The 53219-nt window shown below is 47.5% G+C and overlaps 1 protein-coding gene across 5 annotated transcripts; it reads right to left on the reverse strand.

Moving 5' to 3' along the window:
* Window positions 1-563: 563 nt before the first annotated feature.
* Window positions 564-50091, reverse strand: IL1RAP (interleukin 1 receptor accessory protein). Of its 5 annotated transcripts, none has more exons than XM_055817247.1 (11): window positions 49583-50091; window positions 33567-33634; window positions 21173-21458; window positions 20223-20412; window positions 18324-18480; window positions 17295-17366; window positions 16017-16146; window positions 14900-15048; window positions 11883-12032; window positions 10797-10940; window positions 564-1616 (listed from the first exon to the last, which is right to left on the reverse strand). In XM_055817247.1, exons 2-11 carry the CDS (start codon window positions 33631-33633, stop codon window positions 892-894), a joined length of 2070 nt encoding a protein of 689 aa, XP_055673222.1. In that variant the 5' UTR covers window position 33634; window positions 49583-50091; the 3' UTR covers window positions 564-891. The 5 variants fall into 5 exon arrangements, with proteins under 5 accessions (XP_055673222.1, XP_055673219.1, XP_055673220.1 ...); XM_055817244.1 differs by lacking the exon at window positions 564-1616 and adding an exon at window positions 4491-8138; XM_055817245.1 differs by lacking the exons at window positions 564-1616; window positions 49583-50091 and adding exons at window positions 4491-8138; window positions 49314-49549.
* Between the last annotated feature and the right edge of the window lie 3128 nt (window positions 50092-53219).

Raw genomic sequence — 53219 nt, forward strand, 5'->3', positions numbered from 1 at the left:
TGCCTGAGGTTTTCTGTGAGTGTTTGAGGTCTTACTCCTATTCCTGAGCTCATTGACTACTCAGGGCATTTTAAAAATCATACTTCCATAGGTTTGTAATGATTTTTTTTCTTGCTGCGTGAAAGGCCACACAACTGCCAGAACAAATTCATCATATGGTGGAGCCAGGAGAGGGACCGAGCCCAGGAGCCCACTGCAAGCACTGGGAGCAGGTGGGGACGTCAGCCAGCCTGGGCAAACCACCACCCCAGGCACCACCTGGTGAACAAGGCTCTAGCATTTACCAGTTCCCATGGCACTTGTAACAACAGCAGGTTAAAGAAATCTGTTTATTTAGAGAGAAGAGACTTGTCTGAAGACTTTTGACCAAGTTCATTTAAACCACAGTGGATAACGCACCATGCTGCACGGTGCACTCCTGCGCTGGTGTGAGCTCCCATTGCCATTAGCAGAGTTTTATCCTTTGCAAAATGCAGGCTTGCTCCCCCTTCTCAAAGGTTACTGCCAGGAACACGGCTTCTCCCCCCTCCCTCCCTCTTGTCCCCCGGCTGGTGACCTGCCCTCCCGCACTGGACCCCACCAGCAGCCCTGCAGCAAGCACGACCACAGCTGGGGATAAGCAATGCCAGAGAAACACATTTTTAGCTCCACTTGGCAATTTCAATTCAGGAGAAAGACCCGGGCAGGCAGCCCCCAGCTGCTGCTCTGTGTGTGGCTGCAGGTCCCCGGCTCAGACCACCAGCACCAGTGATACTGCTGCAGTCCTTCATGCTGGCACGGGACTGATGGTGACTGACACCATGTCAGCCCGTGACATCATAAAAATATCTTAGTTGAGGCTGCAGTGATTTCTTTTCTGGCCTAGCACCCGCAACACCGTCAGCCTCTTGGCTAGAGTACGTAGAAGTCGTTGTTGTTTGACAGGTCGCTGTAATGGCAGAGGGCAAGAGCAGGAGCCTGTGCTGGCGGGGGCTCGGGTCGACTCCTGCTCTGACCCCCCTGCGCCATGGGCCCACCCGAGCCTGGCTTGCAGAGATGAGCGTCCCACCGGGGCTCAGCCACAGCCCGATGCTTGCGCTTGAGTCTGCTGCCGCTGTTGCAATAGGTCCCACAACACTGGCATGTCAAGAAGTGCTTGGCTCGGTGTTTGGCCTTTGACTCAGGGGCCGAGGCCATCCCTCCGGGAACAAGAGTCCCTGCCGTGGCGCCCTGTGGGCTGGGCTGCCCTTTCAACCGGCTCCTTCTCCTCTGGACGGGGTCCAGGCTGATGTCTGACTGGGAGGAGCAGCTCTCGTTCCAGCCGGCACCGGCGCTCAGGCTGCGCAGCGGCAGGGCAAGCCGCAACGCCTTCCAGAACTGGGAGCCAGAGCGCTTGGACTTCTCCCCCTTCCAGGTGACAAAGGAGACAGACTCCTTCAGCTGGAGGATGCTGGGGTGGGTGCACTGCAGCGGCCTGTACTCCACCACGATGAGCTTGGTGGCGATGGCGTTCTGGCACATGATGCCCAACTTGAACTCCAGGAGGCTGATGCTCTTCTCCGTCAAGTAATCGGGACTCAGGACCACAATCATCCTGCGGCTCCTCTGGATGAAGTCAAACACGGCTTCGGTGGTATCTAAGAGTGCAGGGACAGAGGAATTGGGATGCACAAGGGGGAGGGAGTGGGGAGAGAAAAGCTGAAGGAAGCTGTTTGGTGGCATACCTGCACAGCTCCTCCCTTCCCACGGAGGGAAACCTGGCACAAGCCCAGTGACTTTTGAGTTGCCCACGCACCTGCTGGCAGGGACTGCAGGAGCAATAGCAGCATTTTTGCTTTGCAGGGGTTTTTTGAGAAGGCTGAAATGGTAAACAAGCCAGGATGGCAGGATGAGCCAGGACTGTACTCTGACTCCTGCCCTACACAGCACCACTCCTGCCCAGGGAAATGCAGGCTCTTGGTAAAAGGCAGGTCTTGTTTGGGAAACACCTGCCCAGACCCGCACGTCTCTCTCTCACGCTCTCTCACCTAGAAATGGAAGCCTCCAAACTTAGAAAGCAAAAATGTGAGCCTTAAACCTTTCCATGAGTTCCCCTAGCCATGATGGAGGATGAGAATACTGTCCTTCAAAGCATTTCTGGGGATTAATTGCAGTTTGTAAAGCTCAGCAAGATGCTTAGCTGGAACAGTGCCAGGCAAGGGCTGCATCTCTTTCATTATGAATGTTAAAAAGCAGCAAATCTGAAGGATGTCCTTGGACTTCCATTTATGGCTTGGGATGCAGTAAGCATATTGGAGGTGTCATGGCTAATGGGTGAGCAGTGGAAAGGATGGAAGTTAACAGGGCTATGGCACTTAACAAATTAACCCAAGCTGATTAACAGAACTGTAAAAAAATTTAAGAAGTTTTTTAAAAAAAAACTTACTGAGTGTGGGTGCCTGAGATGGGGGGGACCTGAGGACAAGGTGGTGTTCAAGCAGGAAAGGGATTACTGGAGCATCAGCTTGCACACTCGGAGAGAAAAAACCTGCCTGCAGGAATGTCTTGCAAAAAGCTGTTCTGGGGAGAAGAGCTACCTGCTGCTTCCATTGCCTTTCACACTGCTAAAACCCCGATTCCTCAGTCTGGAGACTCCTCTCCCTCCCCGCCGGTGGAACACTGGTCTTTTATATAAATAAAAATACCGCTCCTTCCCTGCCATGGCAATGTCTTTTGCTCTTCCAGCACCTGGCTGTCTCTCTCCTTCCTTATCTTGCAGCAGAAGGTGCACCGTATTGCACCTGGATGAATCTGATTTAAATATTGTACAGAGCAATACTTTTTTTTCCAGCTATGTAACTAGCTGTAAAACTCGTCATCATTAGATTATTTGGGGACCAAGAACTTGGGATAGGAAAAAGGATTAAACAATAATATCCTAATGGAGAAAGTAAGGCACTGTTTGGTTCTTTAACGTAATACTAAGATTAAAATCAAACTCTTTGGAGTATGTTTTTCTTGTATACAGTTTGGGTGGAATTCCCCACCTGACACATACTGATTCATTGAAACCAAAAGTAGATGACAGTCAGTACTGTCAGAATTGTCACTTAACACCGCAAAATGTTCTTACCACCCTATCTCAAAGGCACAAAGAATTGGCAGCAAGCTCCCAATTTACTGAGTCCAGACCTCATTCAAACCTTTCCATAACCGATTGAGATCTGTTTTGAAATCAGCCAAGCTTCAACATTTTGTGAAAGGAAAAGCCCCTTTGCTTGTTTGAAAGGTCTTTCTTTTTGAAACTGGAATCACAGAATCACAGCGAAACATAGGCAGGAGCAGCCCCTGGGAGGTCACCCGTTCTACCTGCCTGCTCAGAAAGCACAGGTTCAATTAATGTGATTCCAACACTGCTGAAATGAAATGTTTTGATTGAGCTGACAGTGATGGTTTTCTTTCACCAGTTTTGAATTTGCAACACTTTCTGAGACTCAATATTTTTTGGCAGAGAAAATGCTCACATTCCCAAAGATAGTTTTTATTTCTGAGAAGGGGATGCATTTAGACTTGGTTGACCAGGATACCTTGGGATGTTCAGTTTACAATGTAATCTCAGCTTATGAAAAATCCTGACTGGCCACTTCACAGTCTCCAGGCAGGATGGTCCCTCCCCGTGACACCAACAGAACAGGGTGGGACACTGAGCAACGACACTGCAGGGGTCTGGGTACCAACAGAGCTGGGAATTTGATACTCTTGGATATCTGCTTTATACTAAATACATTCCATCTGTACTACATGGTTATGAAGGACACTGCATTTTTTTGTTGGTTTACTTATGTCTCCTACCCTAATGCACCCCAGAGATATAACAGAGGACTGCAAGAGCCATACATTTGTCCCAGCCCAATAAAAGCTGAGGGGTCACAGACCCCAAATCCACAGATGACTCCAAATCCATAGATCGTGACAATTATTCATTGCTCTACTGGTCTGGAAGTGCTAGGCTCTCTCTCTCAACTTACCTCCTAGCACGCAAATAAGGGGAAAAGGCAAGAAAATGGCTTGGATGAAAAAATATGGTGCTGAATGAACCTTGTCTACCCAACTACCTGGAAGGTGATGGGCAAAGCAGCCTAAGAGTGAGTTTCATTTCTGTGATTAGGGCAGATTTCCAAGACACTTGTTCAACATTCTGGCTTGGTCTATCAAGAGGATGGTGTTTCCTTCCCATCTTTCTATTTCATGACTGCAGAGTGAGTACTGTTCAGGTCAGAGACTTTCTGTGTGTGCACATCCACTGCTGGGTGACATTTGAATGCTGCACATCATTGTGTTTCTGCTTGCATGGCCCTGGTAGCAGCGGTGGTGCCTCAGGATCTCTACAGGCACGCCCTGAAACAGCCAGGAAAATGCCCCCCCCAACAAGGTGTCCCCAAATGATCTTGATGCTTGGACTACACACAGTCATCTTTCTTTTGCAGATGCAATGGAGAGGAAAATGATACTTATGAGAAATGCACAAGGACTGAAATGCAGAAGTGAAAACGTTTTATTGAAAAGCAAAATAAAATAATACTGACACTTCACAGACCAAAACCACAAAACATACAGGAAACAGAAGGGAAAACTTTGGACCAGCTGTTCAACATCAAATGGCACGGGGCGGGTGGGGAGGTATTTTTTCCAGTTTGTGCCATGCTGTTTCCCCATGAAATAACAATGAAGAACTTTATATGAACTTCGTATTGCTAAACACTAGGTTAGAGCACAGAAACTGAAATGAACCAACTGAACTAGACAGATGCTCTGACAGAATTCCACAATGGAAACCACATGTGGCACAGGATGAAATGGCAGGCACATCTGAGGTGCTTTGCAGATCTACATTATGACTGGGACTGGGCTTCACCCCTGGCCTGAGAGCTCCCAGCAAAGCCAGTGGTAAAGCTCCCGGGGGAGCAGAGCCTGCTCCAGCACTACCCCTTGCACACTGCTCCCTTGGGACCTCTTGGGCCCCTTTCAGACCATCGCACCTTTTGCCTTGTGGGTGCTCTGCTGATGTCTCTCAGTAATCCTGTTGTGGGATTGCGATGGCACCAAAGGCTACTGCAATGCATGCCAGAGAAAGTCCCAGTCTATTATTTATTTGGAAAACTCTCTGAATAAAACCAGCAAAATAAATTAGGTGGATTTAACCTCCTAAAATAATCACTTACTAAAATATCAGCAGAAGATCTCTTCGTACCTCAGCCAAAAGTGAGATGTGATGTGGTAAGCTCTGGGATGGTAACTAAATTTATGTGCTGTTTTGAGTCACTTTTTTAAAAATCAAATTGGAATCCAACACAGTTCTGCTTTAGCCTCAGGGCCTTCCCTCTCCCTGCAGATCTGGCAGCTAATTACCGAGACGCTGAAAACACAAACAAAAAGGTGAAGCTGGGCAAAACGACGTGGTCGCAATAGGTTCACAAAGTTGAGCATGGGTTTGGGTGCTATCTCATATAAACTAAGCAGATGAGGAGCTCCACTACCTTCAGTGAAGCTGACTGCAATTTGATCTGCTTAAAGCAAAGCCTACTTGGGGTGGGTAGGATGAAGAGGAAGGTGAGAAAGAAGCTTTGTTTGTTCCACATTTGTACAGTACTTGCCCAATGGCACAGGTGGCTGCGGCTCCCCGCTGCCCTGGAATAACATCATTAATCATGAGATACTAAGAGCAAGAGGCTTCACTGCTCTAGGATTCAGCCCCACACCTTTAATCTTGGGCTGTTTACTGCGATGCCCTTAAACCTCCCTGCTCAGCCAGGTGAACAGCACACAGACTCCAAATTGTAGTGCTTTTTTTAATACCATTATGAATGGATGTGCTTCACCCGCTGGAAGACAACAGAGTGAAAGAATGAGTCAGAGGTGACTCAGAAACAAACATTATCAACGACAAATAAGCATGCACTTAGTGTGCGTAACACTAAATTCCACAATTAAGTGGGCAGGTCCTTGCACTGGGAGCTACAGGTGTATGAAGACACCCCCAGAGCTTGTAGTTCTATGTGGAAACATTGTGAACAACAGTACCAGTCAATGCCAGGGTCCCACCGTGCTTTGGTCTGTCATACAAGGGAAGGGATGCTCACCTCCTGGGTCTGAAAAGCCTGTCTGCCAGGGGTTAACTCACCAGGTCCTCTCCTATGCCTGCTGTCTCCCACTGAAGCAAGGGCTGGTACTTAGTGGGTTATTTTTATATTTCCATTTTGTGCAAAGGTCGGTTGCAGAAGCTGAGATACATCCTCTGTTCTGCAACTCTGGGCGGGAAATAAGTTGGGCAGAGACTTGCTTTGTAATGCCAAGGCTAGGTTAAACCTGAGTCCTGAATTATGAATGGTGAAATTGTTCATACCCAGGCAGAGAACACCGAAGCTTCATACAATCATAGAATAGTTTGGGATGGAAGGGACATTTAAAGGTCATCTCGTCCAACACCCTTGCAACCAGTAGGGAGATTTTCCACCAGATCAGGTTGATCAGAGCCCCGTCCGACCTACCTTTGAATGTTTCCAGGAATGCAGCATCTACCACCTCCCTGGGCAACCTGTTCCAGTGTTTCACTACCCTCACTGTAAAAAATTTCTTCCTTAAATCTAGTCTGAATCTAACTTCTTTTAGTCTAAAACCACTACCCCTTGTTCTATTGCAACAGGCCCCTACTAAAAAGTCTGTACCCGTCTTTCTTATAAGCCCCCTGTAAGTATCGAAAGGCCAGAATAAGGTCTACCTGGAGCCTTCTCTTCTCCAGGCTGAACAACCCCATCTCTCTCAGCCTTTCCTCATAGTCTTACCCAGCTAGACAGAGCTAGCAGTTTTTATTAAGTTCAAACAAGTCTGTAGGCTCTCCTGGGGAGTTGGACATACATCCACTGTCACCCCAGAGGTCTTGGCAGTGCCTTGCACGATGCTTTCCCCCAGCCAGCAGCACAGAGACAGTAGGTGGCTTCAGTAGTAAATTGGGGTACTTGCTTGTGAAGTCCCTGAGTTTACTCAGCGAAGAAGCATCTCTCAGACATGCTCCATGGCCCGTACTAATGAGACATTTCCCCTGGACTACAAGCATTACAGCCCTGAAGAATCTGGGATACTCAGGAGACTGCAAAGTCCCAGAGACTAACCACTCATTAGTAGAAATGCTACAATACAAATATCACCTAGCAGAGTTTTTTGGGTTTGGGGTTTTTTAAATGCTTTTGTAACAGCCATTTCACATTGCCAAACTATCTGAACGCACCTGCTCCTCCAGAAATGCAGGGAGCAAAGATGAGAAGCCTCAAGAGTCTACACTCCTCCCACTGAAGAATGATCAGGGCTATATATCTGGCACATGTATGAAAGGTTTTGTATTGGAGCCACCTTTCAAACTGTTCCCCAGCCTCTGCAACTGGGACCAACAACCAGGAAGGAGTGAAGCCACTTAGGAGAGGAAAGGAACTCTGTCCTGGATGCTAACAAAGGTCCCAGAGGAACTGCATCTAGGAGTACTGGCCTGTACAAATACTAAGCTATCCCCATGTGAAGGCTGCATCCCACCTGAATAGCCCAAATTTAGACGTTGAGCCCAGGGCTTGTATGGTTGATGACAAGGATGTGCATCTGCAGAGGCAAGGTATATGCATCTTTGGTCTCTCTACTGCCAGGGCAGCAGAAAAGCTGCATGGAGGCATCACTGTCCTCTGAACTGCTTGGGAAACACGCCGAGTTCCTTTCCACTGCCTGGCCTAAGTTGTGGATTTTTGGGGTTTGTTTTGGTTTGTTTTCTGATGGTGTCAAACATTTTTCAGGGATACGTATGAGTTTCTCAAGGCTCAGACTCCTGCCGATTTTTTTCACTGGCATTTCCACCCGCAGCTGATTCCAGAACCTGCTCTTTGGGAACTTGGATTTTTCGCCTTTCCATTTAATGACAGTTAAGGCCGCCTTGGCCTGCTTCAGCTCCTTCACTTTGCTCTTCTTGATGGCTTTGTACTGCACTAGAATGACTTTGATGTTGCCCTTGGAGGCCATATTCTCTAGACCAGCCTTGAGCTCCAGCAGGGCCTGTGTCCCCTGCAAGACGTAGTTGGGGCTCAGGACAACAAGCAGACGTCGGCTTTTCTGGATGAAGCTCAGGGTTTCGTCTGTGACAACTGGGAGAAAGAAACATTGAGGTAGTTAGTGATGGCTGAGAACCTGCTGCTGAGCTTCTAGTGTGACACCAGGTGTTTCTTGAAGGGGACAACAGAATCCCTTGGAGACTCTCTCTGGAGACTATACAGGTCCTTCCCAACCCTGCAAGTGATTCCGGGTATGGCCTACTACATCACGGCTGGTACCCACTGCCCCACAGAGTGACACCTTCTACTCCCAGGCTGCCTACAGATGTGTCCCTCTCCACGCTACATGGAGATGCCTGAAGCACTGTACTACACAGCAGTGGCACCACCCAATGCTATGAGGATGCCATGTGGCCAAGAGGGCAGCTCTAGTAGGCTCAGATTTAGCTTCCTTCTAGTGAGAGTGGAAAAAGAGGCTCTTGGGAGCAAAGCAGGATAATTGCCAGCTGGACACCACATGATCTCAAGGAAAAGACACAGCCTGAAGAAGTGTCAGGAAGCCCAAATGCCTGTGCTTACATCCTCCTCTGGCAGATGTCCAGAATGACTCTGGGTAATCCCTTCACTCCTTTTGCCTTAGTTTCCCCACACCAAACCCAAACAGTAAGTATCTACACCTTTCCTAAGTGTCTTCATGGTTAATTTGCTTTGGAAATACCGCCATCCTAACTCCTTTACTCATCCAGCTGTTCCTGTTGCAGTCATCGATGAAAGCAGATTTGAGTGTTTCTAGAAGTGACAAGTAAACTGCTCAGGACTTTTAATGAAGTGTCCCAAAAGTTACATCACTTCGAGCTGCAGAGATGTCATGGTAACTGTGGATCCTCTTTGAGTTTCTAACATCCACAGGTAGACTGCCCTTAGGCACCATTCTGTAACTAATGTGAGAACTCCCTCTAAGTGTGAATCCCAATGCTTGCACTCTGCTGCAGGATCTCCCAGACTTCATTGACAAGGGAACGTTCTTGACTGGTCAGAAAATAGAATGGAAAATAAAATAACACTGATGGGCAACTTCATTTAGCTGTCAAGCACGTTTGATTAGTTCCTGTCAGCAAACTTGCAGGATAATCCATCTCACACTGTTTCTTCATCAAGGACAACATAACTCCCTATCCAAGACACAGATGCACACCCTAGAGGCATGACACCAGCTGCCAAAAGCTATTTCCTGGCCCACTGTGCTTCCCTAAGAACAAGATTAGTCAAACCCTAGCTAAGAAGCGATGGGGAAGCCCCAGCAGTGTTGCAAACAGCAGCGCAACGATGAACCACCCCGCAGTGCTCCAGAGGGCTGGTGCTGCATTGAGGCTGGCAGCGACTGCCACGGCGAGCAGGGATGGAAGCACTCCAGAGGTGAGGGTGAAGGGCAGGGAGCCCAGGAGAGCTGTACCGGGAGGAAAATGAGACCCTCCAAAGGGAAAGGATGGCAAGAAGCGGCAGAGGGAACAGGAGGGAGATGTACATCTTGAGAAACAACTGGTGAGAATAGCTTAGAGCAAACCTGCTCTGAGCCTGGCACTGGCATCAAGCAAACAGAGCCTGGAGGGTGCCCTGCCATCCAGGCTGTCTCTAGAAGAAACGTATTTGTTTGCCCTCAGACTTATTGGTGTGATGTCCTGGCAACGATCTAGGAGACAAAGGGAACAGATCCCAGACTGATCCTGCTCCCACTGTCATGCAGCTGGGATGAGACTCCAAGCAGTTCCTCCCGTCCTACCCAAAAGGGACCTCTATGGACTTTATCAGCACAGGTTCCGTCATCAGCGGGGTCCTGATCCAAAGCCCATGAATCCAAAGTGGGGTGGTCTGCACTGGCGAAAGTTCAGGCTTTGAAATTTTAGTAGGCATCAGGGATCATGCAGCCAACTCGGCCCCCAGGACACTGGAAATGGAGACTTGGCTAGATTTCTGCCCTTGCTGTGACACCTGTGTGACCATACGCGTATCTGGAGAGTTTCATAAACTTCCATTCTTGGTGATTCCCTGCATCCCTCCAGCAGATGCTGTGTCCAGAACCTTGTATGATTTAGCTTGAAACAGTGGGAAAAAAAAAAATCTACATCGTAGTAAAGAGATGCGTCTCACTAACTGCAACAAAGTACTCTTAATCATAGCAACTTAATTGTATTCCATGTTAGACACAGACTCTCTAATTAATGAGAGTGAGTGGGAGGCATTCTGGGAGAGCACCTTATCTTCTCACTGATGTTGGCACAGTGCTCTCCACACCTCCCTGAAGCAGATACTCCTGTTTTTTACAGGCACTCACCATTACTCTCTGTGAGCTACCAGTCTGGTCCAGTATCACACTTCCTCAGACTTTCCTTTTTAGCTTTGACTTTAACTCCCTTTTTTAAGACAGCTCAGAGAGTTTGCATGAAGGTCAGTAGTCCAGTTCCCTCACGTTGATAGATCAATCACTCCTGCACATCACTCCAAGAGAGAGCAAGTGAAACAACCAACAACCACCACTTGCCCACCGTAGCCTTTTTTGGTGGCCTGGAGCATCTGCAACACGTCACATGAAACAAAAACACCAGAAGATACCAACAGCAGAATGTTAATGGAGATGGGGAAAAAACAAAGGATAAGGTTAATCTGGATAGGACAGCTCCTATCTATTATGGTATCTCAAAGAACAATGAAGAGAGAGTGCGTATGGAGCACGGCCCCCTGTGAAATACTCACTTCCCCCAGGAAGGCTGTCTCTGTCGAAGATACACAGCTTGTACCCAAACTCATTCTCCAAGACTCCCCGCAGTGTCAGCAGCACAAATTCCTCCTCCTCTGCATTGCGTGCGTAGGACACATACACATCGTACTCCTTCCCGTCTGAGCAGTGGGAATGCAGAGAAACACAAAGGGCAGAAGACACACTTGTGATACCACACATGCTGAGCCTGACTTGTTTCACGGGAAAAGCAGATACGACAGCTCACTGAGCCCAGGCACCGCAGATTAAGACACATCGATTTCCATAGTTAGGACACAGCAGCAGCACTGCCTCTTTGACTACCCAGCCTGAATGTGCAGGTACTCAGACACTGCTGCGTTGCTGAAAGCATGAGACCACAGCAAGGTGACAAACCCATTCTGTCCCTGGACCTTTTGTCTTTTGACATCTTTGACATTGCTTTCCCTCACTGCTGTCTATCCACATGAGCAGTCCCACCAGACAGACTTGCACCCTGCCTGCACCTTCTGAGAGCCACCGCACCCCTTGGCAGGTTCACACCACAAGCTGCAAGGGCTCACACACCATCCTCATCCTACAGAGGAAGAAATCTCAGCTCAGAGTCCCAAGAGATAAAATCCCAGTAACACATGGAAGCTGTGGAAGAACTGAGGACAGAAGGGTGATTTCCACATCCATCCTTTTGGATACCTTCCTACATTTTAAAGCAGAATCACCCTGGATTCGTGAATCCTTACATAGAGTCACCAGAGAAACCAGGGGCTTACTGAAAATTCTTGACTTTTGACTATCTAGATCAGGTGAAACAGCCAGCCATCAGCAGGGCAGTGCCCCACTGACAGTAGACACATCCACGTTTCAACACTGCAGAGAATACAGAGGACTTCTCCTTCCATTCCCCTAACTCAGGCTTGACTCCTCTTGCCCTAAAATGTCCCACGCAACTGAATGTAGCTATAGAAATGGAAGGTCGAAACGTCATTATGCTGTGGAGAGGGTTAAAGATAGCTTATATGAAAACTCCTTCATTTTCTGGCCTGTAGCAGGATAAAATAAATGCAAGCACTTTAACTCCTTACCTAGAATGGTTTCATCTGTTCCAAAATGAGCCCGATAGAAGAGGACCATTTCAAGCCAATAAACATGATAGATGACTATCAGCACCACAATGAGCAGGATGGTTGCCCCCAGTCCACATGCCAGCTCCACGGTGTACTTCGGTGCTACAACTGGGTTTGAAAAGAAATAAGGGGTCTGGTTTACAGAACAGCTTGGGCCTTCAGCTAAGCAGGAACAAGCTTATGTCACATGCAGCTAAACACCACAGAGAAACAGCCAAGAGCCATGTTGGCCCTTCAGAGGAAGGTGACGAAGCCAAGGCTTCTCTGGCAGGACATGTCATGGCTGGCCACCCTGGAGTCCCCGTTCTGGGTTACTAGGTCTGGTTGGGCTGGCAGAGAAGTCAAAGCGCAGGCTGGACTCCTGTCTCTGAGCAAGACCCGGGGAGCGGCCAGATGGTAGAATGACCTGTTGACAGAAACCACCTGCACAGTCCAAAGCCAGCTCATGAATGCGCACATTCTTAGCGGTATGTGCAAACTTAGGGCAATACAACAGCACTTACTTCAGGAGAGCCAGCCAGAGCTTACCTGCAGCAAAATAAAGGGCCACCATTTCCCCTCACCATCAAACACACGCAGATCTTGTGTCTTGTCCCAGACTGACAGTGAGGATATAACTAGCCATGGCCTGATAGTTTTCTATCAGGAAAGAAGAATCACCATTCATTACAGAAAAGCTGAAGTGCTTGCAAACAAATAGGACAACCCGTGGACATCAAGCTGGAAGATCACAGGCACCCCTCCAACTCACAGCGTCTGTCACACTACTGCCGATTCTTTGTATTAGGGTCAGAAAATAACTCTTCTAACTGTATCCCTGGGCAACTCTGGTTTCCTGAAAATTCAGGTGGCAGGTAACATACACATTAGCAAACTGCACAATAACAGTACAGCAGTGAGCGGAAACCTCACCAACTTCAGGATTTAATAAGTTTTATTAGAAACTGAATTAAAAAAAGAGAAAGTGGAAGGAATTTAACAATTTTCATTAGGTGATGAGCAGAGGTAGTACATGAGGAGAGGGAAACCATCCAGAAAAATCAGGAAACATATATAACCTAGTGTGATGAAAGAGCTGGAGCCAACAGATATAGCTACTAGCTAAAAACTGGAAGACAAGTGCTGAGGGGTTAGATTCTGGCATGCTTGATGTTCCTGTGTGCAGCGGGATGGTCTACAATGAGCTTAGCTTGGGGTTGCTCTGCCAGCAGTGGTCAGGTCTGGTTCTTGGATTTTGTTGTGGAGCAGAGCAGAAAAGGAGGGGACTAACCAGGTTGGATCAGAGCAAACCCACTCAGCTGCCCAGGAGCAGACAGGGGAGGAAGAGAGCAGATAGTCCAGAGCAGTCTACTAGGAAACAGCATTCAGGCACTGCTGTATAAAGAATCTGAAGATTTTGGATCCGCTTCTGCTACACGCACAAACAGAGCATCCCAGAAGAATTATGTATATAGGGTGAACACCCTGGCACATGGTTCCAGCCTCAGTTGTGTTTGGTCTATTGTTCCTTCCTAATGATCCAGAAAAGGTTTGTCTCTGCCCTGGTTTCAGCTGGGATAGAGTTAATTTTCCTCTTAGTGTGTGCAGTGCTGTGTTTTAGATTTGGTGTGAGAACAATGTTGATAGGACACTCATGTTTTTAGTTGTTGCTGGGTGATGTTTATACCAAATCAAGGACTTTTCGGTTTCTGGGGCCCTGCCAGTAAGAGGGCTGGAGGGGCACGGGAAACTGGGAGGGGACACAGCCAGGACAGGTGACCCGAACTAGCCAAAGAGGTGTTCCATACCATGGGGTGTCATGCTGAGTATATAAACTGGGGTAAGAAGGAGGAAGGTGGGGACATCTGGCATTATGGCTTTTGTCTTCCTGAGTAACCGTTACATGTGATGGAGCCCTGCTTCCCTGGGGGTGGCCAAACACCTGTCTGCCCGTGGGAAATAGTGAATTAATTCCTTGTTTTGCTTTGCTTGCTTTACCTATTAAATTGTTCTTCTCCCAACCCCTGAGTTTTACATTCCTTTTGATTCTCCTCCCCATCCCTCTGGGTGAGGGGGAGTGAGCAAGTGGCTGCATGTGGTACTTGGTCGCCAGCTGGGGTTAAACCTTGTCAGTTTCAAAGAAATGGGACTAAAAAGGAAGAAGAACAAGTACCAAGAAGGAAGACGAAGAGCTCTGTGAGCCTTCCCATGATAGAAGGATGGAGTATGGGGAGGAAGGTGTCCAGCATGAACCACACAAGGCAAGGCAGCATCCCTTATGGGAGAGGGGAGGTCCAACCTACAGTAAGGTGTTGAAGCTCTAGATGAGGTTAATAAGGAGGTGGAAATATCTACTGTAACCAGGAAACCTCAGATACCTATAGCAAAGGCTCAGTTATTACTGAGAGCTGGGTCTGGGAAACAGGAAGAAAATTTTGATGAAAGAAAAACGTACGAAAAAAGCCACACTGAACAGAGCTGGATCAATCCAAACCATCCATGCCAAGATGGCTGCATCTAGACTAGAACATCATCACAGCAAGGACTGAAAACACAGAGCATCAGGTTTAAACTGTCTCACTCCCTAAGCAATGTCAACGAGTGCAGTCTGCCTTTCTGGAGGATGCCAACTGGTAGCTGTTGCATCATGCAAAACCATCACGTAATCAAGTAACCTGAAAGCATTTCAAGCAGCCCGTTCCCTCAGGTTTGTTTCAATTGTGGTACATGGATGGGATGAGAACAGCAGCTCTATCCACCTCTCTCTCTCCGCAGGCACTTGTCCATGGTAGGGTTTAAGTACCATGCAACCTTTGCTCCCTGCCTCCAAGAAGCGGTGCAGTATGACAGCAATAATACAGCACTGCGTACAGAACAGCATGTTGTGGAAAAAGGCCTGATGGAATTACTTGTTTCGCAGGGCAAGGCTCAAGGCAGGACCAAGAGCTCTCTCTGAACACACCTCATTTCACACCCATGCTCTGCAATTATTTTACCTTTCATGTGCACTATGGCCTGGCTATGGTCCTCGCCTTTGGCATTTCTGGCATAGCAAGTATAATTCCGTTTCAAGTCCTCCGGTGTGGCTTTTGCAACTGTTAGAGTCCTTATGACAGTTTTGTCTTCAAATTCTCTAGTAATTTCACTGTAAGATAAAAACTAGAGCATTACATACATGAAACTGCAGCAAGTTCTTAGTGACAAATACTCCTTTCCCTGATATAAACCAACTCTTTCTTTAAAAAAACCCCAAAACACCTAAACTCGTATTTATAAATTGATACACACTTCAGATTTTAATACAGCTGCAGCTGTTCCTTTATCCGATTTTCCTTAACATTTATTTTGCCACTCATAATACTCTCATTGCAGCTGTGTCATGTTGCATTCTAGAGATAAAGTCAGTCCTTGCCTACAAAGCAACAAGATCTCATGAACTCAGGATTCAGAACCCACGTCACATTTTATGTGTGACCCTGGATACATCACTTTCATCTCTTTCTGCCTGAACTGATCATCTGCAAAATGGGGATAGCAGTATTTGCTTTTGCCCTTTCTTTTTCTTATGTAGGTTTGCAAACAAATGGGGCAGTGACCACCTTCCAGATGTAATTCAGCACCCAGCAAACGGAACTCTGAACCTCATTTGGGTTCTTCATGTAACTGAATCTCTATTCTGCCTAATCAATATTACATATAATACCATATTTTTGCTTTCAGCCTCTTTTTTAAAAGATTTTTTTCACTTACGCTATTTGGGAATATTCCTTTAAATAAAATTGTGTCTGATCCTGTTTTACAAGTCCCACAACAGCACCAGCTGTTGGCACTACTACCAGGAGCTGAACAAGTGATGATGTGAACTGGTAAACAAAACTCCCTCAAATTCTTCTGTAAGATAAGACACCATTCAGGTCTGGAGGCCTTCTCCCTGGAGCTGCTGGTGCTCAGCACAGCACGGTGCAGACACATCGGTTTCTGATTAACAGGGAAGCCGGGGACTCCACACTCCCTTGCAAGGGAAAATGGGACTGTTGCATGCCTGTACTCACACCCCTCTGCAGGACTCAAGAGAGGGTTAGATACAAATGAAGGTTCACATTACTGCATCACCTTTGTGTGACTTTTATCTTGGGATCCGTGATGTCATCTGTGTTTTTTCCATCTATGGTCCACCACACCTCAGTCCGGGAGTCCTTCAGGAAGGTGAAGAAGACCTCACAGGACAAAACAAGGTCGTCTCCTGGGAAGAAAGGACCATGGTGAGGTACTGCAAAGCAGGAACAGCATCACCCTGACTTTTGTGTTTGCCAGTGATCCTACCAGCCTGACCTCTGCCTCCCTTCAGGAGGGAATGAGGCTAGTGTCCACCTTCAGATGTCTGACTACAGTTTACCACCCCAGATATGCTGATTTATGACAGACAAATAAACAGGAAAAAATACCCCGCCTTCTCAAATGTGTTACAAATTCCTTGACTGCACCAAGTGACCCACCCAAAGGGAGATGCTCCATGCCAACCACTTCCTTGGAAATCTGGGCAATGTTAACCATCCCCACTGCACAGGGGACAGACACCATAAAGCAAAGGATCCAGCTCCACAAAAGCATTTTGGCATAGGAACACTTGTCCAGGCATTTAGCTTCCCTCAAGATCAGGCTTGGGAGTGTGAATATGTTTGTGATCAGCCTGTTAAGGGATTTTATCTTATAGAGTGACTATGGAAGAAGTCTGACCTTCTGAGCCAGAAAAAACCTGCACTTTCAAAGTGAAGACTCTGCTGCTAATCATTGGCACCACATTTATTACAGCAATGTGATGTGGCACGATCTATTCAAGATAGAGAACTGTCCCAAAGAGCTATCAGTCTAAAGAGATGGGGTAGGAGAAGGGGTGTGGGTACCCCATTACACAATGCTGCGAGGAAAGCTGTCATTAATTAGGAAGTAATCAGCCATAAAGGGAGAGGAAATGAGCAACAAGTGGCCAGAAGGCTGAAGTCACCGAGAGGCTGCATCAGGGAGTGCTGGAGCAAACCACAGCCAGGGACAGGGCTGAGACAAGGTCCTACAGGAATTTCCCTAAGCAACTGAGTGTCCCCATTTCACCTGCTTCCACAGCTACAGTCTTGCATCTCCATGCCTGAATACCTGTCTTTATTTGTGCTTGCAAAAATAATCTTTTAAAGCTGTGCTCTCCTATTCTGGCATCAACAACCGGCACCCCACACTGTCTGCCAGGCAACCTGTGGCAGCTTGTGTGCTTTGCAAGGGAAAGCACCGGGGATGCAGTGGAAAGGGAGAGCTTCTGAGCCCAGCCAGGTCTCTCCACCCCGGCAGGCATCTCATCCATGCCAGGGCAGTGAGAGCAGGCAGAGTGTTGCAATTTACCTGCTTCCAGTTCGTAGACAACTTTCTCATTTGGAGAGATGAACTGTGGTGGCAAGGCCTTGTTTGGAGATCCTGCGGGAGAGAACAGAGAGGCCCCCGTGGGGACCCAGACTTCATGAGAATCTGGGGTGCTTGCAGCCTCGCTCGCAATACCCTTGCAGCCTGCTGCACATGCCCCCATTTAACTTGCAATACAATCCTGCTGCAGAGCTCTATGCAAACAGAAATCTAATCCTCTTCACCAAGTTCAAGGCCAGATCCAGATTTTGAGGCTCCTCCAAAGTTTAGGTAAGTCTAGATATAAGATTTTGGGCCTCTCACATCAGAAGAGTTCCGTCCCCCTCTCAACATCTCCCACAAGACACAACCTGTACCACTTTCTTTTTATTGCTGCTTCTAAAAAACAAAATACAAACATAATCTCCTGTCACAAGTACTTAACACAGCTCTTAAAGCAGCAGTTGCCACGGGACTCGGCATGTGCTCTACATGTAGTTAAAAACTACAGGTTTTTAAGCTCTGCCTACAATTCCCTGGCAGGTAGGCTGAGCCCTTGTGCCTGGGACAGAGCTGTCCAAGCGCTGGGCTGGGTAACTGCCCAGCCAGTTAACAGTCTCAGCACACAAGGCTTTGAAGATTCCAAGAAGACTGAGGCAAGCTGGCTACAATGGGACCATCCCACAAGTAACAAGGAGCAAAGCACACTGGAGACAAAAATTAGCTACAGTGCCAGGGTTATGCGTTCACATGCCAGCAGAGGGTACCCCTGGCCATCTCATGGGCTGCACCTCACCAGCCCAAGCCTGGTCACTCTTGTTCGGGGCATTTGACATGGAGGTAGGACCTCCAGCGCAACATGTTCTGGGCAGTCACACGAGGCTGACCCCAGCAAGCAAAATTATACATGCTCAGCTGGGTAATGCAGATTGAGCACAACCACAAACGGATCCTATGACAGACCCTTCCAGCTGTTTTTACCACTTTTGCAGTTGTCCACCTGCATTTTACAGATTTTAAAGTCATTCTTACCCACCACCTTCATCTTTATGGTTCTGGTGAGATTATAGGTTCTTCCATGGTCCTTGAATGTCACGATACAGGTGTAATTCCCTCTATATGCACTGCGGACAATGCCAATGACAAGCCTGGGCCCTTGGATGTAGAAGCCCTTGACCAAGTTGCAGTTCTGGAGTCAGGCAGAAAAACACTTGAGTTTTGGGATTCAGAATTAAAATATTGATTTAAATGCTACTACAAAGATCTGTTCTTAAACTACGAATATGACACTTGGGATTGTGATGTAGGTCAGACCTAAACACCATTAACTTCGAGCATGTTGGAATACAAACTGGTATGTTCACCTTGAAAATGAGGTGATGAAGCAGATGACCCTAATACTTGTACCCCACCTTAAATACAGACCATTTTATAAAAAGAGAGATCTCTGATCCAGAAGTACCTTTGCAATCAAGGTGAGTACCTCGGCAGACTGAAGAGTGAAAGCAAAGAGAGACAGGAAGAAAATGATGATGTATTCAGAAATGAATACTAAGACTAAAGGACACGTCCCCCATTGATGTCAGCCTGTCTCTTTTGGGACTAATCAAGCTACCCTGACTGACTTCAGCTGAGGATGAGACCCCAAAATTGGCAACTGGCAAATGAGAATCGGTAGCACAGAAACCTTAATAACTCTTCCCTTTCTGTCAAGCAAGGCAGGAAACCTCTGCCAAATACCAAGCTAGAGATCCCTTTTCAGAAAGGGGTTATGCAGATGACATCTTGATTGTCATAAAACCCAAAGATGTGCACATTTTCTAAGAGATTATTTCTGAATGGTACATTTCCAAAGCAGATACATCCTAATGGAGCAGTTTAAGACAGGGGTCATATACCATTTTTAATGATTTTTATTAGGCATGGGATGACTTGCTGCCTGAAAAATTACTTCCATGGGGCTTTTTGTTTCATTCTGCTAATTGATTGCTGAGATGTGAATTTCAATGAATAGTACAAGTAAAGCATTTCAACTACTGGTGTGAAATTGCTCCTCTCGGATACAAACCCAAGTTTTTCCTGAAGGGTTTCAGAATTGTTTGTTGGGTTGTTTTTTTTTTTCTTTTGGTGTGTTTTGTTGTTGTTTTTTTAAATCAGCAGATACATTTGTTGCCAACTTTATTATTAAATTCACTCGTACAGAAGCTTCTACCTAGAAATCCAAAAGCACTTCATAAGTGGTTAGAGAATTCAGTCCCATAACCCCCTGGCTGCACATCCCCTGAAATTTCTTATTCTCTCTTGACTAAAGGCATCCGCCTAGAGAGAAACACTGCGGTCAAAATTTAATAAAATTGAACAGTAATTCTGTAGGCAAGAGCCCAAGAATGGCTGGAAACAGCCTAATTATCAGAGCAGTATGGAGGGTGGGCTAGGGACGTCCCCATCTTCAGAACAGAGGTTTCCTGAATTGTGTCAAACAAGGCAACCATGATCCTTGCAAAGAGGCCTGATGTACTTCATTTCCTGACCTCGAAGGATTTTGGAAAAGACACTACTTTCATTAGCAGGTGGGTTTTTTTTTACAGAAAAGGGAATATGAATCACAGCTTCCTTTATAGGGATGGTGACTGGCTCACACAGCAGGTCAGGCATACCGCCTGAAGCCTAAACTGAGGTTCCTAAATCCCTGCTAGAATATTCTCCACTTGTGTATGCTGGTCAAAAAGGTTTCAGCGTTAGGTCTCAATTCCCTTCCAAGAGCATTTTTACCCTTGAAGTAGGAAACCAAGCTCTTAAAATTAGAAAAGCTTTATTAACAGCTTCACCACTAGGGAGACTCTGAAACACAGCTCCACGATACTCCCGCCAACCATTGCTTTTTCAGATACAACACTGTATTCCCCCACTGCCCAAATAAGTCCTTCTTACCAAGTACCACTTGATGGTTGGTGTTACACTAGCAGGGTAAAACCCATCAATATCCGGACATACGATCTCACTGGCATGCTCCAAGTAGAACATCTCCTCAGTGGGTTTTATTGAATGGCTCACACAAGAGTGTTGGTCTTTCGGAACAACCTCCAAAGGAAATGCAACTTTGCTACAGTAGGTTGTATTTCTAAGGACAAAGGAGGATAGGGCTGATTAGTTGAGAAGTATTTACTCCTATACCAGTGGTATGAAATAAAAAACACATCTGCAGTAATGAGCATCATAGCACTAATGAGGTATATACAGCTTTAGTTGACTCATTTATAAATGGGAGAAAAAACACTGTCAGAGATGGCCACACTAGCTCAGAAAAGCCCGTAAAGATGACTAACAAGCAACATCCACTCCCCTGCTGGTAAAACAGATAATAGGGTCAAAGACACGATGAGCAAGAAATAACACGAGGAAGATCAAAAACGGCTCTTGTGCTCAATGCATAGCAGATGCTATGTTCATTTTGCAGCACACTTACAGACACTTCTAATTTCCTAGAAGTCTGAATCTCATGAATCTTTGCCAAATTAGCACGCAGTCAAAACATTACCCCTGCATTTGAAGCTATCTTTACTCTAGACACACAGATCACTTCTTAATGGTGAGTGACTGTGGATTTTGCCATGGGCTCTGCAATAATATTTTCACAGACACTTGCAGCTAGCAAGGAGAGGCATGCTCATTAATGTTTGCAAGGCTCCAAGCATTATTACAACGTAAATTGGCTCAGCACTGAGTGGTCTTATAATTGTAACATTCTTTTCCCATTAATGCTTATGTAAATGGTCTTCTCCCTACAGAAAGGGCTGGTGCTAACAGCACAATTTTCCCCGCTTCCACGGAAGTCCTTCAGTTATGCTGAAGACATACAGAAGCTGCACCGCACAACCTACCTGAGCATGCATGTATAATTCCCAGTGTCATTCAGAAGAGCAGGCCAGAACCAAAGGGTATCTTTCTCCTTACTGATGTGATTGTCCGGGAGACGAAAATTAATAGGCTCCTCCAGATCTTGGTCCTGCGCAATCCTGTACCAGATCAGGGTTAAGCCAGCAGAATGGGCTGTGCTGTAGTTGTACTTCAAGAAGGTCTCAAAAAGCGGGCATTTGATCTTGGCAGGTTCCCCTTCATAAATCTGGATCTGCTTCATGGTGTCCACACCCCAGTCATCGCAGCGTTCTGCAGCCAGGAAAGACAAGGTACCTTAGCTTGCAAGTCTGCAGAAGACAAACAGTTCTGCCCATGTTCCCCACAGCTCTCAGTCCTGCCCCTGTTAAAATCAGAGGCAGAAATGGAGTGTTTTCAGTGGAAGAAAACTGGGCTTTTATAAAGCTGAGCAAGAATACTGCATTCATTTCTAGAGAACCTGCAAACCTCTACTTTCATTTGTACACCTCCTATTTTCTTCCAAGCTATTAATCCCCCATCAGAACAATAGGATAGGATACTGCTGTATAACACCAGGCTTCTTGGAGAGTTTCAAGAAAATTCAACCCTAAAATCTTGTGTGGGAGGATAAAATTTGGATGAAAACGCTAGAGGTGTGTGCGCATAAATGCACAGTGACAGGGAAGATGAATATAGAGGTGTTGAAATAAGAGTGGGGAAAAAACCCCCAACAATGCAAACATCAACCCTCCTTTAAGAGCTATGGGCCGCTGCCACTGCCAGAGGCTGGACTGTGGGTTCCAGGAGTGCGGACTGCCTTTCCTGGGATGGATTCATGCGATGCCTGCGCACGCTGTGAAAACACAGAGTATGAGCACAAGTATGCGACAAATAGTGACTGTTCATAGTGAAGTTTGGGAAGGGAGGCTGAGGGATAGAAGAGACAGTACGGAGGAGGCGGCAGCAGGTTCCTTTGGGGATCCCCAGACAGCCCCTACATGCAATCCCCAAGCACAGCTCAACAGGCTCAGCATGGCTCACAGCAGACTCCAGCTGACATACAGACTGGGCAGCATGAAAAAAGCCATGCAGTGCCTTTTCTTGTGGGTTTTTGGTGGTGGGTTTGTTTGTTTGTTTTGTTTTTGTTTGTTTTTTCTGTCATTAACGGATAGTTTCAGGACAAACAGCACAGTCAAAACCCATTTCTCCTCCCAGCGCTTCTTTCCACTCCATTCCTCCTACCCATCACAGTGCCCAGTCACAGAGGGACTTGGTGCAATCACAGCCCGGTACCAGGGTGTCAGCAAACCTGAGAGCAACTGGCACTGCTAATGCCAGCTGAGACACACGGAGAAGCTGCTGTCATTGCATCTCCTGCCTCCCCATGCTGACAAGGCAAAGCATGGCACAGCATGCTTCCCAGCACATCTCTTGTAGCTGCTGGGAGGCATTAGCTAGGGCAACCAGATATCTGAGAGCCCAAAGTGAGTCGAACGGGAGAGGGGTATGCTGCCTGCAGCGGTCCCCAGGAGTGCGTCTCAGCGTATCACAGGCACACCACAAACAACACCGCAAAGCCTCTCCAGTCTGCAGATATTAGAACTCATGCCAAGAGGAAAACCAGAATACAATATACTCTTTGAGTCCATTTCTTCTGAACTGATTTCACAGGTGCAAAACAGGATTTCTGACATTTTATCTTCCTTAAATAGACAGCAGGATGTAGCTTGGCCCCAAATTCATGCTTCATTTTAAAAAGTAAAGAGATAAACCTTTAGGAAGATGGGCCCACAGTGCTTAAAGGCAGAAATACTAACTCCTGTGGCTCAGCAATGGTTAGTCACAGTGAGAAGGAATCTGGGCCAGTAAGAATAGAAATGTTTTCTGGCAGGTTTACACATAAATGTAAATACAAACTGCACTGCTCTTCCTGTGGTATGCCAAACACGCGTATGACAGTGTGCTGCTTCAGGAGGAAGAGAGTGAACTGGGCTAGGAAGAGACTGTGAAACTGCCCAGAATACAAATATTTGCTCATAGGAGCCCCAAACCCATGGCTGGAGGGTGCCATTGCTTATCATCCAAAACCCATACAGATACGTCTTTCAAAACTGCACAGCACCGTCCAGTATGGCTGCTACCACAACCAGTGCCAAGGCTTATTTTGAAAGACAAAACGACCCACTATTTGAAACCTTATTACCATAGGAAGGTGCATAGTCAGCACCATGGTCAAGGGCAAGTGGAACCAGAACACTGCTTTATGCTGGTGGGGTCAAGCAACTGGGATAAGGCATGGTCAAGTTTCCATAGAGTAGCAAATGAGACAAATGACCCTGCCAGAGACTGCCTGCTAATTACATGCTAAAGCATGGACTACTGTTGGTGGGGGATGGCATTTGTTTTTATAAAGAAAGGCTTTCCCTCTGAAAGCAGTACATCCAGGTCTATAATCTGTAAAAAGAAAAAGAAAAAAAGAACCTGGGTTCTCCTTCCCGCACCTGAAATTTGGCATCTCCTCTTCACTGTATAAAAGCAAATTGCCCTTATTACTTCAAATAGTAAGACTGGACAGGAAGAAAACTATACAAAACATTACAGTACTGAAATTCTTTGAGTCAGGATCAATGCGATTTGCAATCATGAACAGCTTTTGCATTTTGGAACAGCTTATACATCAGCATTGTAAAACTACTTACCCAATCTACCCGAATGAGTTATTGAAAATAAATCAATTATTTTACTTTTTTTCTCCCTAGATTACTCAAAAGCAACGTATGGGCCTCGTCTTCTTGGCTGGGGAAGAGGCAACTGTTATTGTTCTTTTACTATAAGAGCTGTACCTGGAGATTTTGTCTCAGAGCTGGCTAATTCACCAGACTTCAGGAGCACCGTCACACCAAACAGCTAGTCCTAAGACTCCCCACCTGTGTCCTGCCTTGGGGTGCTGCGTGCTCTGAGCTGAATGCCAAACACAGCACATAACTGTGCTGGAAACACCACAGACCGCAGGAGCAGTTGTGCAGCTTCAGATGGCAGGTTGTGCTTGCCACCCGGGCTCCTCCTGGCTGCCAGGGCAAAGCCAGGCCAGCAGAGCTCCAAGGGCTCAGGGGACAAAGCCCCAACCCGTTGCTCACAGCAGAGATGGCAGAAACACCACAGGCTGGACTGAGACCTCCTTCATGCATAAAACACCAAGGACAGAAGTTGTGGTGCTTCACACAACTTCCCTCCTCTCCACGCCATCCTGACAGTAGTACTGATATTCTGATTTTTTGGGGTGTTTTATGCCTGAGATAGCTGGGATCTGCCTGACATGGCACGTGAGGGGACTGCAGGGCATCCCTCACACACACCTTTGTAAGCCTCTTCCTCCTTGGCTGTGACGTGGCTCTTCTCCCTGTGCCAACAGCTTCCTCTGCCACGGTGGCACTTTTGCAGCAGACCCCAGTGAATGGGCCAAGCCCAGACAGCTGTCTGCACTCCTCACACACATGTAAAAGCAGAGGGGATGCTTGCATTATTATTGTTGTAATTTTTTTTGCATCCAACAGCTCCCTGCCGTATTTTGTGCCCCATCCACTATTTTAATCTTTATTGGGATATTCAGAGTCTATTTGCTGTTAACATTTGCATGCAGCTACTTGGATGGATGTCAGTCTAAACTCGAGATAGCCTGAAAAATGGCATGACTTCACACTGAACCTCACTGGCATAAAGCAGCTCCCGCTATGGAAAAAAAAAATTACATATATATATGTATACACATGCACACTCTGATATATCCTGACTCCAGCAACAATATTTGAGGGGGCATTGCAGAAAGAAGATGCAAGGATCCAATTTTAATTGTGAGAAACAGAACCAACTTCTATGGTGCTGTGCCCATTTGCAGCAACTCACACTTGTTTTCACTAGCTAAACCTAGAAAGTGAGTTTCTTCTCTCTTGAAATGTTTTCTGCACAAAACAGCTGTTGGAGTTAAGGGCAGCTCTTGATTAAATTGAGTGGGATCAGCATTCATGCTCTGACTTCAGAGGTTCACTAACAAATGGAAACCAGTGAAGAGATGGGGAGCTATACGCAACTCCATAGTCCCTTCCATACTGTAGCAAAGGGAGCACTACGTACGCGGCTCAGGGATACAAAAAAAATCTCTAAAAATCCACCACCCCACAAAAACAACTCCCTAGAATTGCCTCTGCAAAACACTTTTGAAAAGCCGTCTTTTTCTCATTACCGACGAGGTGTGCTGCAGATGCCTCAACTGACCTCTCTTACTGCTGGGTGCTCTGTAATCACACAGCAAGACAATCCATGACCCACAACACCTACCCGAAACAACGTAGGGAAAAGGCAACAAGGGGTCCCGTTTCCACAGCACTGCTTGGCAAAAGGGATGAGGGATTACACAGGCTGGAGGGAGGCTGCATGGTAGAAGGAAACACCCGTCTCCAGCATTGGAAGAGCAAGTGCATACAGAAAGGTTAGAATAAGGATGCCCATCTTGATTTCATGTGCCTTGAGATGAAGATACAAGCGGGCTGCTGCACTACTGCTGATGCACACTGGGATCTGGCAGTTAATTCTAAACGTCTTCCTTACTTGGGCTGTACGTTGCAATCTGTGTTTATAAGGGTATCTATTACTGATGCAAGGGACAGAAACCTCTTCTGTTACAGAAATAGTCGGATCTGTCCTGTTTCTGAATCTAGTGCTACAACACCCTTAAACACCAGGTATCCCAAAACAGGCTCCTTCTCAGAAGCCAAACAAAGCTGAAGAAAGTGGTTTCTCCAGATGGAAAGCAGAAAGTGGGGGGGGGGGGGGGGGGAATTATGTTGCTCAACTTCATAAAGGAAAAACCAGCCATTTCTGGAAACCTTTCCCAACCTTTCACTTACTGCACTGCTTACCCCTTATTGTGACTGATTTAACAGAGCTCTGAATACACACACCTGAAATGTTCCCAAGATGCATCTGCAGCACCCATTACAAGCACCTACACATCAAAAGAGAGATTAAATAGGTGCAATTATTTGGATTTTTTAAGAAGAGACAAACTGCTTAACCCATAGATCAAAAAAGAAAACCTGAGTAAGGCCACATCAAGAAATGCTGTCCCATTTTGACTCAGTTTGGCATTTCCATGTAGTCTTTTTTTTTTTTTTTTAAATGGAGGTACTTAAATCTCAACAGCCAAAACTCTGCCAGCTCCACACTGCCTCTAACCGTTGCCTCCCCTGGGGCTACAAACAAGAGCTTCCCCTAGTTAAAATTTCTGTGAAGAAATAAAGAGCCATCCTTATGAGAAGCCATCTATCATGTCGGCACAAATTACCCTGTCATTTGCCAAACTGATGTGCCCTTCTTAATTGCCTCTAATTTTGGAAGGGAGCCTGCCTTGCATGCAGACTAGGACTGTGCAGTGGCAGCAGGACACAAAGCCGTCAATGTTGCCAGCTGAATGACACGGCAGACCCCTCTTCCCCATACCATTTCAGCAGCAGCATCAGATGGGGCTGTACTACCTCAACAGCCTCCTACTTTCTTTGGCTGCCCCTGCTGCATTACTTTAAAGCGAAACTGATAGGAGTCAGCCTCCACCCAGGAAGCGCAGCCAGGCCAGCAGTTAGCTTGATGCAAGAATCAGCACAAAAAAGGCAGGAGAAGCTGGTCACACCAAGCGATTAAGTGAGAATTAATCATTACTACCTAAAAACAAAAATCCCCCCCCCCCCCCTCTTTCAAGCTCACAGCAGTCAGTGAGAAGGAAGCAGAGGATACTGGGCTGAACGGAGGAGTTGCGCTGTGAGCACAGGAGGTTCTAGCTGTGGCTGGCCACCATGCATGGGTGTGCTTTCCATGTACGCTGGTGCCAGGAGCACCCACTCTTCCGCTGTGTCTGTGCTTTTCCTTTCACACGTGCATCCTGCACAAGACCACCCGGTGCTCCCCGGCTGTGTACTTCGCTCAGCAGCTGAGCAGTCAGGCAGTGTGACAGGCCAGCGGTCTGTACCCAACACAGCGCAGGGAGGGCAGCATGGAACAAACCAAATGAGAACACCTTCCCGAACTGGGAGAAGAGACGCAGATCCAAACACACTGAAATTGGTGGGAACGACAGAGAACGTGGGCTAGCCCTAGCCAAGATCAGCTAGCCCTCACCATTTGCTCCCACTATCTCTGCAGCAACAACAGCGGTCACAGAATGCCTAAAACCTGGTCATAGCTCAATGCAGCCTTGCAGGCAGCCTGGAAGCTGCACAGACTGTAGGAATTTATAATCTGATTTCGAGTGCAAACACATCAAAAAGGGCCTGTCATAACCTCATTGCCTTCCTCCCACAGCCGCTCCAACAGAGCAAGTAAGTGGAAGTGGTACTGGCACAAACCCCCTGTGACCAGCTCCGACACACAGCGCACACAGCCCAGCCCCATCCATGTGGTTCTGCTGCAATGGCACCAGCGACACCGTTTTATGCTTCTCCCGAATCTCACCGCGTCCATCCTGTGCTGCCGCTGAGCTGTGATGCCCCCGTGGAAGCAGCTCCACTGAATGCTGTACACAAGGATGAAGTTTCTCTCTCCTCAACCACTTTTATCATTTAAATAGCTACGACAGCCGAGAAAGGAAGAAGGAAAAGGACTTTCTGTTGCAGAATGGTTCATAATTTCCAAAACCACTTATATATTGTGGTTGTTTAGATCCTGAAAGTCTAGTTTAAACAGGTGTGACGGTCTGCCTTTCTGCCAAATTCACAAAAAACAAGCTAACTGCATAAATTTCTATTGACTTCAGAGGAAGCATCCAAGGCACAACATCCAAAAAACAATGATTCTGTAATGGAGTCTGTAGCTCCTGACTTTCAAGTTTCCTTAACTAATTAAGCACAGCCTGTAACATGAGGAGGGGCAGTTGATGGGTCTTTTAAAATTGCTCCACAGGGAGTTCCATGCCTTCACTCTCTGCGCGTAAAGCTGTGTTTACTGCATGTGACACAGAGTATTTCAGTTACCTCCAGCAACTAGGCCATTAAAAAAAAAAAAAAAATAGTATTTGGTTTTCTCTAGCAACCTTGATGTGATTTCCTGGAGGCTTTTTTTAAAATTGAGATCAAAACGATAAAGGTAGGGGTATGAACTGCTTCAAAGCCTGAAGGAGAAAAGGAGCAAATAGCTACTTTCCATCCCACTTCATTGAGGAAATTGCTGCACGAAGCAAAGCAGAGCAGCACGGGAGGAGGAGGGAGACGGGAGAGGAAACGGAACGGGCCCATTACAAAATTATCTGTAGGACAGGCAGCCTGAAAAGCAAGTTTACCTGATCAGCCCCACCACAGAGCTGTGCTCAAGCTGGCAGGGGCTCTTCTGTGTGCCTGGGACACCAGACTGGGATCCAGGCTCAACCCCTGGCTCTACCACAGGCTTGCTTAGTTAAACGCATGCAGCCTAGTTATTGCACCTAACCTGGGTCTCTGTCGCGTGCTTTAAAATACAGTCAAGAATTCTGCACTGCTCACCACAAACATCCACAGGGATGTCTGCATAAAAAAAAAACCCACTGCAGCAGTTGTCCTCGGATGAGGACAGGAACTGAAAAAATGCAGCAGGCAGTAAAATGCACCAGAAGGGTCTACGACTCTGGCACAAGTTACCTGTGTGCAGCAAAATGTACGAGACTGAGTGCACAACTGTGCAGCTGCAGCAGGGGGACATGACTGATAAGGAGGGTAGGAGATGGGTCCCTGATGTCCCCTGATGCCCTATTTGATACACACAGAGGAGCAAAAGCAACTGTCCAACATCTCAGCAACACACCCCAAACAGGCTGCTTTCCTCCACATATTTCAGCACTTCAATGCAGATGGGTCACATCACCTTGATGCGTACACAAAACTCACCCCTCACAAGCCACTTCCTCAGCTGACAAGAAGCAGATGTGAGGTCTTATCTCCTTGGCAGGCACAACACGGGCTGCTGTGGAGGGAAGCTGGCAGCTGCAATTACACACCTCCACCCAAGGCCAGCTCTGCTCTGCAGGTTTTATTTCCCTCCCCTTCAGGGCTATGCACCTTTCAGCACCCTTGCTGTTGTATAACTTCATGCCCCCAAGCACCATAAACTTCTACAACCGCAGTAACTCACAGATGGGTACGGATGGTTATAAAATCATGTCCTAAATTAAGACAACAAGAAGCTGAGATTGGAAGAGTAGGAGGAAGTCAGGAAATCCCAGGAGAAGATGATGGGGGAGGGATTTAGTCTCTTTAGAAAACAATAATGCAGTTTAATCTATTTTTCTTTTGACTTTACACATTAAAATAAGCTTCTCAGCTTCTGGGGCTGTCACAAATCATAAGGAAAATAAGGCCACTGGAACCCCATCAGTAGAATAAGAGCTATATAGTAATAATCCTGAGGAGCTGCACAGGGCTTTCCATCTTCAAAGTGTTTTACAGACAGTAATTTATTAATCTGCAAATTTCCCATGGCCATAAGTAACTGCTCTGCCTCTCTGCTAAGCGTGAGACACACAGCACAGATCGGCACTTGGGAGAGATGTTGCAAGCGGCAGCTCTGACGCCCAGAGCCGGACCTCTGTTTGTGGCTTGCTGCAGTCAGAACTTTGCTGCTCCAGCCACCGCCTGAATCCACACTGGTCACATCTGGCACTTTGGAGCTGACTTCCAAGGGGACAAAACCAGAGCTTGAGAGACTCTGGTATGGGGAAGTGCAAGAGACATGCTCACAACCCAGCAAATAACAGCAAAGCCTGATATCAAACTTCCGCGACAGACGCTCCTGATTGCCTTACAGCCACTGCCTGCCACGCTGGGGCGTCACTCTGGTCAGAAGCTGGCCCCAGTCCTGGGCTCATCCTACCACACAGCACGTCTGAGAGATCCCAGAAGAGCTGTCAGAGGAGTCTCCTACGCAAACATGATGCTTCCTCCCATCAAAGGACTATGCACAGCAGTTACCTGTTCGCACTAGGCGGGTGTTTTAGATAATCAGTATGAGGCTGCTCCGGCTCTCCTGGCACCAGTATTCTGCCTTTCTAATTCCCCGAGACAATACTTCCAACTGCGATGCTCTCCCCAGCCCTCACCCTGCAAAAGCTGAGAGCTCTTAGAGAATGAGAAAGCAGCCTGGTTAGCAGAGAGAGAAAAGTAGAACAAGGAGCACAACTGCAGCTACATCTTTTAAGTACGTCAGTGTCTAACATAGGCCAACTTTATTTGGAAACAAGAAGATAACATCATACCATATTCATACTGGCTGTTATGTTCTTTGTCTGGCTCATTTTTTGCCTCCTTTAAGCCAGTGTATACTTATATTACTTCAACAGTGCCAAAGAAATCATTGTAGGATCGAAACTGGGTTCATCATTTTTTGCTATCCTTCTCTGGGTATCAGAACATCTGGGTTCATCAAGCACCCTACAACACAAGCACAGAGATCTAAGCCTTATCTCCATCTTAGGGATGGCTTAGCTGAGGCAAGGAAAGCAGAAGACCCCAAGTGCCATTGCAAACAGTGTCCCACAGGTCACGAGTAAGGAATTCAAACCCAGGCACTGCAGATCGTGTATATTCTCAAGACGAGATTTGCCCACACATACAGCACGAGTGAGTAGCAGACTCAGGCACAAATTCAGTCTCGGACTCCAAGTCTTTCACTCTACACTACTCGGATCACATTTCTTTCCCTTTCCAGCTTGCAACTCCCTTTCAGTAAATGATTTTGTTTCAGCACCAGCCTCCATACAGAGCAGAAACAGCAAAGCCCGAAGAACAGATGTTTAGAGCCACAGTGTTGTTTGTAAAATCTGGGAGGAGAACAAAGTTTGCAGATTTGTCTCTCCAGTAAGTACAGTGAAGTACAACGCTGAAGCTTTCTGACACACTGCCAGGGAGACCGTCAGCCATACTGGCTGAACTGGATGGAAAGGCCATCTGCATTATAGCCAGAGCAGTGCTGGTGGTTTATGGCTGAAAATTAGTAAATGTTGGCTCCTCGTCCCCTCTGTAAGCTCAAAGAGCTCAGAACTCAGCAGAGCTAGTACCCCTGGCTTGGGCAGTCCCCAGTCACTGTAGCTGACCGTGCTGCTCCCCTAGGAAGGGCTGGAGAGGCAGGCAGAAGTGGCAGCAAACCACGACAGGACTCCTACTTCTGCCCCTGCCAGTCTGGGCCGGAGAGAGAGCTGGTCCCAACAATACAACATTACATGGCTATTACAGCAAAGCACATAAAGAGATCCAGCTGAAATGACAAATCCCCACAAGTTACACATCTTTATATCCCAGGAGCCAGGTTCCCCAGCGAGACCTACTCATCTTCATGGCCTTGCTTTGTGTCAGGAGATGACCATGGCAGCTGCAGACTGTGCACAGCCCTTTTGCATTCACTCTGGATAACCTCTGCTCTGCTCCCCTCACCAATGCTCCCAGCTCCGAGAATAAAAAGCAAGACCAAATGCTGTAACATTATCAGAGCATGTCCAGTCTCCCACACTGTTCTGTATTTACAACTTTGCAAGGGTGAAACGAGCTTCAGCTGCCTTTTGGTGCCAGTCCCAGGAAACCCCACAGAGTAACAGAGGGCTGCACAGACGGCTGCCCCTCCATCCAAGTACAAACAACCATCCAAGCATGTTATGAATAAAAAAAAAAAAAGATATTTTGACAGCCTAAAGTGGTTTATGATGTCCATGAAACAAAAAGGAAGCTCAGAACTGAAAAGCAGGTCTCTCATCCACAAAGCTGCAGCAAATTAAACACATATACTACAGTGGATTTGCAGAAGAAATTTATTTTAACTGATCACATGTCCTGCGACACTCATGTTCTTCCAGCAGTCTACAAGGGCTCTAACCATCCCATACAGAACATCTATGCTAAAGGAAGACATACAGAAAATCTATGCTAAAGGAAGAATGTTTACAAAGCACTAAATACCTGGCAGAAATGCATGGAGAAATCTGTGAGATCAACTGGCACAAGCCTCTGTGACCCAAACACTAGGGTGCTCATTTCACAGCTCCTACTTGATGGTGTCAGCTTATAGAGTCGCTTTAACATTTCCTGGGCAATCCTGATTCAGTCGCACCTACCTCCTGTTTCTGAAAAAGCCCAAGATGACTGCACGTGGGGTGTTGTAACGCTGCCTCAGCAAGAGGAGGATATTGCGTTGGTGGAGAGCAGAACAGCACGTCCAGAAGCACATGCAAAGCAGGGATTTTCCCAGCAAGCAGTGGTGATCCACATCACTGGGTCCCTCCTTCCCCAGGTACTCCTACTACCTAGCACTTAGCGGAGGAGATCTGGGCTGTATATTATTTCTCCTTTGCTGTTTTCCCGTTGTTCACCACTTCCATCAGACCCCTGTTAGCCAGAATGGGGCATCCCCTACTAAAGACTACAGCCTATTGTGACTGCTTGCAGCCCCTGGGCAACCTAAGGAGAAAAGCCTCCCAGCCTTCAGCCTCTGCAACGAACCTGAGGTGCATGTTGTGAATCTGGCCGCAGTAATTCAGCATGGTCCAAGAGATAACAATACAAGAGCTGTTCATCTGCTCAGGGTTTTGTTTGCCAGCACTGCAGAGGGGAAAGGGCTCGAGGCAGGGGGACACACACACACACGACTTGTTTAATCCCCTGCACAGGCCTTATTTCTGAACATTTTCCCCTATAAAGCCAGCGCCTGTTCTTTCCCCGCCTCCCCCTTTCCACTCGTCTCCTGCAAATCATGCTGTCTCCTTCCACCCCCAAATAGGAAGTCCGGAGCCGAGACACGCACAATCTGCCTCTTCACAAGAGCTGGGCTGAACGTGTGCCAGAGGAGCTGCGAGCATGACAACATATTTCCTGTCAGGAAAGTGACTCAGTGAGACGGGCATGAGAGCTTCTCTTACTTGAGAAGTTCCCCTCTCCCCTTGCATTGCTGAGGCATGAGTCAGAATGCAAGAGCTGGAATTTCAACCCCCTCCGGATCCAACCAGGAATAGCAGAGTTCAGGTTCAAGCCCAGGTCCTGCCTGCAGCTCAGTGACAAGTCAGTGCCACATACCAAACCCTGGTTTCACCCCTTGCAGAAGGGGTATAACAATACCAACTAAGTAGGCAGCTTGAATTTGCAAAGCACTTTTAGGTCAAGGTGGTGCTTATTGCTATTTGCTAATGCACCTGTTTACACCATGCTCATAGCATGAGCATTATACAATACTCACATAGAACCAGCAAAATGCATGAACACAATGTTAAAGTATTTTACACGTGACCACTTCACCCAGGAATACTGTAAATGCTTAAAATCACTGCAGCCAGTTTTCTTTCTCCAGCCTCAGATCAGCTCTTCCTACAACAAGCGGGCAAACCCATTGCATGCCGTGTCTTACCTGAGCCACTGCCAAGGGTGACCATGTGCAGCCAGAGCGTAAACAGCACGGCACAGACCATCTTCATCCTGCTGAGACAAAGCACACAACACAGAATCTGGTTATTTGACGCTACTTGATCACTGCAGACAATTTTTTAACTCTGAGTGTATGTGTTTGCTCCTCCACCCACACAGCGATCCTTTAATTCTGTTATGTTCTTTTTTCGTTTCATTAAGATTCCTTAAGAAAAGCATCTGTATGGCAGTGTCATTCTGCCTACAGGCAGCTGTGTGAGCTCTCCAAGCCCCGGAGGTGATGGCTCAGAAGAGTACAGCCCAGTTCATTGCCTTCAGTAACTGGCATAGCCTGGATCTGTGAGCACAAGGAGTAAGGTAGATGTTTGCAGGCTACAAATCTCAAGCTTTGACTCCCAAAACACCAAGGTCCTTTGCCAAGATTCATTCTGCTCATTTCTATGAACGAGTGCAGAAAGCACCCATGAAGGCAAGTGACAGCTGAAGCACATTTGCATTGAACAGGCATCTGACAGTTCGGTGTGACAACCACGCCAGCACAGTCCGTATTCGCAAGGTCTGCTGCTGGTGACCTGCAAAGAGGGTGGCTACCAGAGTCCCGACTGCTTCACCCCATTTCTTCAGGCAGGTCAAGGCTCCACCAGCTCTTCCTAGTCAAACCCTCCTTGGAACAGCCACCTCACGGGAACAAACAGGCACCAGGTTTCTACGCTTTTTGGAAGGGACCTGAACAAAGGTTTATACTTTCAAAGCAGTACTGATAGGCAAAATACCACCTCAGACTTCTCCATTACCACTACAGAGCACAATTTCCTGTAATTTAAGATAAATGCACACTGCCAGAGTTTCACTTGCTGCCCCCTCCGGTATCTGGTATTTGGCTCTCAGAGCTATTCACTCACTGCGATTAAACTTCCCTGTGTTTCTAGGTTTTCCAGGATGCAACTTATAAGCTGGCAGTCACAGAAACCGACATTTACTAGATGCTCTCATTAATGGGGTGAAGGTTGCATTTGATGTTCCCGGGTGCTGTCAGATCACAAAGGGAGAAGCAATGGTTAAAAGGCAGAACTTCATCTTAGCATCTCAGCTCCACAGGGCAGATGCGGTAATGAGCATGGCGATACTGTCAGGAACATGCTCATGAGATGACAGGGAAATCTGCTCCATCACGGTAGGCTTAAAGAGTGGGGAGAGAAACCACAGAGCTCCCTTAAACATGTCCCTCATAAACCTGTCCATAATATATGCATTACACAGAAGGGCTTTGAGCATAAGCAGACAGCACCTAAAATTGTACCGATTGCAGAGATTAACAAGAATGGGACATGTGAACTCAAAATCCAGCAGCGGATATTTAATCTTTCCTTTTCAATGCTTGCATCTGAAAAGCCTTTGTACGATGCTTTTGGATGGGTTCATCTCGAAGAGACAAAGGAAATCCAGAGCAAGCCTGCTCTTCCCCACAGAGTCCATGCAAACAGCTGCAGTCTGCCTTGGAAGCCATTAGGCCTTCAGAAACAGGCAAGAAGCTGAGAAGAAAGTGAGTTTTCTTCCCTGGAGTCCAGCTGAGAGGGCTGGCTGCCCCTACCCCCTTCATCCAAACTGAAATGCCAGATTCTAGTCAAACCCTTCTCTACTGCCACCTACAACCAGCTCCCAGTGTCACTTAAGATGACTCCATGGGGAAGAAACAAAATTGAGTACTCCTACCCTCTGGAAATGCTGAAAAAAGATATAACATCTCTATGCCATCAGATAGGACAGAGAGAACCAACATGCTGCGCTTCTGGTAGGAATTTAGGAACTTCTGGAAATTCGGAAGCTGGAAGGGAAGGAATATAAACAGTGGGGAAGAATCATTCCCATAATAAAAAATCCCTTGTGGTACCCTTTCCATTTGTCATTAGATAAATGTACAGCGTGTCCTAGCTCAACCTTATTTTCCAGTGATTTTCTCCTGCATTTTGCACAAATCACACTGAATTCAGCTCTGAAGCAAGCAGGAACAACTACTGACTTTGGATGAGTTTCTCTGGTTTACAGGAAGGCCTTTTACATGGCCCGAGGCCAAAATAAACTACTACGTTTCACTCAGTGATACACAAGCTCTGCAGCAAGCTAATATTTACATCCATTAGCTATGCTCGTAAGAACATGCTCCAAAAAACCACCAGGTCTCTGTTCCCACGAGCAAGGTATCTAGCTTTCCATGCTCTGTCTGCAAGTATGAAAATTCTTGTTTCTTGCTCTACCCAGCTATAAAATCAGAAGCCCTACACAGCGTGATTCGCTTCTGGTTCATTCCAGGCTCTCCAGAGATCTTATCGGTGGAGACAGGATGGACACAGAGCCTGTCAGATTACAACAATTTCTCCATTACAGGAACAGGACTCGGCTGACAACAGCCCCGGCTGCTCCCACACTACACATGTACGGGGGGTGCAGAAGGCACGTGCACAGGGTCAAGGGCTGGTCAAGGGGAGCTGTCACAACCTCCTGGGTACCCTGACCATGCCAGCGTTTGCCAGCTGAGATGAAAGAAGAGGATTCTCCCCCTTCGGTAAAGAAACGGCAAGCTCACACACACAGTGAAGAAGATAGAGGGGACTGTTGGGCAGGATGGCTTCTGCAGTCTAGCTCCATTCCTGTGGCACATCATTATTAAAAAAAAAAACAAAAAAACAAAAATAAAAATCTATTAATGCCACAGGACCTGACAGTTCATACTACTAACACAGCGCAGGGACCGATTCTTGTGTACTAGTGCTACCAGCACTGTGATGCTTAGGTTTAAATGGCCCGAAATCTGTGATATGTCCCAAAGAAAAAGGTCTTCCCACACAAGTCCTGTGGTCACACAGTGCTATCATTTCTCCCCAGGGAGGATAATGTGAGCCTGCCAGTGACACCAGAAAAAGAGCACTGCATCCGTTCAGTCACAGAGAGAGGGGGTGGGTATTGCAATGCCCTAAGAACCTGATGCCACAGCACTACAACCCACCCCAGTCTTGCCAGGAACAGAAGAGCTTTCTCAGCCTCTTCCAGCAACCTGCTGCTTTGTCTCGTGAAGTCAGAAAGCATGTTGACATTTTGCTTGCGTATGATGCAATTCCACTGGTGCCAGACTAACTTCTCGCACAATTCGGTGCCACTGCACTGGAACACCAGCATCTCTGGCTGCAACAGGAGCCAGAGGCCAGAGAGCACAAACCCCAGGCTGCAGCAGAGGGGTTCACCCAACTGTGTCCACCCAAAAAGGTCACCGATCTCACCTCTGGTACACAATCAAATAAAAAGCAAACACTAAAGGGAGCCAGGAATAAAATTAGTGAGGAGAAGAGCACACCAGCTTAGAAATCATACCACAGCCAGAAAGCAGGCAATCAGAGCAGCCAGAAGGCTGGAGAGCTGTGATAGATCCTCAGCGCTCCAGGAACTTCTCATGAGACCAATATACTCCAAGGTGTTCTTAATGTCTCCATAAATTAACATTTTAGTAATAATAATTCAGAGAGCAGTTGGGGAAAATGATCCATCACTGCTGTCGCTAGAATTTTTAAAGAACTTGAAATGTTCATTTGTTTCAAGTTAGAAATTATATCCTTTTCATTCCTGGGCATCTTCTTCAAACTTTCACTGTCTGTCTACTGGGGAGCAAAGAAAAGTGGGGTGAGGGGAGACAGTATCATAGAAGCGTCTCCTTTTCTTAAAAGTACAGCTCATGGAAAGGTTTAGTTTTTCATTTGCTACTGGCCAGAAGTGGCCTTTATGTCAGAAAAAAAAAAACATGAAAACACCTTTTAATAAAACACCCTTCCCAAACAGACCTAGGCAAGGAATTGTTCACTCCTGCCTTTAACAGCATGGACCCCGCAAAGCCTACGCATTTTCCAAACAATTATAAAACCCAAGACAGTTGTCAAATAATTAACAAAGAGAACTGCACTCAAAGTAACTACTGTACACCTATTCTCAAAGACACTGTACCAATTCTACAGAACAATACTGCATTTTCCAAGAAAACGCCTTTGTCCCTCCTAACCACCGGCACCTAGGGAGAGCTGACAGCTTTTTTGCTTTTCACTGAGAAGTCACACTATGGCACACAGAACAAAAGTGCCCTTCAAAACCTTGCCACTAAGTGCTCTGGCTGAAAGGGCATTTAAAATAAAGCTGTTTCATAAAGAGGGAAAAAAATAACACCAGCCAAAGCAACTTTTACATGTTATTTTCTTTTTGTAATTGTGTCCCAAGCCCCTCTGAGTCAAAAATATTCAAGAGCACAGGACTGGCCCCAGGAAGAGGGATGCAGACACAGAAAAGGTAGCACAGAATCAGGGTGGGCTAGGTTAGAAAGCGCTTTGCTTCTACACCACGTGGACTTGGGGCTGAAGGCTTATGGGCTGCGGAGTGGGGCTGGTGCTCAGGAGAGGAATACAGCTCCCCCACTCCCACATCACTGCGTGCCCACAAGCCCTGGGTTCCTGCATCGCCACACAGTAGCATTGGAAAAGGCTGCTCAATGAGTTTGCTGGGTTTTCTTATGGGGAAAATAGACATACTGTCCAAGTAAATTCAAAGAATCCAAAAGGTAGACAAAAGGCAGTCTGCAAAAGCAGCTGCAGAAAAGTAATAGCAAAAACACTAATGGAAAGTGGGAAAAGGCCCTTCAGCCCTCCAGGAAACACTTTTGCTTTTCAGTATGTACGGGAGTATGTCAGACAAAGGGAGGAATTACTGTAGCATAAACCATCTTGGTGCCACTTAGCTGGAATTTGTGCAGCGTCTCTCTGACCCTGCCTCTCCTCCGGAGGCCATTTGGGCACTGCACAGCACTGCCCTTTGCTACGGCATCAGCATTTCCACTTGTACCCCTGCCCGAAGCAGAGCCACTCCTACAGCAAGCTGGCCAGTCCTGCAGACAGCCCTCCTGAGCAACATAAGGTTACACTGAAATCTCCAGAGATGTGGGTAGAAAGACAGGTGACGAGTTTTGGAAAGCCAGCCTTTTCTCCCCAGGAGGAATCAGCATTTTCATTAAAATTCCCCTTCCCAGCCAGCTTCCAGAATCAGAAAGGGGAGGAAACCAGCAGCAGTTTGATGATGAACTCCATAAGCGGCTCAGAGCACTCTCCCTGCTCCAGCACACACTACGCCACAGTCATCACTTCAAATACAGGCACACTGACCAACAAAGGGCCCCCAACACCGTCCTCGGAAACACATCCACATCTCTCCTAAGGGCAGTGAGCCCAATTTGCCTTGGCAGCAGCTCCCTAAAAGCCAGGCACAATTCAGCAGGAATCAGCCAGGGCTGAAGCCTGGCCCGCAATCAGGGATACTGTGGGAGCCTTAAGTGTGGCCCAATCAGTGCACCTAATGGTGACACATCCAAGGCATGGACCTGAGAGATCGATGCTGAAGTCCCACTTTTGCCAGGGTAGGTGCAATCACCAGGCTATCACGTGCCTGACAACAGAGCAGGCTGAAAGGATTTTGTTCTGAAATGTTTCTATCATAAGTTTAATTTATATAATCAGAACCAAAGGGAAGGTTTAGATTTGAGCAGTATGAAACTTTTTCACCAGCTAGAATCACAGCAGATATTAAACACTTGCTTTTGCAGAACTGAGAGAAAAAGAAAAATAAACTAGAGAGAGTCAGATGGAAAGATGCCCTGGTGAGAGGTCTCCCCCATCGCTAGCACAAAGCATCTTTTGTCTTCCTTGGCCAGAGCTGGCCATCGTCACACAGGACCTGGAAGCACTGACTCCCAGCACTGGGGTCTACAGTGCTTATGCACAGCTTTATACCCAGGTCTACCAAGCATCCAGAAGAGGAAAAAACCCAAGCCAAACAATAAAAAAAAAGAACAAAAAAACCCAACAACAACCGAGAACAAAAAAACCACAACCCCCAACCACAAAACAAAACAAAAAACCTCATCCAACCAAAAATATCTGGGAACAGCTTTCTCTGTCAGTGGCTCAGCCAGCTCTTTGCCAGCTGAGGACATGACACCAGGCATCCCAGGCAGCTCCAGTTGCCCATCACCCACCACTGCCCCTCCCTGGCCTCCTGCACTGCACATCCAGGCCAAGGGCTGCAGCCTGCTGACTTTTTAATTACTTTTTACTAAATCCCCAACATGGGGATGAATGAACTCAGCAGTGTGTCACTCTGGGGTCACTCCAGGAGGTCGTCCCAAGCTATTTCTCCTTCAACACAGCAGCGTGAACCGCAGAAGCAAGGCTGACCTTCAAAGGGCACCAAGAGCTCCCGTGAGCAAAGCAGGCAGCAGCCCCTTGAGCTCAGAAGCTTGGGAAAAAGCAGGGAGACATTTACAGCAGGTCATTTCTGGGAGCTTCCTTGGTAGTGCAAGATCTGCCACTGTCGGTGCCAATGTTTGGGGCACAAAGGTGATTGCCAGGCAGGGAATTTGCGATCTGCTGTTGGCATTTAGACACCATCTCCTGGCATCCTTTTGGCTCAACAGATCTGGCTAACAATCAGAATTCTGAGGAAGAAGCTATTTTTCCCTCTCTCAAGAGAAAAGGAAAAAAAGTACAATCCAGACATGTGGAGAGAAGGGGGGGTTGTGTGTGCTTGAAAATATGTCTGAAGAAAGTCAGTACCCTCTCCCTCCCTCAGCAGTTCTCCTGGGGTCCTCTCAGGGCTCGGCAAAGCAGAAATCCTACAGACCTTGCACACTGCTCTGCTGAAGCCCAGGGTGCCGCTGATTATACTCTGGCAGCTACGTAGCAGGCAGAGCATGCTGCATTTCATACATTTAAAATAAACCAGCTCAATAATCTGTCACCTCCCTGAAATATATGCACACCTGGACAAGACAAATAAACAGCTGGGACTAGCACCAAGAGATCTGTGGAGTGGGCTGAAAAGGGGCAGGTAGAGCCACAGCTATGAAATCAAACATCACGGATTACAAATGCATACACGCTGAGCACTGAGCAGTTCAAACACCAATCTACAAGAGCACTTCTGTGCTCAAGCAAAAGGTATCCAGCCAAGACAGTCTATTTTTTAAGTCTGAATAGCCGGGGAATGAAAAGCTTCCAACAGAGCTTCAAAGAGAGCTGAGACCTTCCATGAAGCCAGACACAATGCTTCTATTTTAGATGGTGATGTTATAGTGAAAGGAGAGCTTGGAGAAATACCCACATATTGCGCTACTGGAAAATAAACTGACAAACTAATCTTTGCACAGAAAAAAAAAAGAAATCCGCAGCCAACATGGCTCAAAGACCTGAGGAAACTTAAGGAATCCAGAGTGAGATTCTTCCCTCACTGAAAGAGTTCTGATTAACTCTCATGAGCACCTGGAGACATCTGAGAACAAGCATTTAATTTATACATTCTGCCTCCTGACCTTTTTAATGGCTTTTAGATGTGAGCAACCCCACTGCCCTCCCCAAAAGGTTATTCCACTGTCCCTGCAGACGTAACAGCACATCCACATTGCGCAACAGATTACACAGCTGCAACCCCAAGCTAGCTCAGCCCAAATCTCTAAACCCAGAGAACACAATGCAGACTTAAGCAGGTTTATCAGCTGGGCTTACTGCCTTCTGCAGGACCGGACTCCTGAACCCCAGAGCAGCTTTCCCAGGAGAAGCATGACTCTTGCAAGCCCAGCCCAGCACCACCAAGCGCCCTGCAGCCCCACTGTACATCCCCGCTGCCACAACAGGGGCTACACCCAGCCCTGCTGAGCCCTAGCTGCAATAGGTTCTCTGTCTCAAAAAATGCTCCAAGAGTTTCTTCAGTTCAAGCCCTTGTTGCCAGCTATATACCTGCTCTTTCACTTCACCTCCTCCCCTTACAGCCCTCAGTGCTTGCAGATCAGATTCCCAGGATGGCTGCTCTATACTCAGCCACCATCTTCCCCTTCTTGTTCTCCCAGATCGGGACACAGCAGGCAAAAAGCCTCCAAGCACCATCATGCTCCAGAGCACAACACTGTGTTTCGCTCCCCTTTCCAAGCATCTTTTTTACTTTGCCGCTGCCACAAAATCCCCAGGCAGACTGCAACGTCTCCAGCACTGCTAGCAGGTTTACCCATGCTGCTGCCAGTGGTGAAGACCTGATCTTCAACTCTGCCTGCAGTGTAAGAGTAGGATTTCTTCAAGTGACTCCAGGTATCCTGGGTCAAGCAACATAATCAAGGGTAAAAGCAAGTCAGCAGAGTTCTTTTTCAAGTTTGGCCCACACAGCGTTTCCACATCTGGCACATATTAATCATGTTAATTTAATTCCATTTAGCCTTATAAGAAAAAGCAAACAAGAGTAAGACTTGAAGATGCTTCATTCTTTCTCCTCCAGCTCAGACAGGCTGCTCTGTGTGCTTTACACATTAATCCACAGCAAAATTTAAAGCAATAGAAAAAGGAACACCAAAGGCACTGAAAGCCCAGGAACTACCTGCCTGCCTCAGGACAACAGCCCACGTACAAGGCACTCTCTGGAGGTCCTTCCAGCTCTCCCAAGGGCCCCCATGTTCCCAATTCACCCGCTTGGTCCTCCTAGTAACTATCAGAGCAACTTTCCTCTGCGTGCCTGCCCCTTCCTGGTCCGGGCAGTACAGCTGCACTCTACAAAGGGGACTAGAAAAAGCCGGGTACAGACAGGGAGGAAAAAAAGGAGACGAGAAACAGGATGAGACAATCCTTTGTATGCCACGTGTATTGCATTTGCTCCACCCGTCTCTAACATTTTGTTCTGCAAATACTAGGTTGCATCATCACAGGGAACTTGCTCGGGCTCTGCCTGCACTGACCCCATCAGTGCAGCTCTAAATTCAACCTTCAAACAATGGCACCCTGAATTTTCAAGTCCAGGAGCCTCGTACGAGGACCGCTCTGTTGACCCACAGCACCTACACAGTGGGAAGGCTGAGAGGGAGCTGCAGGCAGCAGTATGCTGTGATTGTCATCAATATTAATTATTTGGGGAGAATATGATTGATCTCATGAGGGCAATGAATTCATTTCTCCAGCTGAATGACAAACAAAAGGCAATATATGCATTGCTGACATTTCCAAAGGCTACAAGGAGCAGCGACAAAAGGAAATACCGCTCTGTGCTAAAACCCTACTTCAGAGGACCAAAAATCTGAAGTCTTCAAACTTTTCATTTCAGAGCACTTTCAATGTTGGCATTGAAGGAAGTGGACACCTTCATATTCTCAAATCTGCACTGATGCTAGCCCTGGGCTGGCTCACCTTTTTGCATTGAGAGGAAGCAATCACTGGCTGTCTTTGGAAGGTTGGGCTGAGTTTACCTCTTGCTTTTGGACTCCTCTCATCAACAACTACGTCATTGGCACCTGGCAGACAAGGCAGCAGGGGTGGCTTAGAAAGGGGAAAACATTGCCTTCCTGGATAGCCGCAACCCAGGGTAGGACCCTGGGTTTCAGCAGGGCTGCAATGCCAAGGACGTAGCTCCCCCGTGCCATGGGAGAAGAGGAGGACACAAAAAGCCTAGAGAAAAGCATTTCCACCTCTCCACAGCCTTGGGTCAGGGGTGTCCATGTGTGCAGCCTCTCAAAGAGCCAGAATTAAACAGTCTCCCTAAAGTCCACATAGCAACATAAGAAAGAAGGAGGAAGGTGAAGAAAGGTAAGTGCACCAAGGCTGCAGCTATTTTTACAGGAGAATGGATGAGGGGGAAAGACAAATCCAGTCCACAGGGACTGGGAGTGTTTTGTGGAGTCATGTTTTGTCACATCCTTCAGTCACCCCAAACCATCAGCCTTGTCTGGCTCAACTGCAACCAGACAATTTGCTAAAGCAACATATTCTGTAATCCAGCAGCACATCTGTGCTCATTCAAAGAGGTTGGGTGCCCTACAAGATCTTCACAGCCTGCCAATGTTACCACGCCAGGCAGCAACACATACATCCCCCTCCCATTATCCAGATCCCTCCTTAGAAACCAGGTCTGCGAGGTGTCTGTGCTTAAAGCAACAGGGGGAGGCAGCTATTTCTCAACAGAACAAATCCGATTATTTGTATTAGAGTGAATTTTTATGGCTCTTACTGTCAGGATAAGTATTTTCTACAGATCACAGAGCTTTGAATCAACAGATAGCTGATAAATTCATGTAGGTGGGGCCCTGGATGATACTGTGGTGGGATGGCAGTGAAGTTGTTTTACCTTTGGTTCCTTGTGAGATTTGCTTTTTAGGGCTAACCTCAGAAAAAAATAATTAGAAATTAGGGCTCCTGCCACTGCCATTTACTATGCTCCTGTAAGTCTCTAAGGCTGAAGATTCTAAAACAGCGTAGCAATATGGGTTTCCCATTAATCTACATGAAACCTACAGAAGCATCAATGACCAATTGTAGTACATGAAAAAAAATGTTGCACCTCCCTGATAATCAGGCATCTGAGCGCTTATAAATGGCTGACCCTGAACGGAGTGCATTAGTAGAGGATTCCTAAATCCGTGCCTCCGTTTCTCCAGCCACATTTATAACAGCCTCCCCCCACCTCACACCACAGCTGTGCATCTTAGTATCTCTAAAGTGCTTAGAAACACTGAAAAGAAAGATAGTACATGAGTGCGAAGTATAGATTAATTCCCTGAGCTCAGCAGTCACTGGAGCTGGTGGGGCTAAATGTACCACATAACCCAAGTTTTGCGTGGTGGGTCTGAGCCTGTCTGAAATAGTACCTACTTAAGCAGCAGCTCCCTTGGAACAAGTAATTTCAGGGCTGGTTGGCTGGGCACAAGGAGCCCCAGCAAACAGGAAACACAGAAACACAATATACTACTATGAAAAATAGATGCTCTTCCAGAATAAGGTCTCAAACCTGTTCCTATGGAATCTGGTAGCGTGATTTCAACTCATTTCAGCCAGAATATGACAGAGCTGTTCAGGTTTTAGCAACCAGCATGTTAAAAACATAGCCAAACATAATTTGAAAAGCTCTTTCCATTTCTGTTTGTTTTTTTAAATGATTAAAAATCCAGTTTAAATATTGCAAGGAAAACTTTAAATTGAGCAAGATAAATTTTGGCTTTCTCCCAAGTAGAAGGCAAACCCCAAAATGCTGCTGCAAATCTAACAGATGGGAGTTATTTTTCACTCTTTAAAAATTTCATTCCTTTCCACTGAGATTAACTGTAATTAGCTCTTTATTTACATCCAAGACAAAAGGTAAAATGATAAAGAAAGGCAACTATAACCACAAATCACAGGCAGAAAAAGGCAAAAAAAAAAGGCAAAAAATCCCCCTGAGAAGGAAACCTCACATCTTTCTCACCAAGCAGTATTATTGTTACAAATACATTGTTAAACAGCTCCACAGCATCCTATCAGCGGAACGATAAACATTTAGGTCATAGTTTTGCAAGATTTTACAGACAAATTGATCGAACATATAAGATCATTCTCTGAACATCTGAGAATATTACATTGCTATAAGTGGACAGCATCAGGCCTAAGAGAGACAAGATACTGCATTACACTTTTACCTCAGTCACGCAAGGGATTAAGCAAAACCAGGAAGGGGGAAAAAAACCAACCAAACCAAAAAAAACCTCCAAAAAATTCCACCAACACATAGCAGCATTTCTAGTTAAAGAGACAGAGAGGTATTAAAACTTAGTTTTTCTTTTTTCCTTTTTTTTTTTAAAGTCTTTCTCTAATTCTCATAATACCTCGGCTTAGTAAAGCTGAAGAGCTTCTTAAGCATTTCTGCAAGTGCATGATTCACATTGTATCCTTGTCTTTCGGTTGCACAACAAAACTGTCCAAGGAGCTTCATGCAAAGCTAACAACCAGCCTTTTTCCAGGGTATTTCCAGGCTGCAATAAAGAGCTCCCAGCTTGCACCCAGACAAGCTGCTGACCCATGGCCACACTGACTGAAGCTGAAGGCCAGATGCAAAGCTGCACAGGTTAAATAGGAAAGCTTGCCCAGCCATGCCTAGGCAAGGTGTTAGCAATAAAGAAGATGAATGGGCTTGAGGGCAGCCTCAAATGCTTTTGAACCAATAGGATGCTCTCCCCTGCCAGCTCAAGGGTCCCAATACCCATGATGGGCATGGGATGGGAGTACATGACCATCCAGTTCCTCTTCCAGGCATGATAATATAGTCTCTTTCTACAGACACCTAGAAAGAGCTGGGAAGAGCCTGTAGCTCTTGATGACCCTGCTCTGGGTGGGATTTCCAAGGTAATGGCTCTCTGGCAACTCCCTGGTGTTCCCAGTAGAAGAAGCCACCTACCACTCCCCTCAGTCAGCCCAGGATACTCTTACTGTCTGCCCTGAACACAGCTTTTAAGTTAACAGTCCCTTTCTGTTAACACATGTAAATCTATACCGACACCATAAAAATCAACATAAATTTTTCATTAAATATGAGTCGGCATATAAGAAAAGAGAGAAGTAGAAGGAAAGAAAGAAAGAATGTCCAAACTCAACACCAGGGACCTTGACTCCACTTACTGCAAAAGTTAAGTACTGGCATAATTCTCCACATTTTATTCAAAGAGAAAATGAAGCTCTCGTGCTTTCACACTCTTTCCTTCTCTTTCCCTAATGCTCTCAGAGACTTCTATCTTTAGCCAGTTATCCTTGCTGTAATTTTCTTAGAATTGTAATTGGATAATCATCCAGACTTGGGGGAAACCTGTGTCAGAGGAATCCCTGGAGATATAGCCCCCATTTGATGAAATGAGAGTTCCTATATTAACAAAGGACTGACTAAAGATACCATTCTTCACTTGTAGTAGAAATCCTGTTTTAACAGCAACTGTCTTTAAGGAACCCTATGACAAAATATGTGTGCTTCTGCATTTGTGTTCCTGTATTTTATTTTCTGTCAAATAAGACACTGAATTTATGAATATCACAATGTGTGTGTGTTTCTTATTGGGACCTCTGAGGTTGAAGGTAGCAAGCACACTAGCCAAGACTGAAATTCCCAAAAGTGCAGGCACCACTGGAACTAATTTCCCCAAATCAGTTTCCTTTTTGCATTCTCTCCAACCATACATGTGGCTCAGTCTCATGCAAAAGCCTTACATGTAACAACACTGCAGCCGAGAAACATGAGATTAGCTTTCTGCTTTGCAAAACCACCGGTGTGAGAGGAGAAATCCTAAAATACCTCCAAAAGAAGCAGCTGGTTTGTTCCAATTTAGCAGTGACCAAATCTCAGCCATACATTTTGCTGACAGCAGAGCAGAACAAAGCAGTTACAAACCGTGGAGGGAAAGAAACCCACCTGCACACGGACCCCAGAGCTACACCTGGGCTGCAGTGCTGGTGCAAGAGAGGGGGTCAGCTCACGAGTGGCAAACATGACAGCCAGCTTTGCCTTCCATCTGCCTCTACATGTGGCCCACCTCACGCAGCCAGAGGAGCACCGGCTCTCACCCACCAGGTTCAGAGATGCTGCTGGCTGGGCTGCATCAGCCCGGCATCGCAGAGGAGACAGCTCTTGGCTCTACTTATGGGGACAATGGAATCTGAGGTGTGTCAAGAGAAAGGCAGGGGAGGAAGGAGAAGAGCAGGCAATGCCTGAAATGTGAGCTCCACTGTAGAAAGTGTTTCAGTTCCCAGATAACGCGGCGCTGTTCACAGATTTCAGCTTATATAGGCTTTTCCATGCATCTATTTTTATTCCCGAAGCATTCCCCGTTGCTGTATGATGAAAAGGAAGACTGGACAGCATGGATGTTCACAGATATCTGAACACATTCACATGCTGGTTATAATCTTCCCAACTGTCTACCTTGCTAATGCAACCTGTGCTCTAAGGGCCAAGCTGGGACACCCCTCCCACACCACCAGCTGTAAGGGTTATCTTTGTGTTAAGTTTTGCAAGTCAGAGTCTTTCTGAAATGGGAAGACATTTGACAGCCAGTGGGGGACCCAGGACAGATGGGGGAAGAAATATGAATCACATGCCTGCCAAAATAACCAACATAAAAATCCAAACATAACAATAAGCGAGAAGGAATAAAAGGACATGTTCTGGCCTCTTATTCTGAAGGAGTGAAATGCTTCTTCCGTAGCGCTGGCATCATGCACATACAGGTCTTGAAGGAATACAGCTGAGAAACTCTCTGCCTCTTGGCAGACTGATACTATGAGCTCAAGCTACATCCACAGACATGGAAAGAAAGTCACAGGGCTGTGCGCATACAGACCTGACCTCTGCCTTGCACAGAGTTGTTGCATTAGAAACGGAGCATCTCAGCTCACAGCTCCCTGCTTCACCTCCACGCAGCCACTCCACCTTCCAGCTTAACGTGTCCTGATCGTTTCAGTGCCCTGCACGCTTCCTACCACCCCAGGTCCTCACAGCTGTACCCTCCACATGCTTTGTTATCTTGCGCCTTTAATTGCTCCTACAGAGGAGGTGTTCCCAGTGACAGCAACAACTCCATACTTACTCCCAGGGAAGGGGAGTACCTGGGTGGTAGAGCTTAATACTCCCCTGCTCACCACAGGCAGGCAATGGAGGCAGAAAGCAGGACCTTTCCTAGCACCAAGCCCGCCCACCAGAAAGTCCTTGGGCTGGAGAGATGCTCTCCATGCAAACAGGAGAGGCTCTTCCTGCAAGGAACACAAGACAGCAAGTAAATCTTCCAGAGCTGCCAAAAGCAACCTGTTATAAATGGCCCTCTAAGTTATGAGATATGGACTCTGCACAGCACAGTTAATAAATAACACCCCACAATCCTTCTGTCTATGGAAGTGTAAGTGTAAAACAGTTCTGCTTACCCAAGAGGGGGCACAGTTAAAAATGGAGTGTTAGAAAAATAGCACTTTTTAATTACATAGCAAATAACTTTTCAAAAAAGGATAAGGACCTTGCTGCAACCTCCCAAACCCATCAGTAAAAAGCCTTTCCTAGGACAACAAAACTAAATGCACAGAACAAAAGCCGTAAGAGAAAAACTGTAAGAAAAATAGAATTTTATCCCAGCACTACAACCAGCTGTTCACAAAGCAGAGGCTAGGATGGAAAGCGAGAGCATGCATGTGACAGCTTATTTATTTTGCAAGTATTTATAATCCGGTTTACAGCAGCATCCTAAGGCCCCGAGATGAGGATCCTGTTGTGCCAAGCACCACACAGACACGCGCCGAGAAACCTGCCCAAGCCGAGGAACAAGCGCTGCCACTGTAACGAAAGGAAGCGACCCCAGCACCCGAAGCACCGGAGCCCTTACGGTGTCTTTTTTTTCCTCCCCTTCCTTTCCAAGGAAGCATTCCCGCCGCCCAGCTTCCACCCCGATCCCCCCAACGCCTCGCACGAGGGGCGGCCGCCCCCACCGTCCCCCTGGACGTGCCTCTTCCACTTCATTTCCCTGCGGCGGCTGAACCACCCCCCCGCCCCCCCATTCCGTGGACCGGTTCGGCCGCAGAAGCGAACAGGTATCAGGGGCTCGCGTCTGCGACGCGAATGGAAATGAAAGCCGCACCCGCCGGCACAGGCAGCGCTCCAGCCGGGGGGGGTCCCAATTCCCCTGCCCCAAGGGAGGGCACCTAAGCGAGCCGCTCCGCGTTTCGGGCGCCAGAGGCCCGGCCGGCCCGGCTGCCGAGACGGCGGGTCACGCACCCCGCTCCCGCGGCTCGGGCTCGCCTTCGCACCGGCTGCGTCCCCCGCCGAGAGGCTGCGGAGGGGCCCCGGCAGCAGCACCGCGCCCGCCCGCCCCCGCCGGCCGGCGCACGGCCGCTCTCACCGCGCAGAGGCGTCCCTGCCCGGGGGGCGCCGGGCGCTGCCGCCGCCGCGGAGGCTCCTCGGGCTCTGCCGAGCGGTTCGTCTTCGTCCCGCCCTTTCCTCCGCTGCGCGCCGCCTCGCCCCGCGCCGCCGCCTCCGCCACAAACTTTCCCTCCGAGTGCGGGGAAGTTCACGGCCGGGCCGGGCCGCCCCCCCCCGCTCCGCCGCGCCTCCCTCCCGGCCCCGGGCACACGCGTGTCCCGCTCGCGGCCCCCGCGCGCCGCGCATCACCTGAGGGCGCGGGGAGCGCGCGCGGCTCTGCCCCGCGCTCTCCTCCTCTCCTCTTCCTGCTGCTGCTGCTCCTCCCGCTCCTCCTCCCGCGCGCCCCCCGCGCCCCCTACCGCACGGGGAGCGCTCCCCGGCCGGCGGGGGTGCCCCCAGCCCCGCGGGGGGGTGTCACTGCGGAAGCCGGGGGGGGGGGGGCCGGGGCGGGGAGCGAGCGAGGCGGAGGCGGGTCGGTGAGGCGGGAGGCGCCGCGATGTCCCTCTGGCAGTTGCGGGGTCCTGGCGGGCGGAGGCGGGTTGGGCGGCGAGCGCGGGCCGCGGCTCCCTCTCCTGGCCTGAGCCGGGCTGCGGGCGCGGGGGGGGCGGGCAGCGGCCCCGGGACACCCGCAGCCGTTGCAGCCCGGCCGCCGCCTGCCTGGGTACCGCGGGCCGGCGTGCGGAGCCTGCTGCTGCTGCTGCGGCCCCTGCGCTGCCAGCGGGTCGCTGCCCGCCCCGCGAAAACGGGGTGTCCCCCTCCCCGCCGCGGTGCGCCGGGGGGAAGGGCGCGGGGGCCAGAGCCCGGCCCCGCACAGCGCCTGGGCGCTGCCGTGCTCGTCCCAGGGCAGTGGCACTTGCTGCTACCGCAGCCACGGGTGCAGCGCGGACGGAGCTGAATTTGTTGATAAATGAGGAGCGGGCACCTGAAACAGACTGCGAGGGAAACGGTGGGGAGGCCAAGTGGAAAAAGAATCTGCAGAAATTTGGGCTGGCAACTTCTGGAGAACATGGCCAGCCATAGCCAGCGCAGCCCCCCCCTAGCGCAGGAGTGCCCTTCCCCGGGTCAAGGAGCCACCTCAGGCTGGCCAGGAGGTTCTTCCATCCTGGCAGTGAGCAACCTGGCCTTACTCGTGCTTTTGTCACCTCTTGGCAGCCTGACAGTGGAGCGACATGTCTGGACACAAAGCCTTTAGCACTGAGAAAATTGCTGTCGGTTTTAAACTGCTGCAGCACTTCTTAGCACTATTGGCTACAAGACTTGGACCGAGTTCAGTATTTCAGTTGTTATCCCCAGGAGGTGGCTCCAGGATACCTCAGAGGCCAAATTTCATTCCACCCCATGAGGCACCTCTGCAAAAATTGTGTCCTGGAGAGCAAGACCTGGCCAGGGCACCTGGCGCACCTCACATAGCCTCTCCCGGCACGCGTCTCCCCGTCTTCCCCGCTGGGCCCTGTGAGGCACCACTGCACACACCCTACTGCTGTGAAAGGGGGTCTTTGCCCTCGCCTGCCCACCCCAGCTCCAGCTCCCCGAGGTGGGCACACCTGAAGTTCTCCCCCACCCCGAGGAGGAGCGGCGGTGGCCTGGCTGTGCCACAGGGCGTGAAGGAGCTGCAGTGAGAGGCCAGTGCTGTTCCTGCTGCTCTGGCAGGAATCTTCCTCCTGCACCTTCTCTCCCCTGCTCTTCCCAGGGCTCTGGCACAGCAAAATTAGGCAGAAAGTTTCTTATCTCAGCAGCTTTCATGTCCTGGTGGTGAATGCCCTTGAAAATCTGCCTACTTGGCTTGTGCTTAGCTCTACTCAAGCCATCTCTAAACCAAATCCATCAGAGTATTAAAGTAACTTGTTAAGGCAGAGCTCTGTGTAGACTAATTTGCCCCACTCTTAGGGCAGATTAGTCCATGTTTTGCTCTATGCTACCCACACAGCTCCTGGATCCAAGCTATCTTGTCTGGAGCTACTTTAGGTATCTGTATACTCATCTGCATTACTGAATATAGGCAAAACTGGAACGGCAAGGCACATTTTGTGAGCTGTATTTTCCAACATACAGAGAAATATGCACTTGAAGTCTTCTGTTGAAACACAACAGTCCACTTTTCTCATAGAAGATGAAATAACAAAAGGATTGCATATTTCAGTCAGGATATTTAATGCAGCTATGGGAGTAGCTCAGCTGCTCCGGTGATGGTTACAGGAATTAAATAATAATAATAATGATACCTTGTTCTATGTAATATCTGCCATCCATAGATACAGATCTGGGATAGGACATGTCATTATTCTTGTTTGGGAGGATCCAGGCACTGTTGCAATACTGGTAAGGCAGGTTAACAGTCATCAACGCATATGCCCTGGGAAATCCGTACTGTTGCAAAATCCTGGCCTGCCAGCGCAAATTCGGTTCTTTAGGCCGGTGTCATTAATTTTCTCTGATTTTGAAAGGAAGCCAGAATTCAACTTTAGACTTCAGTGAAAGGTTCATGAATTACAGTTCAAGACCAAGTTTCCAGAGATTGTTTTAAGGCTACAGCTGATAGAAAAATCCCAAACCACACCTGCTTATTGTGTTTTCATGGGAAAGGTTTCAAACTCTTTTTGCTTATAGATGAAAAGAATCAACAATTCCCTACTGTAAAATAAGGGTAATATTGCTCACTTGGGCTCAGTGCTGTCATAAGGATTATTTTGGTATTGCTATTTTTTTCTCCCATCCTCTCTCCACACTTGTGCATACTATTTCTGTGCAGGTTAAAATGCAACACAGTTACACCCTAGACTGAATTATACTACATTTTGAAGAGCAATTCAGTAAACAGAAAACATTTTTTAAGCACAAAAAAGCAGCATTGTGCCATAACTTTTGGGCGGGGAGCAAAGATTAGCCCTACTAAGTGAAACCGCAGGGGGGACAAAAATAGCAGAGGAATGTGTTGGTGTTTAGCCAGGACGCTGGAGCTGCAGGCATTGGGACTGCTGTGAAAATATTCCACAAATCTTCAGTAACAAGTGGCCAAAGGCCTTGGTTTGCTGCTGTTCTACTCCAGTTAGGCAATTTAGAGCTAGAAGCACAGGAGGAGCCTGGATCTTAGAGCCCAGTTCTCCACCATGTCAGGCACAGTGTTGTTTATGGTCTTTTTCATGAAAGGATCATGCTCCAACTTAAAACAAGTTTGTGTTTTCTGCCCATTATGCCTTCTGGGAGATTCTCTCAGACTGTCCATGCCCCTGATGGTCAGGAACTTTTGTGTCATTTCTATCACCAGTTTATTCCCGCATATTCTGGCACCAACATCGGCTCTCATTTCAGTAGCTGTTTTGCTCACCATTCCATATTCAGGCATTTTTATGGAGATGGTTCTTGCCTCCTTTTCCCCCCTGAGCTACACGAGACTGGCTTTTCAATCTTCTTTCCTAAATGACTCTCAATTCACCTCAGACCTTTTCCCTCCATCTGCTCTGGTTTCAATTAATCTTAAAGTGCATATGGATGACGAAAAATAGTTATAGTATTAAATGGGAGGAGATCTCGCTTATGCTTCATACAGTGACATTAAAGTCCCCGCTTCTCACTGAAATATCTTACCTGGTAATCCCAAAATTGCATTTATCCTTCCGCAAATAAGCTGTAGTGGTGCCCTCATATTTCTCCTCCATTTTTGCTTGCAATACTAAGTTCCCAAGCTGGATCAGAAATCTGTTACTATTCTCTTGTCAGTTCCCAATTCTCTTGTATTTGTCCCAGCTCTCAGCCTGCACATGGTTTTCTGGTTTGTTTGTTCTTAGCCAGCGTTTCTGATGCTGGGAGATGAAGGTGGTTTCATAACCCCTAAAAGACACGTTCCTGCTTGTTACTTTACTCACACCCACCTAACCCATTTTTCCTC

This window comes from Falco peregrinus, chromosome 12, assembly GCF_023634155.1.
Source record: "Falco peregrinus isolate bFalPer1 chromosome 12, bFalPer1.pri, whole genome shotgun sequence".
Taxonomy (NCBI): Eukaryota; Metazoa; Chordata; class Aves; order Falconiformes; family Falconidae; genus Falco; species Falco peregrinus.

What these genes read in the sequence shown, in the direction of transcription:
- IL1RAP (XM_055817247.1), bottom strand. Translation starts at nt 33,633, where the DNA reads ATGAAGATGGTCTGTGCCGTGCTGTTTACGCTCTGGCTGCACATGGTC. An exon ending in CACCCTTGGCAGTGGCTCAG is followed by an intron (nt 21,459 to 33,566) that starts GTAAGACACGGC and finishes TCCTGGCTGCAG; the next exon opens with AACGCTGCGATGACTGGGGT. An exon ending in AAGATAAAAGTCACACAAAG is followed by an intron (nt 15,049 to 16,016) that starts GTGATGCAGTAA and finishes TTTATCTTACAG; the next exon opens with TGAAATTACTAGAGAATTTG.